Raw genomic sequence first — 72,089 nt, forward strand, 5'->3', positions numbered from 1 at the left:
AGGAATAAACTAACAATCAAGGAGAGCTTGGTCTCAAACAAGGACAATGTAATTCCATAGGAGTAGTTTAGTACACACAAGAAAATACATGAAAGTTGGGAAAAAGAAGAGCAAGGCAGACGCACTGGACTGGAACAAGTTGGACTAGACTGGGATCGAGCAGTGGAAATGAACTGGGTAATACCTGCAAAGATAAAAACTACACAGACATGGCAGTAGACAAACTATTGTAAATTAGAACATTGGAATGCTGGGTGCTCCATTGAAAACAATGGAGTGCTGCAGGCTTTTACTGGCCGGTAAAAGCCCGCAGTGCAACATTCCAATGTTCGCTTTGTTCACAGCAACAGCTGTGAACAAAGCCTCACGGAGCCCGAGGGGATTTTAATCCCCCCGGGCTCCGTGAACATATTTTTTTTTAATAGAACATTCTGCCCTGTGTGGCAGAATGTTCTAATAGCCTTAGAACCCGCCGTAGCGGGATCTACCGGCTATTAAAGTCCCTCTCCCTTGTTTAATGCCCTCGCCTTCGGCTCGGGCATTTAACGCGGGGAGCGGGCCTTTAATAGCCGGTAGAGCCCGCTACGGCGGGTTCTAAGGATATATTATAGTTTTAGGCTTCTTCGCAACTAATCTCTCTGTGAGCGAAAAAGTTTGCACAAAAGGCAGGAGAAGTTACTCTCACAGAGTCTGGGAAGACACTCAGCAGCTCTTTTGGAAGAAGAACTTGGGTGAGACTCTGTACAAGAGGGCCCAAGCCTCATAATCTCACTGGCACCCTTGATAATAACATTCAAGCAGTCAACACAACCACAAAGAGGACAAAATGGAACAGAAGAAACAATGGAAACAGAATCCAGACCTGCTATTACCTGAGCCCAGTTCCTAAGATCAGGGACAGAACGGAACTCAAACTCTACAGAAATAGTAAAAGAGGAATCCAAGAAAAGGATGCTACACAGAAAGAGTGACAAGACCGGAATACAGTACACAGAACAAGAAACAAGGAACCAAAACTAAGAATATGCACATCAACAAAACATGCAGCAGGGAAAACTGTTATGAGCCACTGTACACTGAACACACAAGTCAAAAATAGCCTGAAGCTTGGACGAGGGACACAGATGCAGGGAGAGAGCCAGGTGTAAGGAATAAACCTATTGTTTTGAATCAGGGTACCACAAATAAAGGGAAGGCTAACCTGAGAACTGAAAACGGGAAGACCTGAAAAACCAGAAGGTACAAAAAGGGAAACACAACAGCCTGAAACGGAGGGCAGATCGGATACGACAAATAAGGTCTAGAATGCATTAGGGAAAGGATCAGAATAACAGTAAGATCCAGGAATCAAGATACAGATTACATATAGGCGGCATGGAACCTTAGGCTGGAGCGTGAAGTGGAGCAGGTAATGCAAATGTTTTTTCCATACAGTGGTTTAAAGCTGGACCTCAAGGCCCCTTGTGAGTGCCAACCAGTGACCAGATGTCGGGGATCGTGGACACCCAGTACTAGAGTAGCTGGAAAAGAGAGAATTGCCCATACAACTACTAACTGATGTGGTCTTTATGTCACAATTTCAGTGAAACTTTTTTTTATAACTCTATTTTATTGAGTGTATAATAAACGATTTAAAAACAAAGACAAAAACAAGCAGTGCATTTCCATATGAGATACCACAATGCCCATTCTGCTCCTGGGCGGAGGATGGTGACACCTACAGACAAAAGCATGGAACATATCCAATCAGACCAACAATAGTTAACCCCACCTCCCCTTCCCAAGGAGCTCACATGTAACCAAGATGTTCATACACCATGTTTACCAGCGTTACTATATAACCACAGTTAGTAGTCACCTGTATGCATAGCATTGCATTCCACAGTCAACCCTCATCATCAGTGCTCCAGTCAGAGCTAGACTCCTGAACCCCTACAAATTCAGTGAAACTTAATCACAAAAAGGTATTGTTCTTATAACAATGTGATGTTAGAGCACCAAGACTTATAAATAATTTTACTTCACTGCCAATTGTTTTTCTCTGGCATTATCAGCTATTGATCATTTACAGTATTTATACAAAACTCTGCTCAGCATTAGGCTAGTTTTAGAGCGATAATGATTATATATCCCAGACTTTTCCATGCAAAACTATTGCCAGGTAAAAACTAGCAGTTTTTTGTAGGAATTTCCACAGCATTTGCAGTTCCATTCCTCTGACTGGGCTTTTTCACCCATTCTAAGGTGGAGAGTTTTGAATGGGATGGCCCTGAGCCTGAAATGTTGACAATGGTGCAGGAAGGGAAACTCCAGACTATAAACACAAATTATTATTCAAGCACGTAGAACACAAGTTATGTTTTTAGATAGAGGCATTGTAACTGAAAATGGATAATTGGTTAATTTAGATGAAAATCAGAGAGCATAAAGTGAGACGTTCCAATATTTCAATTAAGGCTAGGTATGTCACTGTTCCTGTATTTAAATATATTGAATTTCTGGTCTTCTATTAATATTTGTAATATCATCGGCACGGCTACTAATCAGATTTATTATATGTAATGAAACCAGAAGCCTGCATACAATTAGATATATTTCTTCAAAAATTGAGTGGTGAATGCTGAACAGTTCCCAGTCCAAAAGAAATATACCTAATCCTATACGAGTGTGAAAACACATCCTAAATGTATTTTATATATGTTATTTCAGCCCTGAATTAAACCCATTGGGCGAAATTCACAAAGCTCTAACTTAAAATGTTGGAGAATTGCTTGTGTTCATTTAGAGCTAAGGCCCTGATTTATACTTTTTGACGCAAATCTGAGTTAGCGCAGGTTTGCATCAAAAGGTTTACCGCCGGCTAACGCCATTCCTGGACGCCATCCAGGCGTCACATTTAAGGAATGACGCTAGCCGGCGGTAAGGCCCGGATAGCATAAAAATAAATGACGCTAACCGGGTGGGGGAGGCATAGGGGAAACAGGAGGTTTTGCATCAAAGAATGGTGCTAGTCAGGTTAGAGTCAGAAAAATGACTCTAACCTGACTAGCGTAATTTTTTGAAGCACAACTCCCATGGACATGACTCCTGTCTTATGAAAGACAGGAGGCCCCCCTGCCCAATGGCCATGCCCAGGGGACATATGTCCCCTGGGCATGGCCATTGGGCACAGTGCTATGTAGGGGGGCCCAAGTTAGGCCCCCCTATGGCACTTTTAAAAATAAAATGTAAAACTTACCTGGACTTACCTGGGATGGGTCCCCCATCATTAGGTGTCCTCCAGGTGTGGCTGGGGGTGGCTTGGGGTGTCGCTGGGGGCAGGGAAGGTCACCTGTGGACTGCTTCCATGGTCTCTGACCATGGAAATGAGCCCACAGGTCCCCCAGCGCCTGCCCTGACCCAGGCATTAATTAATGGAGCTAAAGAGGCTTAGCGCCATTATTTAAGGCCCTCCTCCTCCTGTGCTTGATTTTTCACGGGAGGATAAATAAGGTGCTAAGGCCTTAGAGTCATTTTTTGCCCAGGAATGCCTACCTTGCATCTCACTGACACAAGGTAGGTTTTCACGGTAAAAAAAATGACGTTAACTCCAATATTTTGATGCTAGACGGGTCTAGCGTCAAAATATAAATATGGAGTTAATTTTGCACTGGATTTGCGTAAAAGAAAATGATGCAAATCCGGCGCAAACAGAGTATAAATATGCCCTTAAGTTTGGATCTAGTTTCGGACGCTTTTGTTGGCAGCCCAGAGGTTCCAAGAAGTAGTCCTTGAGCCTACTGTGGCTGTAGATGTATAGGAGTATTCACATATGAAAATTATACATATTTAGAATTTGCTCCAAGTGGAGATTCTGTCTACATTCATTTGACACAAACCTGCAAGGTTTTCTACCATCAGGATACTATTTTTCTCCATGGAGACACCATTTCCCGTTACCAATTTAAATATTGGGGTATTCCCTCCTTTTACCCACCCTAGACATGAACTATGTAAGTATGTATGCCTTCCAGGCTAGAAGACTACCTGCAAGATGTCTGTAACTGTTGGCCTAATTAACAGTTAGTACCTGCCCCTAACATCCACAAACCAATGCTTATCCATAAATTGATGAGTGCAGGGATTCTGCCCTGCTGGTGGAATTTCTGCATTGCAATTGCACCTACAGAAGATAAAATTCCATAACCTTGCCTGATTCATTGACTCCAGGTCTGGAATTTACCCTCGCAAATGCTTTTTTGCAAACGTACTAGAAGCCTAAATCAACAAAATACTCTTTGAATCAGGCCCTCTATGATACTGCTGAGGCCAAATTATTGATATTGTGCTCTCATACTTATGTTGTGTGTTAAATGGATGTGGGTGGCTCCTATTTAATTGTATTTATTATTATATACATGTATTTGCAACCATAGGTGTCATCTCAAAGAGCAGCATGGAAGGGTACAGTTAATATTAGCAGCACTGTATTTCCTGGTAGCTATTCTGGAATCTACAAAGATTGAAATTTTGGTTTTGGCATTTTAGGCAGGTGCTCCCAGGACACCATACATGTCTTATACATGAAGTTAGTAAAGTATGGTCTCTGGATATTTCACTCTGGATTTCTTCCCTGAAGTGTATGTGTGGTGTTCTTTGGTTTCTAAGAGCGATTTTAACACTCAGGAATGGACATTTAAGAATGTTCTCCAAGTGAAACACATGTTGGTTGTTATAATCACCACTGAAGAAAACCTACTGCATCTTATTGCTCTTGGAATTCATATTTTTTAACCACAACAAAAATCGCTGAGTTTCAACCATTGTCTCGTACATTTCGTGGTTTAGGGGTTGTGCCTCTACTGAAGCCTCATAAACATCACATTAGTGCAGTGTTGTAGCCTCAAGTACAGACATGTGCACATCATGAGGGTAAAGTGTAGTAGAGTAGATGCAGCCCCAGTAACATGAATGTTCTGGAAGTTGAAGCTCCCGTGCTAGTCAGGAGGGATGGGGTTACTGTCTCTGATGGAGTGTCATGCACATCACAAAGGCTGTGCAATGAAGTCTCAGATGCAATTTCATGTAGAACGATCATGCTTCTTGTACTTATATCCTCATTGAGCACCATTAACTGGCGTAGAGTTTTGTGGCTGCAAACTTGCTTGGAGTGGTAGGTTTCCATAAATTCGCACATGCAATCAGGTGTCCTTTGTTTCTGATGGGCCATGAGACTTGGTTCCTCTGGTGAGGGCTGGAAACTCTGAAGGGACAGCTTCCGTAGTTTATTTCATGCTTTGGGATCCTTTGAAGAATGGTTCTTTCCTTTTTGGATGATATTATGGGAGAAATCAGCTAAATGAGCACTGGACAGACTCTCATTTTCCCTTCATGTGTAATGTTTTGTGGACTGTGCACAAGTGTATAAATCATTGATTATGACATTCATTTGATGCCTGATACTGATTTATGACCAATATGTTTACTGACAGTCTCACTGACACGCATGCGGACAGGGTGTAATAAACTAGGCAGGAATGTGAAAGGCATTAAAACCAGTCTCAAAGTGCTTGCAGGGCAGCAATCCTCAGCAGCACGAGGACGCCAAAACACAGAGAGGTGGACTGGGTACAAGTGTTTTGATGAACTATAGATGACCAATCCAGATCTTGCTGGTGGAAGAGAAATGCTGAAGTCTTGGTTTTCCAAGTTACAATCTTGGTCAGAGAACAAACTTGATTTGAAGACCATGTTCATGACATTCAAGTCCCCAACATAATCTTCCTCCTGCCCACACATGTGGCACCCAAGCAATGTCAAACGTTTTTGCTGCTAGTTTATTAGTATTGTTTGGATGCCTATTTTATGTATTTTAAACCCACAATATGTAGTACTAACTTCTTAAGGAAAGAAGTCCTTATAAAAGACCGTCATCATTCGTGATCGTCAAATACTCTTCTACATTTATGTTTGCCTAGGAACGGGCAGATTAACTTTCCACATGACCAGCAGCGAAGTGTATGATGGAAACAATCCATTCTCTTGCGACATGCCCTGCAAATGTTCTCCTGTGCACTGTTGCACCTTGATCCTCCATCCCGTGCCTCAATCAATCTTATAAGTTCTTCTTTGAGTCGGGCGTCCTCGCAGTAACTAACCTCAACTATCTGGATGTTTTTTGGGTCCCAAACACAGTCCTCCTCCCGTCCACTTTTAATAGCTGAGATCTTGCTCTTGCGTGGCACCCAGGCAGTGTCATACCCATTCTCATGCCAGGACTTTTGTAACGGGTGGTCATCACAATCAATTCTCTTAACTTTGCCCACTTTCACTCTGAGCTTGAAGACCACTTTTTCTTCTTTCCTGGTCTGCTGTGGGTAGCACATAGCCTTCCTGACATTTCTGCTCACATAGACTCCTGCTCCCAGAAGTCCTCCTGAAGAGCGTTTAAATCCTGATAGAACTATGTTTCTTGCATTTCGCTTATGCGTCCCATGGTACATTGTGTACTCAAGGTGTCCTTCAGGCTCCTGTTTGTTTCTTAAGTGTTTGTGATGATCATATACAGACTCCCATCCAAAGAACGAGACAGACTCTTCATCAGACATTCTTTACAGCCTGTCGAATAAATGGATATGAATGTTTATGCCAACTAGTTTAATCAAAGATGGAAATTTAGCACACATGAAAAGTACACATTCTGCCAAATTTGACTTTGTCCATTTTAAAAAAAAACTAAAAAGATGAATACATTTTTCTGTTCAACTTACTTTCGCTACTATATTTGAAAAAAAATTCCTTTAAATAGTACACTGACCGTGTCTCTTGCACTATAAAAACATACACAACTCCTGCTTTATAGTTGTCATACTGTGTGCTTTTCTTCTATAATATAGCAATATTTTTAATAACGAATGTTTAATGTGCTCTTATTTGGTATAACCTTACTTGGCCATAGTCCAGGATTCTAAACTAAAAAGCATGATTTGCATTGCCATTAGATTCCGAATAATCAGCAAAAAATATTCTCATATGTGGACTATCTCGAGCCTGTATCAAGGACATATCCCCAATCGAGCTTAGAGTATTATTATGAGCTCATTAGAAACCAATTAAAAATTATCACTGACTCTGCGTTCACAAAACGATAATACTAATAATCATTTATACCAACACACCACAAAATGGACTGCCTCACAGTGCTTATTTACCAACTCAGTTATACTTGTATTTTACGAACAGTGGGGCCTTGTAAGAATTATTCATCCCTGCTGAAATGTGAACCTTTGTTTGCATGTCTCAAATCGTTCTCTGAACTAGGCCCTAACTGAAGCCCTATTTTTCTAACTTTACAGTGCCATAACTAAAGGTGGAACAACTAACCCCACTGCCTATCACCACAGGAATCTGTAGGACTGATCTGACCATAGGAGATAATAGAAAGTCCTAAAATGGGTAAACAATAGCAGGTGCGCAGTAGTCGATGCCTGGGTGGGTGAAGAATAGCACCTGAGGAGTAGTCAGTCGGCCATCAGTTCGTGTACAGAAACCACGTTGGGGAAAGCCTATGCACATGCAAGGCAGAAAATGGCCCACACAAAGGAAAAACTACAGGTGCACATGCTTTCTATGAACAGGAGGCCTCTTTTTCTGCCCCATCTCTGCTAAAGGTGGATCCCGCTCCTAGACAAAGGGACACCTTTAATTTACAAATAAACTTTGGAAAAAAAGAGAAAAAACTAAGAAAAAAAATTATCTTGGCATTTAGGTCAATCACACCCGGATGGCCAAGCCATTAGATCGAAAACGTGCATGTTTTGGGAATATCAGTGTCGATCCCTCGCTCCTTTCCTTGCCATGCACCCTGCATACCAACATGGGGGTTTCAACTTTGGAGACAATTTCCTAGCAAGGCTGCTGTATCACTAATATTTGTATCATATATTTTGCTTTACTTTGGGCACTTGCAATAGAACAGATCTGACTCCAAGCATGAGCTGAGTCTATACAATATGTGTGCCTAGGACCTACACACAATAATAAATAAGAACAAGTGCATATTTTTGACTTTTCCAACCAAATCGGCCAGGCACTACTAAATATGCTTTTGCAAAAAGTTCAGACTCATTTTTCTTAAAACTAGTAATTACTAAAACAACTACGTGATTTTAGGAAACCTATATGTTTTACAAAGTAGAACTGTTTCAACTAAATTGATTAGCCCAGCGTCTGGAACTTGTGAATCTTTTCAGCTCTTTCCCTGTTAACTGATTCTTTTTCTAGGCGCTTTTTCCATAGTCAGGGTTAACAATGAACCTTTAGGCATAGCCTCATTAAGGTCACAAAGAAATATTGATATACTTATGCACCAAAGCCTAGGCAAGGCAGTTACTGTCTTTTGAGTGTATGCATGTGTTTGTGTGTGTCTTTACAAAGAAATCCAACATGTTTAGGCTCATAAAAAATTTGCAAAAAAGAAACAAAATACAAACAAAACAGCTGCATTAACAGTGAATGTAACTAAGGCAGCCAGCAGCATCCAAAAATCACAAGTAAACAGGTGCGACTACACGACTAAAGACAGCATAGGGAGTAGACCGTTAATGAACGAACTCCGATAGTGAAAGTGCTTGACATTGCTTAATTTGTAAATAAAGAGGTGCCGGTGCTCAAAGCCCTTCTCTTAAACACAAGACTGCTGTAATTAAATCTGCCAGCACTGAATACTGAGGCAGCGTAATCCTGAAGCCATCTCGGGCCTCTTCAATCATCCATTTACGGCCACCCCGACCCTTCAGCTCATCCTGCAACTTTCTACTTTCTCCCTTTATGACGCTTTTTAGTTTTTTCTTCTTCCCTCTTTCCCATATGTGTCTTTGGCTCGCAGCAAATGCTTGAGGCAGAAGAATAAGCCCCGGCCCTCACAAATAAGTGTCGGTGCTCAGCACCGGAAACAACAAGCACAAATTAAGCACTGGTGCTTGATTACATGGTACAGTAACAAGTGAACTGCACAAACAGTACAGTGGACGCTCTATAATGGTTGCAGTGATTCACATGCTCTAAGTGCAAGACGCTAAATGTGACACAACAGCTGCCATAATGCAGACACACAGTGAAGGGATGGGTTAATATAAAATAGAACATGAATAGGACACTGATTACCCACCTATATAAACGAGCCCAAACTTACCATGATAAGATCAGTGGAATATTTATCCATCAGAGCAAAAACGTTAGACTGTTTAACAGGTCTCTATCCACTGCTGGGAAGAGGCACATATAACAACAGAACATATCTGCCCCTGACATGCAGTGTACACCAATGAAATGCAGGCCACAGTAAACACATGCAGAAGTCCACATGGTCATGAAGACATTGCACTGACCTGATTCACTGATGGCAATGTTCATGTTTGGCCCAAAATGTCGTAACAATGGGAAGATGCCCACAGTGCTACCCAGGCGAACCAGATACCCTACAGCCTCAATAGAGGAGTGTAGGCTGTCTTGTCGCACCTCACCTGCTCGCCGGTTTCTACATGGTTGAGGTAAACTGCTATGTAATCCGCCCACCTCTATCGAAGACAAAAGAAATACATTAGGTAGATAAGGACAGGCACATAAATGGTGTAAGAGCTGCACAGCACACATCTTTACCAGCCAGGTTCAGCCATTATTCTCACCTCTGTAACTGTCTCTGATGGGTGCATGGGGTCTGCTCACAGACGTTCAAGGAAGGAGAAAAAGGCTCCATAATCCATTATAAGGATGGTCAAATACTGCTCTGGGCTGAGCGCATGTGCAGGAGCTGCCACGCTTTGCATGCTACTGCAATGGGCCTGATATCCTGATGCAGGATTTTGAAGCACCCTCTCTACCACAGAGGCATTATGGTAGATTCCCTCACATGTTGCTTCCCTTAGACTGGTACAGCGTGCCCATTGACAGGTAATCGTGTTGGAATGTCTGAGAGTTGCACATGTGGATGTACCTCATAGGGCTGGAAGCACTGCTCGGGTTCTAGAATTCTAGCGTGTGACAGCGGACAGCCATCCCACGATGCACCGCTGGGCTTTCATTGTCTCTGCTGCTTCTGTGGTAATACTACAAAGATGGAGCAGTGGTGTGGTCATCATGACACTCAAGATTCATTGCATTTATAAGTCGAGCATTAAAACTCTTTCCGCACACTAATTCAATCCGCAGGTCTGCTGGTGGTAGCACAGCTTCAATCCATTGGTACTTTTTTGAAGCCTGTCGGTCTCCCATGTGAATGGATCTCTGAACGTTCTGAACTTTCACAGTGTTTTGCAGTTTCCTTGAGTGCTTGAACTGTATTATTTTTTTCAGCATGGCCTTTATGCACTAGTGTTATGTTGAGTTTACTAATAATGCATTTAGGTAAATACATTTCAGGCTCTCTGCTTATGTCTGCATGTGCTTTGCATGTGTACAACAAGGATAATGATAATACAACAGGTCCCCTTTTTTAACTGCATTGAGTTGCAGCTATTTGGGATTGCAGTCTTTATGAAGGTTCAGTGTCACCATCTTTGCAGGGCAGATGTCTTTATCTAGCCTTTGTCAACCTGATTATGGTGATGTAGTTAGATAAGGTGTGCTGTAGAGGTGACTAACCATGCTCTCTTTGATGTTTAAGTGTTCTGTCACTGGACATTCGGCCTTTGGTGGTATTGTCTCCTACCTTTTTTAAAAACTTTTTCCCACCACTAGATTTAGCATATTTCAATATTTCAGTCCAGTCTTCTTCAATAGGACAATTTTTGTACATACTGTACATACTGTTTGGAAATAAAAACTTTAAAATATAGCCTCTCATAAACAAGCTTTTTCTAGATCTTTTGCACTTTTTTGTGTACATACTGTTTGGAAATAAAAACTTTAAAATATAGCCTCTCATAAACAAGCTTTTTCTAGATCTTTTGCACTTTTTTGTGTTAACTGGCAACATAGTTTCTTGCCTTGCCACCGAATTTGCAGTATTTCGATTCAAGACACTGACAAGTGCTCTGTCAATAGATTTTCATTTCATGAAAAAAAACAGAAATGTATATTTTGTAGTCTGGAGTTATTGCTGTTTTTTGCATTTCATGTTATTGGAGACAGCCGAGAGTCGCCTTAGGAGAAATACAAAACAAAAAAATACTTACATAATTACATTTATTTAAGTATCTTTAAGTCTTCTTCTCATTTAAATCTCTGGCGGTCACTAATAGAGCCATTAACCCTATTGTCTAAGGAAAGACACCTCAGCATTTTACTTTAATTTCACAATTGTTTTTTTCCATCCCTTGTGTTGTTACTTGAAAGCTGAACATAGTTAAGTACAAGCACTGACAAAGCCACTAGGTCTCACACATCAGTGGTTCCTGTGCGAGGGCGTCATGGTTCCATTACCTTAACATTCACCGTAAAAAATGAAAGCAATCATAGGGGTACTGATTGTCACTCATGACTCAATCTTGTTGCTGTCTGTCATCTGGATGGTGAAAAAACAAGTGTGTGCAGTGTGATGTGTCACTGGGCCTTTCCCTACGTACTCCCATGGGCTAGAGTTTTTGCCAGGCAGACAATAAAAAAAATTCTAGCTTATGCGTCAATAATTTTTCATTCTATTAAGGACACGGAGGCGAGGATTATGCTTCTTTCTCTCTTTACTGCAAGTTAACAGCAGCCAATTAAAACACTTAACAACAAAAAACTACTTTTCCCATGAACCCCAGTAGTCCATAATGTCCACCAATCACAGGTCTGCCCCCTGTATAACTGCCTCTGCCAACACAGTCCTTCCTTTTTCTTTGCAATCAAAATCAAACAAATAGTTGACTGCTAAGAACTGGAATCTCTCTGAAAAAACGGAATTCTGATGTTTTCACCGTCGACTGTCCTTTTGTCTGAAGAATACCAAACTTTTTTCCTCCTCCATCACCACCTACCCAATCAGGTACTTTTGTTTTCTGCGCCTGAAGAAGAATAAAAGAAACATGCAAATAACATCCAATCTCTCTTCATGATATAATGGGCAGGCATACAATAAATCACATAAAAAGAGCATCATCAAACAATTCAATAAGATAAAGAACACAATTATCTGCCGGGTGGGATAATCCTCGCCTCCGTGCCCTTAATAGAGCTGAAAATTCTTGATGCGTAAACTATAAAATCTTTTATTATAGGTCAGGATCGGAGGCTTCGGATTATGCTAGTTCAAAGCTGATCCACCACTGCGGAAACAACATCAACAATAGGCTTGTGATAAAAAAACTTTAAATGTGGAATTTGAAGACCAATCAGCCGCTCTCATAATGTCCTCTAAACGAGAACCGCCAGAGAACGCATTAGTGGCCATAGCTCCATGAACTGAATGTGTCCCAAAACATAGAAACATCTATACCAGCCTCCTCCAAAATTTATTGAACCCACCTTGCCAGAGTTGCAACAGAGACTAGACCAAAGGGTTTTTGTAAAGAAATGAGTATTTGCCGATGTATATCTCTTCGAAGCTCATGAGTACACTCTTCATAAGCCTTCAAACATTTGACAATACATAATTTCTGATGGTGAGGAAAAGCTGGATAAGATTCACCCCTAGAAGCTGTCTTTGTATGGTTTGAGATAGTAAACAAAGCTCCCGAAGGAGTAAATACTGTACCTGCTAAACCCAAAGCATAAATATCTGATACTCGTCGACATGACAGAAGACAAAGCAAAACAGTTAATTTTGCAGAGAGCTGCTTACGCGAAAGATCTTCATTACACAGCCAAGCTCTCAAAAATCATAAGACCACATCTACATCCCAAGAGATGAATATTTGGGCTTAGGAGGCTTCACCATTGTAATACCACACATCAGTTTACATACTAATGGGTGTTCGTATATAGGCTTCCCTTCAAAATGAAGATGACCCGCTGAAATAGCAGATCTAAAATTGTTAATAGTTCTGCAGGCCAGACCTTGTGAGGGTAGGTCAGAAAGAAAATTAACAATCCTACTAATATTTGTCTCCAAGGGATCAATACATTGTTCACTACACCAACTAACCCATCTTCTCCCTGAAGATTCATATCTCTTGTGAGTGGAAGGGGCCCAAGACTGGGATAAAAAGAACAGAGTTTGTCCGAAACTCACAGCACTTTCCATTGTCTCCGGAAATTCTCCATGCATGAGCGATAATTGCCCCATTTACCATCAGAGGATGCGGCGATCCTTGAGGATCGCAATTGGTTGTGCACATGACATTGACATCGCCACAGGAAACCTTGGTTGGGCCTTCCAAATTGGTGTCACCAAAATCAATTCCACCCTCTGTCTCTTCGCCTGAGAGAGTGCTCTCTGAATCATAGACAAAGGAGGAAACGCGTAAAGAATCCCCTTCTTCGATGACTGCAGGAAAGCATCCGTTCCCAATGCTAGAGGACCCGGCCTCCGACTGAAGAAACAAGTCAGTTGGGCACTGAGTCTCGAGGCAAACAGATCCATCGAACAAGGGCCCCACTGAGGATTCAACTGTTGAAATACTAGAGGGCTGAGCGTCCAATCGCTGCCATCTCTGAGGAAGCGAGAGTTCCAATCTGCTATCAAATTGGCACGACCCGGTAAATATTCTGCAGTCACCGAAATGTGATGCTGGAGGCAAAATTGCAAGAATTCCTTCGCAATCTCCACCAGAACACATGATCTGGTCCCTCCCAGGCGACTTATATACTGAACCGCCGAAATGTTGTCCATACGTAGAAGGATGCAACATTTTACTTGTCAAGGGGACAGGGAGCGTATCGCAAATGCTCCCGCTAAAAGCTCTAGGCAGTAGATATGGAGTTTCAATTCCTCTGGAGACCATCGGCCTCCTGTTTGAACTGAACCACAACGAGCCCTCCAGCCCTTCTGCTGGCATCGGACTCTATAATCACCTCTGGGACTGATGCAAAGATGGCTCTGCCATTCCACACATCCATGTGTGCCAGCCACCAAGCTATCTCCGCTCTGGCTTCCTCTGGCAGCCCAATTTGTTTTTCATAGGATAAACCCTTGTGAAGATGCATGATCTTCAGTCGTTGTAAGGCTCGATAGTGAAGAGGCCCTGGAAAAATCGCTTGAATGGAGGAGGCCAACAGACCCACCAATCGTGCTAGGGTCCTCAATGATACAGTCGGAGAGGCAAGATGTTATGTTCCACAGGTAGTACTGCATAAGTAATCAAGGAACCAGGCACAGTTGTGTTGAGATATCCAGTTTAATCAACAAGCTCCTCACACATCGCCTCACCAACTCCACAATGAACAGTCCTTCACCAACATTCTAAGGCAAGCTCCAGGGCATTCCAATGCCCAACATTCTTAGGAGCTGTTGGACTATACCACTAATGCTTTAAGTTAGTATTTATATGTGAAATGTATATTATACACTGAATTAGATGTTTCAACAATTTACCTAAATTAATATCTATAAAACAGGTTAGTATAAATAAATAACGAGTATACACATACATTGTATGGTTACAACACAAGGGCTCTCCTTAACTCTTTCTTGATGGAACTCCTCTTCGCAGGAGGCAATAACAGCTGGGCTTTGACAGAATCTACCTGAAAACCTCAAAACTCTATGAGTCAATACCGATTTGTCTGAATTGATAAGAAATCCTAGATCTTGTAGGAGAAGGACCATCCAAGAGAGATGTAACAAGACTGACTCTTCTGTTTGAGCCGTGATCAGAATGTCGTCTAAGTATATAATTAGGCAAACACCCCTTTCTCTTAGATACTGGCCTTAAAAGCTTGGTGAAACACCAAGGAGCGGAAGAAAGACCGAAGGGAAGAATGGCAAATTCGTACGATTGGTCTCGCCAATGGAATTGGATATATTGACGAAGAGGCTCGAATATAGGGACTGTAAGATAAGCGACTTTGAGATCTAGTCTCACCAGATAGTCTCCTTCCTGAAGAAGATCTCTTAAGAGATGGATACCATCCATCTTGAAATTATGGTAAACCACCCAGGAGTTGAAGTCCCTTAGATTGAGTACAGGACGTGAACGGCCGCCATTTTCCTGCACCAGGAAAATCGAACTGACAAACCCGGAAGGGTGAGGAGTTGACCTGATGATGGCTTGAATCTGTAGAAGGCATCTACCTCTGTGTCTATGAAAGAACTCTCTATATGGGAAAAATTAATGGGACGAGGAATGGAGTTCTGTTGGGGGGGCGTAAAACTCCACGTTTTACCCCCGCACGTTCTGTAGAACCCATGGGTCTTGTGAAATGCGCTCCCAAACCGTAACATGTTCCTTCTATCTGCCCCCTAGAAAAACCTCTGAGAATTGAATAATTCTCACATGTAGATGTTCCTTCTGAGGAGTTGAAACCACCTCGGTTGTTCCGGAAACCACGACCTCGGCCTCTCCGGGCTCTAGTAGGGTAGAACCCTGATCTATTGTAGGAACCTTGGCTCTGCTGATTGTATCCTCCAGAGGTCTGACAGAAACCACTGCCTGGCGCTCGACCCCCTTAGGCATCTGGCCCTGGCAAAAAGGCCCCTGCTGAACATCTTCTTCATTGAAGGTTGGGCTTTGTCCAGCGCAGAAAAAGTCGCAACATACTTCCCCAAGTCCTTGACGAATTTGTGGCCAAAGAGCAAACCATTCACCAAAGAACCTGCCTCATTAGGGGCCAACTCCACCAGCTTAGGGTCAATTTGCATCAAAAACAAGCGTCTGCGCTCCATAGACATAGCATAATTTGCATTGCCCAACAAACAGATGGCCCACTGCGCGCATTCCAACATAGTTTGTGGATCCAGAGGTGTATTAGATTCTTTAGCCTGAACCGCCAGCTCTAATATCTTCGTGAGAGGGGCAGATATGTCTAAAAGTTTATCTTGAGAGTCCTTCCAGGCACAGTCTAATCCCTTCTTGGGGTCCTTAGAAAACCTCTTTATGAAAGTTGCCATGTTTGGATCGAGATCAGGTGTCTCTGCCACTTTGCCCAACAACGAGGGCCGAGGACATTCAGTGCACAAAGTATTGCACACGTCCCGGTCAAAACCCTTTCTAAGGCGGTCCTGTACAAAATGTGCTACCTCTGCACATGAGATCCATTCAGTGGATCGGGCTGGATTATGTTTTCTGGATCAAAAGATAAAGTGCAGGGAGCCAGGTCACTATCTTGTTTGTGATAAGACTTACGCTTGCATTTACCAGACGGCTTAGGCTCGTCATGTTCTTGATCAGAATCTGAGGAGAGTGAAACTGACAAAGGATTCCCTTCTGTCTGAAAAGAGGATTCCATACCGGTCTCCGGGACCACTAATGCTGGGAAGGAACCATATTCATGGTCCTCTATCACAGACGCAGCCATTTGTGCCAAGATTTCTGCAGATGAAGCTGGTCCCTTAGAGGCTCATCGGGCAAAACCCACATCAAAATTCTGGCCATGTTGAGAGCCAGATTCAAGAAGAGAGTGCCTTCTCAATTCACTGTGGCCAAATCTTGCAAGGGGTTGAGTAAACGGCTTTAAGGCCTTTATAAGAGCCTGAATTACTGAGTCCTGGACATGATATCCAGGGCTTCCACCAATCTCTCCTCCATATGATGCTCATCAACTACTTCAGGAAGATTCTGACAATATTCATCCTCCCCGGTGTAGTACGCCATGATTTTACTGAGGATGAATGAAGGAGTTCACAAATGGGAGGGGGGAGGCCCCAGCAGGAAAAACAGATTCACAAGTGAGTTAAACAAACATATATATATTTATAGCACGATAAAAAGTGGAGGGAGCTCCTGCCAACAAACCCCAAGGCAAAGCCCAATAAAGTTTATTCGCCCCGTCGGGCATTCAAGGAGCCTTGTAATTATTTTAGAGACACACACGAGTGTGCAGCGCTCTCAGATCTCCCAGGACACTACAGAGGAGATCAGGGAGAGCGCATGCGTGCGGTGAAAATAGAAAGAGGACTAGTCTTCTTGTGTGGCGGTCACGGTCTAGGAGTCCAACGGACTCCTAAGCTTCTAGAAGCGGGCACAGCCCAATCAAACAGGCGCACCCTAGATAGAAGCAGCACATACAAAAAGCAGACTTCCTGAGAAACGCTAATGTGCGAAACGATCGAGTCGGAAGCAACCGGATGCGCACAGTGCCGAGAATAGTCCTGGAGCACCGCAACACGCCTCAGAGCCCCGATCCACGCTACTATTATGCATACAATGTCACTTAAAAAAAAGAAAAAGAACCACGATTACAATATGCACAAATAAATGAACACTTAACTGATGACTGCAAGCAGCAAAGAAAGGGGAAGGACTGTGGTGGCAAAGACAGTTATACAGGGGGCAGACCTGTGATTGATGGACATTATGGACTACTGGGGGTCATGGGAAAAGTAGGTTATGTTGTTAAGTGTTTTAATTGGCTGCTGTTAACTTGCAGTAAAGAGAGAGAGAGACAAGCATAATCCGAAGCCTCCGGTCCTGACATAGAATCTCACAGCCCTGAGGCCTGTGAAGCCATTAGCTAAGCAAAGCCCGAGCATCAAGTCTCCATCCCCTGATGAAGAGGAGGTACAGTTAGCCCTGGACATTTTGGACTTGATAACGCGTCCAGCCCTTACAAATTACCTGTACCTGGACACGTTGGAGGTCGGTGAATCTTTTAACCGAGTCGGGCTCTCCTCATCCTCAATAGTCGAGTCACTCAGATCAATAATCAATAACTGTTGTAATCGGTAATCAGTACTCAATTAATAGATCAATACAACACATCAGAAATCAATAACAGTTGGTATTTCGGCGCACCATGACCTTTCAGTCATGAATAACCACACCAGTTTATTAAAAGTTAGTGAATTTATTTCCCTATATTAACAAAGCTAGCACAATATATATGTGTCTCAAAACCAATTGATATATGTATATGAACATTACTAGCTGTCCATAACGGCGGAAGAAACGCAATCTACGCAAAATCTGAATAATGATACACTCTGTTATAGCAATGCAAATCACCAATGTGACTAACTGTATTTGACTAATTGCGTACATTCGGTCAGCATAACAAGATTTCAATTCTTCATGGTACATTGAATGAATACCTCGACTAACCTCTAATTAGCATTGGCATGTGGGACTTCATGCAAAACGAATTTAGTCAACACAAATTTGGAAAACTTCTAGCTAGGATCCTATCAAAATAGCAGTTGGTACCTAAAAGGAAAAACACAATGCATAATACATTTATCCTTTCATATTTACCAAATACAATCAGCATTCAAGAAAAGTCTTTGTCCTTCAGGTACCGGTTGATCAGCATGGGACAAATTTCAAAGGGGCAAAGTTAAGGGCAAGTTTCCCTGCAGCGGCAAGGAGAATGGGGCAAAGTTACTGCATGGCCAAGACGGGGGCAAATCAAAGTTAAAGTCTCTAGGGTGAGAATTCTCAAAGTCTCTTTCTCTCAGATAGAGAAAAGGGCATCAGGGTGTCGTCCAAAATGGAGTCTGGCATCAGGCTTCAAACTGGCATCGAGGAAAATGGCTGACTTCTCTTTGTCCGGTGGGTTTAAGTAAGAAACATTCCAAATTCTGTAGGGTCTTCCATTGGAGGGTTCATAGGTTGGCTTCAAATTGTCCAATCAAAAATTGTCTTTTACTAGCGCCCATTTATGCATACACTGTCCTTGGCGCCTTGGAACACAAATTGTATCATGGTTTGCCAATTATTTTACTATCTGTACCTTCATTGTCCGCACCTGCAGAGACTGACCTTGTATCAAAAGGGATGTAACCGGCCTAGCACGAAACCTTGGAGATAAGTGTACCAGCCAGTTTCTACTGGAAAAATACAACTTCAAGCAAGAATATATGTTTCATTAGTTCAGGAAAAAAAATCACGCAGTTAGAATTTGAAACCAAGCAACTAGGCCAAAGCCTGTACTAAATTTAAGCTAAGCAAAAACAGTTTTCAAACAAGGAATCGTGGCATACATTTGCGATTATGACGGATTAGTACATTTTTAATACTTCATGATTAATAAAGCTCGTTTATAATGATGGCGAACTACCCCGAGGGCACAATTTCCCTCGTACATTATTTTGTTTACTTAAATTCACACTTCAATATATATGTGGGTTACACGGTGTACATGAATATATGTCGAACCTTCTTTTCTGCGTCATCAATCCCTCCTCTGATGACTAATTATGTCATCACATCAAATCTACCCACAAATTTTATTCCATTAAAATTCTGTATAGTAATTTGGCACTTCAGTCAATTCCCTTTTTCTTTTAGTCCCTTTTGACTTCTCTCTATAAATTTCCACCATTTTGTTCTCTATTTTCTCTTCTCTTTTTCTTTTGTTCCTTGCTTTTAACATTTTGAAAGCTTTCCATGTTCCCCAAGAACCTAATAGACAAATTAATATTATTAATATTCCCTTTACTATTTTTAGTAACAATCCGTTCCAAACGTTGCTGAGCCAATTTCCCACAGAAGCAAATCCTTTTCCAATTTTCTATCAAACTCCGGGTTATTTCAATTCCTTTAAATCTACACTTTCTCTAGTTAAATTTGTAAGCATTGTTCTAATTTTTCCACTGTTGTCGGGTATATAGGTACAACAGTGACGCGTGCCAAGCATTTTGCAAACGCCGCCATCCTTTGCTAAAAGAATGTCTAAGGCAAGCCGATTTTGAAGAGTCATAGCTCTTTCTGCAGCGAGTTCAGCATCCATCAGGATTATAGCTCCCGAAAACTTTGTTAACATGTTATCCACAATAGTAGACAACTTTCGTATTTTGATTGAATTCAATATGACTCCTACTGAAGGAATCATAGCTCCAAATATATCTCCTACCACACCAGCAGCTGTCTCCCTTTTCTGAACACGATGTGATTCAGACAGCCTTGGAAATTTCTTTAAGTCATCTAGTTGGTAAACCTTTGGGAACAATATTCCCAAATAACACCTCCCATACCATCCTTTAGGAAGACGATAATAGGCGTTGAGTCCACAAATATAATATACTCCAGGAATAACTGGGTCTTGTCCATTCAGCATGAACGTCCACTTTTGTTGAAATGCGTATGTGTGTTTACATTCACTCGTTCCCACAAAAACTGTGTCATAATATGATGGAAATCTATGTATACAAAACCTACCCACATGCAATGTATCTAAAGCTATTTTCCCTTGTGTCTTTATTGCGGCAAAAGCATAATTATCTACAGATGTCCTTTCGTGCAATTCCTTCTCTAATTTCTCCCTCATCTCGTGCTTTCTGTCGTCAGTGCGGTCTAAAAATTCTATTTCTACTGGTGAAAGCAAGCATGTAAGATTCTCCCTATGTGCGTGAGCTGTGTGGAAAGGTGACATTGGTTCGAAAAATTCCCTCATTAATGTGGCAGACCAATCTCTAGCTATCTTACTTAGGTACCCTACTATGGGGACATATGCAAAAGTAACATCGTAATTAGTATAGAAATAATGAATGTCTCTTTGAGCATAAAATCTGGAAGCTACTATACTACATGTAATTCCATACATAAGAGGCATGCTGTGATACGTTACCCCTTCCACTACTGAGGTAGGTATTTGTGTACACACATAACAATCTTTCGCATCCATGGTCTCAACATACTCACTCAGCAAGCGATAGAAAACGTTAGATGAAAGTTCCTTCTTATCATGCAAGTGTCTCTCGTCTTGCTCGAGTCTCTTCAGAGCTGTTAGTTCAGTAACGATAATAGGTTTAGAAGTAGAAGCATCATTCGTCTCACTCTCGCTTTTACCATGCATTCCAAGAACTATTGCTACAATTATTAGTATGCATGCGATCAGTAAGCCTATACACATGTATTTACAATACTTCATTTTACGCCCCTGTGTAGTGAAGCTAGTCATGATCTGTATAGAATCAGAAAGCTGAAGACACTATGGGGGTTATTCTAACTTTGGAGGAGTGTTAATCCGTCCCAAAAGTGACGGTAAAGTGACGGATATGCCACCAGCCGTATTACGAGTTCCATAGGATATAATGGACTCGTAATACGGCTGGTGGTAAATCCGTCACTTTTCCATCACTTTTGGGACGGATTAACACCTCCTCCAAAGTTAGAATAACCCCCTTTATCAAAGCGTTTTTTTTTTTCTAAGTTGCAGGTATTTACAAAGCTGAACAAGTTCAATGTTCACACAGTTTCTTTAGCAGCTTAGTCTCTTATCGGTTAGCAGCGTTGTCTCAAAATCGGTTTCAAAGTCAATCAAGTTAGCAATGTCTTAGCCGGTTGAAAAGTCAATCAGGTTAGCAATGTCAAGTTAGCAATGTCTTAGCCGGTTAAAAAAAAAAAAATCAATCAAGTGATCAATGGTTTCAATCAACAGAGTCCATAAAGTTTTTATTTCCAAAATGAAGTTCTGCCTCTTCGTTCTCAAGACTGAGGGATACGAATTCGTCTGACCAATCGTTATTGGCTACGTATGCCCACTCCGGACCGGAATACCTCCTGCTCGGTATCCTTTTTCTTTTCAGTTTTGCATCTCTCTTTGATTCTTTCTCACTGGTACTTTCCTCTTTGGCCAAGTCCTTTTCTTCACTTGAGGTTGGTACTACGACAGACACTTCCTTTCTTTTCTCTTTCACTCTTGGCCCTTCACTGTCGTTCAACGTTTCTCTAGTTCTTAGTTTTACTGGTGATATACTTGGTCTTCTTTTTGCACTAGGTCCACTTGATGGACCTGTGATCTCTTCTGAAGAAGTTTGAGCAGTTTCGTTCTGTTCTGCCTTGTCTCCTCCTTCTGGGGAGTCAATCAGGTTTTCCTTTTCTTTTTCTGTATCGTCTGCTTCTGGGAAAGCCCTCCTCTGATCAGGCTTCTCCTGCTTCTTCACCTCTTTCGAGCCCTTTGTCACCGTTACTTTCTTCAGGCTCTTTGTCACTTTCAGCTGCTTCAGGCTCTTTGTTACCTTCAGCTGCTTCGTCGCTGTCTGAGGCTCCTCCTTGATCTTCCCCAAGTGAATCGGTTGCTTCGTCCTCAGAGAATATTTCTCCCTCCTCTATTTCTGCCTGTTCGCTTCTAGTTCTGTTTTGCTCTGCCTCAGCGCTCGGCACTCTGTTATCAGGTACTGGCAGTTTCAGCACTTCAACTTCCTCATCTGTGGGACACAACACCCTCTTTGTGTGACTGGCGTGAATCCAGTTGGGAACTCCCGCACACTTCACAGCGGTGGTAGTCGTCAGAATCACTTGGAAAGGTCCTTTCCAACGGGGTTCCAAACACGACTTCCTCACGTGCTTCTTTATCACGACCCAGTCACCTGCTTTCAGGGTGTGTCCTGGACCTTGGATCGGTGGCAAGGTGGTTGCCTCCACCTGGTGAGAGAAAGATCGAACCACATCAGCTAGACCTTTGCAGTAGTCTAACACCATATCATCTGTAATATTCAAAAGCGCATTTGCAGGAACTGCTGGAAGTCTCATAGCTCTGCCCATGAGAATCTCGTGTGGGGACAGTCCAGTCTTTCTGTCAGGGGTGTTTCTCATTGACATTAGTCCCAAAGGCAATGCGTCAGGCCATTTCAAGTTTGTTGATGCACATATTTTCGCCATTCTTGATTTCAATGTGCCATTCATTTGCTCCACTAGACCTGATGCTTCAGGGCGGTAGCTACAATGCAGCTTTTGTTCAATGTTCAGTGCTGCACAAAGCAATTTTATTACTTCATTATTGAAGTGACTTCCCCTATCTGATTCTAAAGAGATCGGGAATCCGAAACGTGGTATTAACTCTCTCAAGAGTAATTTTGCAACTGTGAGACTGTCATTTCTGCGTGTAGGGTATGCTTCAATCCAGTGACTAAAAATGCACACAACCACCAACACATACTTCAAGCCTCCATGCACAGGCATCTCAATGAAGTCCATCTGCATCCTGCTGAATGGACCCCCTGCTCTTCCAATGTGGCTCAAATTTACTACTGTTCCCTTCCCTGCGTTCATCTGTTGGCAAATGACGCAACGGTGGCAAACTGCTTCAGCAACTTGACGGAATTTAGGGTTAAACCAATCAGTTTTGAACAACCTAATCATGGCATCCCTCCCAAGATGAGCTTGTCCATGGTAAAATCTGGCTATCTGTGTCAAAAGGCTATTTGGAAGAACGAATTTCCCTTCACTTGAAACCCATAATTCATCTAGTCTCTTTACACATTGTGATTTGGTCCAAGAAAGTTTCTCGTCCTCACTAACATCATTCTGTAAGGATTTTAATTCGTCCATCGTATCTATCACCTTTAGAGCAAATATTTCGCTCGGTTCGAGTTCTGGTTCACTTATCAAATTCCATTCATCCCTAAGCAATATACAGTTCAATGCGCAAAACCTTGCGACTTGATCCGCATATCCATTTCCCAGAGATACATAATCCTGTCCCTTCGAGTGTGCACTGCATTTTACCACTGCTACTTCTCCTGGCAGTTGGATGGCATGTAACAATTCTTTTATTCTTTCGCCATTTTTCACTGGCGACCCTGAAGAGGTCATGAAACCTCTCTGTGACCACAATTGTCCGAAATCATGCACTATTCCAAACCCGTACTGACTGTCAGTGTAAATGGTAACTTTCATCAATGCAGAAAGTTGGCAAGCTCTAGTAAGGGCTACCAATTCTGCTACCTGTGCAGAGTAAACTCCTTGAAGCCAAGATGCTTCCAAAACACCTGTTACTGTGCATACAGCATATCCTGCTTTCAGTACACCCAGTGCATCTCTTAAACATGAACCATCAACAAAAATAATTTGATCATTTTCTTCCAATCGGGTATCTTTGATATCAGGTCTTGGTTTGGTGCAAAATTCAGTCACCTGAAGACAGTCGTGCTCGATGTCTTCAGCGTTCTCAATTTCAGCATTTTCACTGGGAAACAAGGTTGCTGGATTCAACGTAGTGCACCTTTTCAGCTGCACATTAGGTGATCCCAGAATTATTGTTTCGTATCTTGTGAGTCTAGCACCAGTCATGTGCTGTGTTCGGGAACGTGTCAAAAGTATCTCAACTGAGTGAGGGACCATGACTGTTAAAGGGTGTCCCATCACTATTCCTTCACTCTGAGTGAGGCTGATACCAACTGCGGCTACGGCGCGCAAGCACCCTGGTAGTGCTGCTGCGACCGGATCCAAAGTAGCTGAAAAATATGCTACTGGTCTGTTTACGCCACCATGGGCTTGGGTCAAGACAGACAAGGAACATGCATCACGTTCATGACAAAACAATGTGAAAGGCTTTGTGTAGTCAGGCATACCTAAAGCTGGAGCCCTGCACATGCATTCTTTCAATTCAATAAAAGCATCCATCTCTTCTCCTTTCAGTTAAATTTCATCCAATGCATCCTTCTGGGTCAGTTTCAGCAAAGGTTTTGCTAGGGTTGAGAAGTTGGGAATCCATTGGCGACAGTAGCTCACCATTCCCAAAAACTTCCTCACCTCCCTCCTCGTCTTTGGGGGACTCATTTGAAGTACACTTGTTATTCTTTCCTTCATAATTTTTCGTGACCCTTTCTCTATTTGGTGACCCAAATATTTCACTTTCTTCTGACAGAACTGTAATTTTGAAGGAGACACTTTGTGTCCGTTCCTTCCCAAATGGTTCAATAGAGCAATGGTGTCGGCTGTGCAGTCACTTTCTGTCTTGGATGCAATCAGTAAGTCGTCAATGTACTGTACTAGGGTTGACTCGAATGGTAATTCTAACGCTTCCAAGTCTTTCTTTAGAATCTGATTGAAAATTGACGGTGACTCCGAAAACCCTTGAGGAATTCGACACCAACTGTAGACTCTGTCTAAAAATTTGAAACAAAAGAGAAATTGGCTGTCCTCATGAAGAGGCACCGAAAAGAATGCTTGTGACAAGTCGATGACTGAGAACCACTCGGCATCACAAGGGACTTGAAACATTATCACAGCTGGATTTGTTACTGCAGGGCAGCATTTAATTATTATGTCATTTATTTTCCTCAAGTCCTGCACAATTCGGACCTTTCCACTTGGCTTTATTAGTCCCATGATTGGTGAATTACATGGACTGCTTAACACTTCTTTCAGTACTCCCTGTTTTACAAACTCGTCAATGAGTTGGGCGACTTTCATGAGGGTGTCTTGTGCCATATGGCACTGTGGGGTCTGGGGAAAGGTTACATTGGGTTTTACAGTCACTTTCACTGGTTCCACTCCTTTCACCAATCCCACCTCTTTTCCTGTCATATCCCACACTTCTTTTCCCACTGTTTCCTGTAATTCAGCTGGAATATCTGCTTCAGTGATCATCGGAAAAAAGGTAATCAGAGGATACTCTTCATCGACAGTTTCCATCTCATCCCCTTCTACACTGTCCTCTTCTTCCCCATCACTGCTCGTCTGAATTCTAATTCCATCGTTCGAACACATAATCGAACATCCCAATTTGCATAATAGGTCTCTCCCTAATAGTGATATCGGGCTTGAGTCACATCCCATAAAATTATGTGACCCTTGATAATTACCAATTCTGACTTGTACTGGATCTGTGATTGGGTTCGTCAGGTACCTGTTTGCTACTCCCACTACTTGAACTGTTCTCCCTGAAAGTGGCAGATTTGGTACTTCAATGCTCCTAACAGTGGAACGTGTAGCTCCTGTGTCAACCAAGAATGAGACGCGATGGCCCATAACTCTTCCCTCCACATACGGGCCCTTTTGATCAACTTCCAAGGATGCTGCAAGCACACAATTTCCCTCCTCATCTGAACTTTCACTCTCCCATGCATCGTTTATTCCATTCTCGCTGTGTAGTGGGAATTGGTGTACTGTGTCATTTTGACTCATTCCCTGACCCGTGACCTGTTGAGGAAGCATTGCTTGCTGCTGATTCATTGGTGCTAAGGGTATTTGCATTTGCTGATTAGGTACCATAGGAAACTGCTGTTGCATTGGCTGCAATTGTGTCATTTGCACACGAGTTATTTGCACCTGTTGCGGTTGCATGGGTTGTAGACCCTGCATCTGGTTCATATTGTTTTGAAAATTTGGGTTCGGACCTCTCAGTTTCGGTCCTCTCATAGTCTGAAATGCATTGACATAATTGTTTTGCTGACCTACACCTTCCTGCACCATCATTGGGCACTCCCGTTTCCAATGCCCGACCATTCCGCACGTGTGACATGGCATCACCTTCTTCATTGCCTGTATACCATTTGGAGTCATAACGGTATTCAAATCAGGACCATTATTCACAAACCCTCCTCGGCCTCTGCCTCTCATCTGCGGCTGAAACATAGCATTTCCCTGTTGCTGCTGCTGCGGCATCTGTTGTTGAAAACCTTGCAAACCTTGTAAACCTGTCTGAGCTGCTCTGAGCTGCATCACCATCACCTTTTCCTTCAATCTTTTCTGCTTTGTCTCAATCTCATCACTGCAGTATTTTGCATAATTCAACACTTCATCGATCGACTTTGACTGCCAACAAATCAAATGCGATTTAATCATCTGGCTAATTTCGGGTCTCAGCCCTTCCACAAACCTGAACACAAAATGGAGCATGTCTTTTGGTTCAATCGTTTCCGTGCCACTGTAATTTTTAAACGCTTTCAACAACCTCTCATAATACGCGTGTATAGATTCTTTAACCTCTTGAGCGGTCCTGTCAATCCTTTGCCAATCCACATTTTTCGACGCAACCTTGGTTTTCAAGTGCTCGATCACCTTGTGGTACAAACTCATTACCATAGGTGATGGCGCACCTGTGTCCCTATCTCTCTCTGGTTCACTCGTCGGCCAACCTACAGCCCTTTTACAATCTTCCCACAAATCAGCCGGAACCACAATTTTAAATAAGGTATTCAGGTCTTCCCAGAGACACTTCGCGAGCTTCACAAATCTATCCGTTTGTTGATACCACTCAATCGGCTTCTCTCTCAATTTGGGAAAGTCATCCGTAAAGGATTGAATATCGCACCTGTGCCATGGTACATGAACAAGTTTTCCCCCTGCTGTCTCTCTCATTGGTAACATGGTTATCAGATCGTCATTCTGTTGTTTTTTCTCACTTCGTTCTGAAGTGTTTTCCTTCTTTTTATCCTTTTTCTTGACCCACCTGCTTTCCCACTTGTCTAAACATCTCCAAACCTGTGCACTCTGCAGTATCTCTTTAAGGTGTGTTTTCATCCCTGCGGATCTCATGTGTTCAAAATCTTTTGTCTCAAAGTCTAACCTGTAGCTTCTGCTTAGATGTTTGGTCTTACCTATATCGATCCCGTTTCTGTCTGCAATTTCTTGTAATTTCTTATGTATGTTGCTCACTTCTCTTGTAATCCTAGGGCACATGTATCTTAGTTCTTCCTCTGTGTATGATTCTAATCTGTTCAACCCCATTGTCCCTTCTATCAGTTCATCTGCCTCCATACCCAACCTTATTTTATTCAGGTATTCTTCTCCCTTCCCGCTTGATGTACTCTGTGGGGAGTTCAGGCTGTTGAACCATTGTGTCAACTGTTGCGCATTCAGTCCCATCAATGTAGCAGTTACATCAACTGCCATCGACGGTTTCTGTAATGCTTCAGTCTGTGAGGTTAACGGTACTAATAGTGGTGGATGTGACCTTACCACGGTTGACGGAGCGCAAATTGGAATTGGACTAAATTCCGACAAGGACCCAGATCCATTTGGCAGTGCCGCTATCGGAGTTGTCTCTGGAGTGATTTCTATGCATCTTTTCCCTGTCCCATTTTGTATCATTAACCCTTGGTCGCTGGTGCTTGAATTTGCCTGTATGTACAGTGGTACTGGTGGACCTACGGTGATAGGTAGAGATATTGCGTCTGGGTTCTGTCTGTTCCCCGAATTCTGTGGCATGTTAATCCCCACATTGTGGTTCATCATTGCTGGCATACCTAACTGGCTTTCTACCACTCGTACTTCTGGTGTCTGCTTTTGGGGCATCGAGAACTGTGTTGATTCAGCTTGAATCAATGTCGGTCTCTGATAGTTTTGTCCTCCCTGCGCCATTGAATCGGAAGTCATTCCCACATTATGCTCATCGCAATAGTGCCTTTGAACCTGTGGCTGATAGTTATCAGCAGGTTTCAATGTTGGCACATCTGGGTACATTCTCTGAATCCGTGGTATTCGTGGTGAGAAAGGCATGTCAGAGCTGCTCGGTCTCTGAGATACCCTTAAATTTGGTGTTACATTACCCTGTATTGGCTCTGGAGGGGCAGTACTAATGCTCGAGCCTTTTTCGCTTTCCACATATGGTGGTGGGCGATCATTCAGCAATTGTATAATGAACTCCTCATCATCTGACTCGTCTCCCCTTTTCGAGTTCCTATTGCTCTCTCCCTCCCTGGACTGACTCCTGTTTGTCTTACAGGTGGCTTTCCTTCCTTCCGTCTCCGCTTCCTCGGTAATCGCTGGGAACAATTTAATTCCCTGTAATACGTCTGATCTCCAAACCTTTTGTGTACTGTCCCATCTAGCATCCGCTAGTGTCTTTTCTACTTTTCTTATTCTTGTCTCAAATTTCTTTTGTTGTTGGTTTCTAGCTATTAGCTCCCAAATTGCTAATGCCTCAAACTGTGCCGGCCTTGGAGGTACTTTCATGTCGTATAGTGCAAATCTCAGGTTTTCTAAAACCCTTAGGTTAAACGACCCATGGATAGGAACGCTACACTTCCATGTTTTTCTGTTAATTTGCACCATTGTTTTAGCCAAAGACATGGCGCTACACCCTTCTCTTCAATGACGATGTAAGCTGGTGTACCCTCAGGCGGTGTTTCTTCTCCTACATTCGCTGTAATATAAACATCTCCCCTCATGGCACTCTTAAATGCTTTGAAAAATTTCATCTTTCCGTCTTTTGTTTTTCTAAAATATGTAATCAATAAGTGACTTTAATTCCCGGAATACTCTTCGCTTGCCTTTCCCCTTCCAATTGCGCTTCACGGACTGCGTCCAATCCGTGCGCGACCCTTCTCACCAACCAACCTATCCCAGCGCGGCTCCTAGTGACGTCACACTCACACACTGCGGCTGACAAAGTCCCGCGGCTTGTCCTCTTTTCATTCGGCTTCACTCGGCAATATAACGCGAGCACTTAACCAAAAGAATAAAACAGATCTGTCGGTTTACTACAGGAAAGGTAATACAATCGCTTCAGAAACCTTAGGGATTTTTCACTAGCCTCGGCAGTTATTTCATCTTTCTCGGTTTCCCACTTTCGCAAGCAAAATTTGACCCGCAAACTTTACTCTCAACTGATCAATGAACTATTCTAGTGCACTTTAGAATTCGTCAAATCTCAAAGTCGAAGTTTTCTTTCACTCTGCAACATTCATACCGACTTGACCACGCCCGATCAACCTATTAAACCGACCAGATCACAACATCAAACAAGTGTCACATACACTTTTCAACATACTCCGGAGTCTCTTGACCTCGCAGGGCCCGACTCAACATCAACAACCACGTGGACAATTTTTCTGCTCAAAGCGCCACACACACGTGAAGTTCGACGACTTCCCTACTCTCACACCTTTGGAGTAACACTCCTCTAATATCTTTTAACCCCCTTTAAAATCCTCACAAACTTCTCAATTAATCTGCGGCGATAAGCTGTGCAAGCGCGAAACCCTAACTTCACTCATACCGTCACTAGAAATGCTGAGACCATTCTCATACCTCCATGTTCCTCATTCGCAAGCTCCGAGATCCCGGGAAAGTCATCGGGGACTTAGGGCATCATCATCTCTCCAACTTGTTTTATCAAAGAAAATTCTAACCTGACTCTGTCTATTGTTCGGATGAGGTCCCAAAGGGCTAAACCATCCTCTGCTACCATCTACTGATAACGCGTCCAGCCCTTATAAATTACCTGTACCTGGACACGTTGGAGGTCGGTGAATCTTTTAACCGAGTCGGGCTCTCCTCATCCTCAATAGTCGAGTCACTCAGATCAATAATCAATAACTGTTGTAATCGGTAATCAGTACTCAATTAATAGATCAATACAACACATCAGAAATCAATAACAGTTGGTATTTCGGCGCACCATGACCTTTCAGTCATGAATAACCACACCAGTTTATTAAAAGTTAGTGAATTTATTTCCCTATATTAACAAAGCTAGCACGATATATATGTGTCTCAAAACCAATTGATATATGTATATGAACATTACTAGCTGTCCATAACGGCGGAAGAAACGCAATCTACGCAAAATCTGAATAATGATACACTGTTATAGCAATGCAAATCACCAATGTGACTAACTGTATTTGACTAATTGCGTACATTCGGTCAGCATAACAAGATTTCAATTCTTCATGGTACATTGAATGAATACCTCGACTAACCTCTAATTAGCATTGGCATGTGGGACTTCATGCAAAACGAATTTAGTCAACACAAATTTGGAAAACTTCTAGCTAGGATCCTATCAAAATAGCAGTTGGTACCTAAAAGGAAAAACACAATGCATAATACATTTATCCTTTCATATTTACCAAATACAATCAGCATTCAAGAAAAGTCTTCGTCCTTCAGGTACCGGTTGATCAGCATGGGACAAATTTCAAAGGGGCAAAGTTAAGGGCAAGTTTCCCTGCAGCGGCAAGGAGAATGGGGCAAAGTTACTGCATGGCCAAGACGGGGGCAAATCAAAGTTAAAGTCTCTAGGGTGAGAATTCTCAAAGTCTCTTTCTCTCAGATAGAGAAAAGGGCATCAGGGTGTCGTCCAAAATGGAGTCTGGCATCAGGCTTCAAACTGGCATCGAGGAAAATGGCTGACTTCTCTTTGTCCGGTGGGTTTAAGTAAGAAACATTCCAAATTCTGTAGGGTCTTCCATTGGAGGGTTCATAGGTTGGCTTCAAATTGTCCAATCAAAAATGGTCTTTTACTAGCGCCCATTTATGCATACACTGTCCTTGGTGCCTTGGAACACAAATTGTATCATGGTTTGCCAATTATTTTACTATCTGTACCTTCATTGTCCGCACCTGCAGAGACTGACCTTGTATCAAAAGGGATGTAACCGGCCTAGCACGAAACCTTGGAGATAAGTGTACCAGCCAGTTTCTACTGGAAAAATACAACTTCAAGCAAGAATATATGTTTCATTAGTTCAGGAAAAATAAATCACGCAGTTAGAATTTGAAACCAAGCAACTAGGCCAAAGCCTGTACTAAATTTAAGCTAAGCAAAAACAGTTTTCAAACAAGGAATCATGGCATACATTTGCGATTATGACGGATTAGTACATTTTTAATACTTTATGATTAATAAAGCTCGTTTATAATGATGGCGAACTACCCCGAGGGCACAATTTCCCTCGTACATTATTTTGTTTACTTAAATTCACACTTCAATATATATGTGGGTTACACGGTGTACATGAATATATGTTGAACCTTCTTTTCTGCGTCATCAGACTCCACTAAGCCTTTAAGTCAGTGAGGCAGTGGAGAGCACTGTCACCCCACCCTGTCCCACCCCATCCTGTGACAGGTTGGGAAAGGGTGTGGTAGAGCATTGAGCATGGAAAGGTAAGAAATCAAGTCTGCTCAGTTTGTCATCAGGATGTAAGGCACACTGCGCATACCCGTCTTGTGGTGTCTGCTTCCTGCGCGAGTTAATGCTGGCCCTCCTGATGCTTTTTTTTTTAGCTCCAAACAGTCTGAGACAGAAACGCACATAGAAGTTATCCTGTCAGCAGCAGGCTTCTATCTGCACTGCATGCCTCAAAGGGATGCGAGTCGTGCTTGTAAAGTCTATATAAACAGTTTTAGTATGTGCTATTGTTATGCATCCTCGTCGTGATAGCTAAAGTTTTTCATTCTGGCTGTGAGAACTGTTCTGGCGGGGCCTTCTCATTCCCTTCCCTTTGAGTTTTGCTCCTAAATGGTCTTATTGGTTAATTGTTCATGTTCAGATAATCAGCCCCATGGTGTTATTAGCGCACATTTCCATGTAGTGCGTTTCCTTATTATCACCTTATTGCATGACTGCTAAACTAGTTACTTTTGACCTTTATCACTGAGACCGACATCACAACACTACTCCCCTGTACTGGTACTTTCCTTCCAAATGTGTTGTATCAGCGGGGGTCTTACCATAGCACTTCGAAAGGTATTTGGCTAACCAGGATCTGGGCTGGAGAGTCATGACTGTCTAGTGGTTTTTAGCTGTCTGTTTGATAGTCTCAGTCTAGGCCTTGTCCATGCCTTGCTACAAGGATGCATGTCTTTCTTGGGTGTTGTGTGTTGCTATTTCTCGTCACGAGATATGCTGCTGCTGCTGCTAAGATGTAACTGTGACCCTGTGATATCTTTGCTGTGCCACTGCGAGGCGGTATGGCTTGTCATAGTAGTACTTGTGTAAAGTGTCTTTTGGGTCTCTTGCTGTATTTTGGGCAAGACTTCTTGAAAATATACACATCTCCTTGAGAAAGCTTACAATCAATTTGTACGCACTAGGGGTTACTTACAGAGGATGAGCTTCAACCGACGTAATGCTGGCATAGGTGCTAATTCCTTGCTAAATGTTTTTCCAAGGTACCATGTAATCGCAATAATATTATTGGGTAGAAACACCCAGATTTAGTTGTGAGGGAGATTTTGCATTTAAAAAAAGTTTGAGACCATAGTCCATCAAAAAGTCATTTGAGCATAGAAAGTTGTGCATATTTTAATACATACCTGTAAAGTAATTTAAGCTACATGTTTTCTAGTTTTTCATTTATTTTACTAGTTCAAAAGTACAAAACAAAACTCCAGCAGTCACAAGATATATTTGCACAAGTAAGAGGTTGCAACATAAAGAAACTATTACAAATACAGTGACTGTGCATGGTTCCTAGACAGATCCAAATAGTACTCTCCCATTACCCATCCGCAACGCCAAAATGAAACAAAATGGCAACTAGACTCCCCAAAAAATGGCATGCCGGGTATAAAAAAAAAGCCTGCAGTGCACAAAGACCCAACAATTGTTTCCTTAAGGTCAACATTTGATGCTTCAGTTTCTCAGTATCAACTTCCAAGTCAGGCAAAATAAGGATCCGCCTGTTGTACCTCAAGTTTTGTTTCAAGGTGACTTACAGTTTCAAGATGAGTTCATGCCCCATATTAGCCTCTCCAATACTGCCTGCAGCACCAACTTTTTTGGCCAGTTTGTAAACCCAGAGCACCACGAAGGCGCTGGGGTTTAGAAAGGAGTTAAATGATCATTAAAAAACATTTCAGGCGATCTTTTTGTATTTCTCAGTGGTCAGAGAAGAAAACCCTAGTATTTTAGTACTGAACTATTATTACTGTTGTAGCATTCAAGTCCTGATTATGAAAAAAAACATTAAACAGGCAATACCAAACTTGCGGTCTCTGACCTCTCTTCAGCCACCTTCAATTATAGCACCAGACTTGGAAATTGCCACTTCAGCCATTGACAACCTGAACGTTATCCCTTCTGGCCTTGCCTCCACCTCAGACACCCATTCCTTCCTTTAGCCAGTTTCTTAATGATAGGAGTGTAATGTGCTCATCATTTCTTTCTGTGTTTCCTATATATCCAGTTGGATTATCCCTAAGGCATGAACAATTCATGTTTATCAATGTATTTACATGCCACTTAACTCAAGCTTCAAGCCTGTCACATTCACATTGCAGCATGGCCTATTCAGGTCCCCAGCTCCACTGGTTCTCTGATTGAGGACACCTACTGTTGCGGCCACCACAGCCCAGAAATCTAAACTTCTGAGTCAGTCCCAGTTATGTTGTTTCTCACCACAGCACAAAGAAAAGGGCTCCGTGCAGCAAGAACTCAGCCTCTTCATTTTAGAGGTCTAGCTCTGACGGCTGCATCCTTTCACTGTCAGCGCTTGTGACTACAAAGCTCTATATGCACAGCATCAGCAATGTTGATTTTGGTCACTAAGTCCCAGCCCCTTTGCGCCACCTCTTTCCCAATTAACCACTCAAAACAAACACTGCTTTACTGCTCACTAACCCTCCACGGTAGTTCTCAGACAAATCTACGTCCACGGGCCAAGTTCCATGAGCAATACAGCAAAGTTGATCATCGTAGCCAAAGCTCCAGCAGCTGTGCAGCTTGACAACTAGCTCCACCTCTGTTATCCATTTACATGTTTAGGTAAATACCAACCTATTATTTTCTATAATTCTCGAATTGTATCTCAGTTCCCATTACGGCTTCCTCTTCCTCAGGGCATGTTTGCATGGTAATACCTACAATTCATTGGATTGGACATGGACCCTAATAATGAATTAACTGCGAAATGCCAACATCTATAAAACAGAGCAGATTCAATGAGGGTCATATTTAAGGCAAAGGGGTCATGTAGAGCACATTCTGTAAAAAATCATGTTCCATAAAGCTAGTCAAGGACTGGTCTAATCCTTAACACATTTAGGCTCAAATGTCCTGCTCCAGAACCATATAGTTAAATAGAGATTTGTAAAATACCTTTGCTCAACTGTCCATCAAAAGGTCATAATGTCTTGATTTTCAAAAACAAAGATCTACTTGATGTGCACTATAAAGCCCTTTGCACTATATCTGCTGAATTGTAGACGTCCAGGGTATTCTGGATATTCCTCCACTCCTTTACATCTAGGCCACCTGTTCTTGTCTTTTGTCCACAGAATCCACACAACTAATCTCTTAAGCAAGCTGCTTAATGCTCTAAGTGGCATGTTATAATCATCTTCAAACATAAATATCTGGACAGTAGATCTGATTTTCAAAGATTCAATAGGCATAGATTAAAATTCACATAAGGTACAACAGGAAAGTTGAGCCAAATGTGTAATCTGAAGCTCAGAATAATATGTTCTTAATATCAACAAGATTCCTTAATATCCACATAAAGAAATATTGTGGATAGCCTTCTCGAGTCAACAGTGAATATCATCATTTGCTGTTGAATTTCCATTGTTTAATACAAGAAAATATCAACTTAGATGAAGATGTTAGATGATTCAATATTGCAGCAAGGTGCCTTCTGGAAAGGCTGTCATATACTTTTCAAACCTCGGAATATAAAGTAGCAAGGTCATTATGTTTTGAAAGGTTTCAAACATTTTCAAACATAAGAACAGGGATGACTGTAAACAGCATACCCAGCCCAAATTATGAAAGTGGTGACTGGCATTCCACTGGTGGTATAGGGAGGCTACGCCTGACAGAACCCAAATTCACAACTGTCAATAGGTCTCCGGAAATGCTACAAAATTTATGCTGTCATGCGATCACAGTATAAACCCTGGTAGCACCAGCACTACCAGTGACAGCATATTTCCATGGTTGTGTCTGCTGGAAATAGGCTATACTAAAGAATATGGACAATTAAGCAAGTGGAAGTGATGAACTATCACCAACTTTCAGGTTACCCATTTTCTGGTCTTACATTAGCTGTGTGGGTGCTTGCTAAACTGGTTTGGCTTAAAGATCCTATCCAATGCAGAGCTGTCCAAAACTGGCAGGTTCTGGGATGGCTTTTTTCAATACCTTTGAAGTGTCACATTTACTGAAGGGCCAATTCTTGCTTGAAGTACATCCTTAGGTTAGCCAAGTTATCTTAGGGTGAATCAAGAACCCCTCCATCACTAAGAATAGTGTCTTAAACTGTAATTCAGAGTTTGCTGGGCATGTTCACAGTACTAAGGCATTAGTGTTGTGACAATACTACTTTACTATAAATAGTGAAAAAGTTCTCAATGCGTTATCTCCATTGAGCAGGCACAGGAGATGCTTAGGGCTGGGCAGGGACAATTTCTTCAGTTTGCTAAACTGACTAGGGCAACCAGATACATAGGGACAGACTTTCCCTTTGACCTGATGATCTCCTTGAAGTTGGATGAACTGGTGTTAATGGGGCAAGGTGGCTTATTGATCTTATAATTGTATGACGCCTTCAAAATGAATAGAAGAAAGTTGCCCCTGAGGGCCTGATAAAATGTGGAGCAGTGATTTGCACTCCTCAAGGGTGAATAGGACATATCTCGGTAGACCTCTCCAGATATAGGTGGTGGGAGGGGGAAGAGGCCATTTTATACACGAGTAGGACCTGCACAATCCTGACCTTGTACTGAGAGGGGGTGGTGGTGAGATTACGACAGGTGAACACTATTAACTAAAAGTCTCAATAAGACATTGCCTTTTAGGTACAATAATTAATGCCAAGAAGAGGAAAATTCTGTATAAATTAGCAGAAATTTAATTTTTGTTAACAAAACAATGAATAATAATACGCTGGTTTTCTCCCAAAGGCCCCACTTAAATGGTATGGGTAAAGGAAATGCTACAATGGCTACTAGCTGATAAATAGCATATATAGCAGGTGTCTGCAACCAGTCGATCTAGAGCTACTGGTAGATCCCAGACCCCTACATAGTAGCTCCCAGCCTGGAGTTTCTTTTTAAATAAGCAAAAGGCCACATTTTTCCTTTTAAAGTTAAGAGAAAGCTGTGTTTCTTTTACATTATTATCATCAGGTTGCAGATAGCAGAGAGTGATAGGGAGCAGTGCTGGAGTCAGATTTATGACCTAGGTCACAGAGATGAAGAAATGAAGCCTAACATTTAACCCTTAAATAAAAGTCCTTGTCAACTCACTATTGGAAGCAAGAACAAAATGATGTTTCTTAATGGTTTTAAATAGGAGAAAATTAAAATGAAGTTACCTTCTAATTAAGTTATCTTTTCATTTTCAGTTTCTCAATTTTTTCAAAGTGTTGCATTTACAAGCAGCGGGCTTGCTCCCAGTGGCCAGTAAATCACTGTGCCACATTTATAACTGGGAAAAACAGTCATTTTTTAAACAGGTGTGCAGAAAAATGTTCCACATTCTGAATATTTTTGCACTTTAAATTCTACAATTTTTTTTAAAAACGGTTGTATGTTTGTGTTATGCATGTCACAGTATAGCATATGGCAACAGGCATGTTCTGTGCCACAAGTACATATGATACACATATATTCTACTTATATGCACACCATGTTCATACATCCCCAAAGACTATGCTCTCAGAGGCACATACTGCAGGCTTGTCATAGTGCCCTTAGTCACATTATTTTGTCCAAACCATATATCTGCTCTATGGACATTAGCCTTAAAGTTAAGAAAGCTGGGTGTGGGGTTGTCTGGTAACAATGCATGAATTGTTTATTGTTCAGTAGCTCACAATGATTTTCACTGATCAGAAGTAGGTCTTGCTACAGAAAAGGTTGGAGAACCCCTGATAGATGGGAGACCATAACAAATGGTTATGAGGGAGGAGGTTGTGGCTGCTGGTGAGCTGGTATGTGGGCAGGCATGACGAGTACACTGGCGGAGCCCACAGGGGGATATTCATAATCACACAACATGCCTGGTTGCCAAGTTATGGTGCTAATGTTTGCTGTGGTTTTGATGATGAATATTTAGTCTAATATGTATCCATAAAACAATAAGGATTAAAACGAAAAATTCTCAAGACTCAGGAATTTCCAGGCTGCAGATTTCTACGTGAGGGCAGTAAAAACTGCAAGAACCTTGCAGTTTTTTTTTCAGCCAGCAGTAGAGCACATTCGATTTTGAAGTACGAGTATTTGGCGCTCTATATTTCAAAGAGGTTTGTAAATAAAATCTCAAGAGTAAAAAATTGTCTGGTTCTTCCCTAATGTTTAAACCTGCACAATTAAAATATAGAACCAGAGGTGTCTCTAGAGGTGAATTTTAAGAGGATCACACAGAGCAATCATGAACAGTGTGTGCATCTGTCTGCATGAATACATATTATTTATACACACACACACGTTTGCTTAAAATAAGGCTTTGTATGTAGTTGTGTATGTATCTATATACGCATATACACAATGAGTTTTCTAAAACAACTGTGTCTTTACAGTGGGGGAGGGGAGCAGAGCAAATGGATCTACAGCAAAGGCCCAATTTGACCCCCTACTACATACAACACTATTTACAACTATTTAAAAATGGGTTTAAATTGGTTTAAACTGTCAAATTTAAAACATGGCACACATTAAATCGTTGTAAATGGTTTAACACTGTTTACGTGTTTAAAAATAAACTGAGTATGTGTTTTAAACGATACCTAACTGCAGAGTTGCATAAGTGACAGCATAAGTGACAGGCATGCAACATTGAATATTTACATAAACAAAGAGTTAAAAACAAAGCATTATACTTTGAATTAGAAAAACGAGAAACAAAGCTACCCATCGAGTGGCTGAAATATGCAATGTGATAGCACAAAGTCTAGGGTCAATCCTGCTTTCCCACCAGGCCAATATCAAGGCATTTTTTACTTTACAAATACTTTTTTTCCTTATTTATCATATATGAGATCACCTTCAAATATGGGAGTTCAAAATGTATGCGGTACAGATACCTGTTTGATTTAACAGAGTAAGGGCCCCATTCAGAGTTTGGCTGAGGGGCTACTCCATCACAAGCATAATGGCTATCCTATCCCCCGTATTACAATATCAGTCACGCTTGTGATGGAGTAACCCCCTCTGCCAAACTCTACATCAGGCCCCAATTCTTTAATGTGTCTCCATGTGTAATAGGAATCTGGGGCACATAAAGGGTACACTTGAAAACTGACTCACCTCTTGGTTTGCAACTGGCATTGTTTTCACAGCATGGGGCAGGAATGTTTCTAAGTTTAGGTTTAAAAACTATCACTTTTAATAAAGGAAGTAGCTATTTACCAAGGTAGCAGCCAAATAGTACATAATATCTGCTATTCAGCCAGCAGTCAGAAGAATAGTACATAATCTCTATTGCTTAACTAGCTGCAGGCTAAATAATAGTGGTGATGAACAATTTTTCCTGGCAGACGGATAAATAGTGCAAAGAAGGTTTTTATTCAGCCAGCTGTGAAGAAAATAGGGTGAACAGGAAGATCAGTGCAAATAGTATCAGGATCAAGAGGACCAAGGTGAGGAGGAGAAGGAGGATCAGAACCAGGATGATCACAGCCTGAAGGTCCAGGCCACGGGGCTAGGACAAACTGGCCAGGAAGATGAGCAACAGGATGGCCAGGCCCAAGATGTCCAGATAAATAAGGACCATTAGCAGGTTGTGTAGAAGCAGGACGACTAGGGCCAGGAGGATCAGACCAAATCTAGGTAGACTATATTCAGGCCAATAGGAAAATGGGCGCAGAATAAGCAATGAAAACAATGGGGTTAGTGCCAGGAATAGCAGGAGGACCAAAGCCAAGAAGAGCAAGGAAGATTAGAAGGATCAGCGCCATGAGGACCAGGAAAAGACCTAGGAGTGCCAGGTGGGCAATGACCATAGGACTAGGGCCCAGAGTACAAAGTGGAGCATAGAGTCCTGAACCTGGGGGGTAGCAGGATCAGGGTGAGGAAGATCAAGTGGGCCAGAACAGGCAGGAAGACTAAGGAAACTGGACTTTGTCAGGAGGACCAGGATCAAAATAACAAGGGTCAGAAGGGCCCAAACAAAAAGGCACAGGAAAAGAAGGGCCCAGACCATTGGGTGCAGTACCAGAAGGACTACAAGGACAAGGCACATGGCCAGGAGGACATGCATGATCCAAACCATGAAGACAAAAGCTAAGAGGGTGAGGACACAAGAGACCAGGTAGACCAAGGGGACCAGCAGGACCGGTCCAGGAACTGATCTGATAGAAATCATATTAGCTGGGTGAGAAGGATCAGAAACACTAGGTCAAACTAACTGTGGTCAAGACGATCAGGAAAGAAAAGAAAGAGCTAGAACAAGGGGGCTTAAAGGACTAGGAGGGTGAGGAAACTAGAGCAAAGAGGATTAAGCATATAAAGACCAAAACAAGGAGGACCAGAAACAAAAGGAAAGAATCAAGTCTAGCGGGCACAAAACCAGGAAGAGAAAATGGACTGTGAGGACAAAGAACAGGAAGACCATTGCTAGGCAAACCAATGTGAGGATGAGGACGGCTAGGAGAACAATTTCTGAAGAATCAAGGTGGGGGTGGCCAGGCAACCACAGTTAACAGGACAACAGCTAAGAGTACCAGGACAAAGAAGACCAGTGAGACCACAACCAAGGCAAAAAGGAAGCTCAGGTCACAAGGCCCAGGAGTATCACGACCTGGCATACGAGGGCAAGCAGGACCAGTACAAGAAGGGAAAGGAGGACCAGGACAAGGAAGGCCAGAATGACAGGAGCCATGATGACCATGCTGTGTGGTAGTGGCTAAGAACAGGATGACCTGAACCCTGAAGATCAAGACAAGTTAGTCCAAGATGACAATGAGCAGGAGAGCCCGGGCCAAGAGTATCATGCCTTGTTGGAGGAGGACCAGAAGAACTAGTCAGGTAAGAAGTAGTACTATGGTGTACTAAGGTGTACTATGTACATTAAGACCAGGGGCCAAATGAGAGAGAATTATGTGGATTGGAAGGATCAGCATAAGCAAGACCAGAAACAGGGCTATGAGGACAGAACCAAGGGGACATGGACCTGAACTTCCAAGTGGAGCAGGAGGACTTGGAACTGGGGTATTAGGACCAGGCTGGCAAGAATAAGGAGAACCAGTATAATCACATCCACAACAGCCAATGAGACCAGACCAGGACCAAAATGTCCAGGTTCAGCCCAAGAGGACCTAAAAAGGAGGACCAGGACCTGTGGACACAATACCAGGTGGACCACAAGAGCCAGGGCAAGAAGCATCAGGATGGACCAAACCAGGAAGACTAGGAATACCATCCCTAGGTGAACCAGGAAAGCAGGGTATGGTGTCAGCAGACCTGCAGGATCAGGCAGGGTGAGGATTAGTAGTCCCAGGATCAAGAGGCCCATGAAGGTCAATTACAATGATGAGCCAAGAGTAGGACCAGGAAGATAAAGGTCGGGAAGAACTAAAACCAGGAGCACTAGACTTGGGGAACCAGTACCAGAATCATCAGAACTAGCTAAAGCAGGGAAAGGATGAGGATCAAGAGGACTATAACAACCCAGAGAAAGAGGAACAGAACAGGACTAGGAGGAAGATCAATGTGTAAAGGACCTTGAAGAGAAGGTAGAAAACCGGAGTAGGAGGACACATGTGACTCTTGGCCACATGTATTAGGATATCACTTTTCTAAATGGTTCTTATACATGCTTCTTATGCTGCCAATCCCTAGAAAGGCACACCTCTTCAGTCCATGTATAGAACTGGTAAGTATTGCTGGAAAATCAGAGCATGCAAAGAGAATAAAAGGCTTGGACTGTTGCTGTCTGACCTCCGAATAACAGAACGTACTATCTGAATGCTGGCACAGAAGACTGAGGGATCTGAGGACATAGGTACTGAAACGTGGCAGGTGAGATTACAGAAGGGTGAGTGAAAATGAGTGTGGTCTGTGAAGGATGGCAGAAAGGATTTGAGAAACTCAGATGCTCAAGTCAGGAAAATGGCTAACAAAGGGGTCAAGGGGCTATCACAGTCAGCAAAGAAGAGCTCAGGATCATAAGAAGGCTCTAATGAACAGAACCGGGGGTGATGGAAGCCCCAGCTAGATCTTCTCAGATGACATAAAGAGGAATTCTGTGTGACCCCTACATCTTTGCTCTGACATTACATGTCATTTTTGTGTGGTGGGTATGTAGCAAGTGCACAATAGTAAGATTCTATGTGTGATAAAAGTCTAAGTGCATGGACCAGTGGGATGCATTCTGCATTAAGTGATGTACGTACAGCTTCCCAACACAGGGGCTGTGTATTGACTGCATCCCTATAGATGAGGGAAGGGGAGGATGGAGACCTAGAACTGAGGAGAGGGAGAATGAAGAAAAGGCTACCTAAAGGAATTCTGTGATGTCCTTTTTAGCAAAGGGATACTGAGTTCATCCTGAGTGATGACAAAGTGTAGATAGTAGCATAAAAGCTAGGTCATAGGTTTCTCCTGTTTAAGGTGAAAAGGTTTCACAAAGTGTCTAAGCATGGCTGCCCTTTTGTCTGCCTAATGATTGCTCAGAAAAGCTGATGACAGCCAAATGCTGAGATATCATGCTTCATTGTGTTCTTGTTTTGGATACTTCTGCTTAGAGCCAGCACTATCGCACTGCTTTAAGAGTTGTCAACTACCACGAAGTCTGTGTCTGAGCTACAGCCAGGAAATAATTGAAAGTAAATCACCCTAATCAGTTTGAAACTCCAATACTGTTGCCACATCCCTTGACTTGAAAATGAATGTTAAAGTCGAACTGTGAAGTGACCGATCCTTAAGTCACAGGAATGGCAGTAACGAAACGCCTGTTTATTTAGTGTTTTATTTCTTACAATATTTATAATAAATTCAATGAAGAGAAATCTCTGAGAAATTAGTTTCTTCTGTGTCTTTGATGGATATATGCCTTTCTATGATTTTCTGGAAAAATTAAATCCTATTCCAATAACATTCAGTACAATTTAATAAAGTCCAATTTGTTTGCTGGTGGGTTTTTGATGATACTTCCTCTAGTGGCTTGACAAAGCAAGGGCCGTCAAAGGAAGGCCTTTATGCCATTTACCCTATTTAGAGTAAAACTTAGTTTTAAGAGACAGGAAACAAAATAATAACGGAGTCAGCCTGGGAGAAAACTCTCAGAGAGTGGGACCATTATTTGTTTTGTTTTTCAAAATCAAACTTCCAGTTTTTGGATATTGTTATTGAAAAATAACAAAAATGTTTAAAAAGTTTGCTGGCCAGCCATTATGTCCAACTGCACTGTCCTTCAAACATTTGGTGCATAGACAGAAACCACCATGACATCAGTTCCTGTCAATGTAGAGAGTTGTCCACAGGGCTAGCAAACAACTCTAAATGTGGTGGGAAAGAGTCCATTAAAAATGCGGAGGCATTGCCCTTAGCCATCCCGAATGAGTTAACTCAGTCCTCAAAATTCTAAATCAGGTCCATAGCTTTACTCCTTCTATCACTGGATTGGAATGAAGCCTTTGTTGGTCAGTTCATATGGGGCCAAATGTAATTATTTCTATTTTGATTAAACCACCCTAATTATTAGATGACTCGATGTCACTGGGATACACCATTTCCATCTCTAGTTTTTGCTTTTACAAATATTTGTTTTAGGTGTTTTAATTTGCTTTGTCTAATTGAAGTGAACCAGAATTAATAAATCTAGAATGCATTGATTTTCTGCAGAAAAAAAAGGTGCTCTGAAAACATGGAGCCTTCTGGTGATCCCATATCTGGTCCTAGTACATTCCCATGACTTTGTGAGTGAGAGCAAGCATATATCTTTAGAAGAGTAAACCGCACTAACTAATCTTGCAAAGGTTCTAATCATCGTTATCACTTGTCACTTAAGCAGGTAAAGGAATAGGAGCAATTGTTGAGCCCGAGACAGCACCATAAAGGGCCTCCCAAGTTGCAGTGTCTTTGCCCATGGTATAATGGAGTGGAAACGTTCATACATTTGGGACCTTTAGGTTTATAAGTTAGTGCCTGAATCTAAGTCAGTTCTAGCACTAAATTCCTCATGTAGCAAAATCATAGGATTTATAATTACAAAATACTTATCATTATGTACATTAACAATAGTCTTTTTATGAGCTAGAAAAATCTTTTGACTAGTAAAAGGACGTTTGTGATTATTTCCAAATTGCAAAAAGGATGGTTCGTGAAAGGGATTCCTTTCCCCTTTTCCAATATGGAAAGGAATTCATTGACAGTTTGTGACTGCAATTGCGGCCGCAAACCACTGATGAGCTAACAACCCTGTTGTTTGGGGGGCGGGAAGTAATTTACAAAGGGCACGGGCCCCCTTAGAACCCCTTACCCTTTGGAAATCATGTTGGCAGCCTCAAGGGGGGATTGTGGGGGACTCCAAAACCGAAAACTGTTTCATTTTAAACTAGCACTGGTTCCTTTAAGGAACATCGCTACCTTGAAATAAAAACAATGTAATTTTGGAATACAGTCATAGACATGGTGGTGTGCTGTCCCCTGCAAGCCACCATCCCTGTGATTACAGTCAATCACAGAGGGTTGCATATTAGCAGTTGCCCAATGACTATTAATGAGGCAGGTCATTCTGCAACCCCTGCAATTTAGTATTTTGTAAACCGACCAAAACATATACAGGTCGGTTTGCAAAATACTATTCCATTTGCACAAAGCACGTGCAGAATTTGTGACCACTTTTTGTGAATGAAATAATTATACATCAGGCCCATAACATTCATAAGTAAATGGATGTCAACTGTGTTCATCCTTGTTTGCAAGTTCTAACTGGTGCAAGTATCTGTTGAAATCTGCATAAGGCATACTAAAACAAAATTTAAGCTATTTAGGCAGCAGCCAGGTCATTATTGAATTTGCTCTGATATTTGCATGGCTACGGGCTAAGTTGTGCATACTGTCTTACTATTTAGCCAGCCACTGGATAAATGACGAAAACAAAATTCAAGTTATTTGTAAGGCCATCCTCAATACAGTACATTATTTCTGCTGTTTAGCCAAGTGACAGGCAAATATTGACACTTCTTTGCTACATGCAAGGACATCCAACAAATAATACATTGTTTCCACTTTTTAGGCAACAGCCCCACAAATAATTAAGTGTATTTGCTATTTTCAAGGCTGCTGGCCTAATTGTACATATATGTTGTTTTACTTGCAGTTGGGTAATGAGTGAAGTTTTTTTGTTTGCTTGCCTGATGGTCAAATAGTACAACACTTCTGCTATTCAGCAAGTGACCAGGTTATTTTCCTTGTTATTTACACAGCTGTTGGCTAAACAGTGCAGAATTATGAGTATTTAGCCAGCATCTCGGTAACCAGTGAAGTTTTTCTGCTATTTGCTGCCTGTCAAACAATACAGAATCTCTACTATTTAGCCAGCAGCTGGGTAAACAGTGACCTTTTCAGCTGGGCAGCCTGTGGAACAGTTCAGAATCTCTACTATTTTACCATCATCCTGGTAAATATTGACCTTTCAATGCTATTTGCACAGCCACCAGCCGAACCATGCATAATCTGTACTATTTGGCCAGCAGACAGGAAAACTGTGGAGTTCAGAGGGTATTTGCATGGCCAGTGGCCAAACAATATAAAATCCCTACTATTTAACTAGTGAGTGGGTAAATAGTACAGGTGGGTGGTAAACTCTGCTCCGCCAGCAGAGTTCACAGAGTTTTGCCACTGCGCGTTCCACTAGGAGCACAGAGTTTGGCAAAAACACCACCGACCACCGCATGGCAGAGTTTACCAGCGCCCACCCCTACTTCATTACACCCCATCAAGTCCATTGCTGTCTGTGGACTTTGCCTGCGCCATGCAAGCCCTAGTACTGGCGGTGTTGGCACTCTGTGCTACAGGCTGGGCATCCCCATCAAAGGTAGGTCTTACAAAGCCATTGTTTCATTTTTCAATGTCTCATGTTACACTCTATGATAAAGGCACTTAATTACCTGTGCTAACTCTTTTATCTTCACCTGGCTGCCCTCACTCCTGTTGGCCCGCCCTTTTATCTTGTGTTTCGTGCGGTTCCCTTCATGCCATCGGCACGCAGCTATCTGGCTTCCCCCCGGGGTGAGAGTTTTTCACAGCTCGAGCCTGACACCAGGGCTCCTCTATCAGCGCCATATCCTGTTGAGCAACCCTGGCTTCCCATCACATCCCTACATGCGGGGATCGAAACATCTCCTCGACCACTCTCACTATGATGAGTCACTTTTTATCAGGTCGAGCTGTTTTTAGGACCTACTTGCCTCTGAGTTGACAAAGAACAGATATTCTGTTCAGTCAAAATGTGAAAAAGAGGCCTTTAAATCATGTTCTTGTTGCATTTGCTCTGTGTTCAGGTACAAGGGTCAAAAGTCACTTTCTCTTTTTCCACTCTGACTGCAGAGTTCCAGGATTGTCTGAGGTGACCTGCCTGACCTGCTGTAAAAACTGTGAAATGAAAGGCTAGGTGGGTTTTTCCTAACACACAACATTTAAATAACTAAGTCAATTGTGCATTCATTTCAAAATACATGTCAGTAGCTATGAAAGACCATTGTTTTGTTCTTCAGTGTGATGAAAAAAATACTTTCATAGGATGAAAACAAATAAGAACACCCTACTTGGTGTTGTGCAAATTATAAATATGTTTCCTGAAACCCTGTTTTTACAGATTATTAATACACTACATAGTTTTATCAGTAAAGCTGTAAGTTAGTGGGAAGGTTTGTGGACATTTCTTGGAAATTTACTGTCTGTAAATGAGTGTACTATCACATCATGCTTTAGTAAACTGCTTATTGAAATTGATGTTTAAACATAAATTGGGACATACTTCTGTCCTGAAGTCAATGCTATTAGTAAACTAAGGCAAGTCACGGATCATGTATACCCTATGTGTGGGCTAGATTCTTATTATACATGGAGCAAAGATTTAGGACCAGATTTATAATGTTTTGGAGCAGGGCAACGCCGCAAGCCTTCTTGCTGCGCTGCACTGCGTCAAAACAAAAGGGCAGGAATGCGCTGTATCTAAGAGATATGGTGCATTCCTGTCCTTTTCCCCTGTGCTGGCACACAAATGGCTACCGTGCACCAACGAAGGCACCCTTGCACCATGGTGCAAGGGTGCCTGCGTTGCCGGAATGATTGTTTTTTTGCAGGAAGAGGCACCTTCTAGCACAAAAACAATCCCAAGAAGAGTTTTCTTCTTTCTATATCTGTTGCAAAATGTAGCACACATAAAAAGAGAAAAAACAGGGAGAAATACAAATATTTCTCCCAGTTGCGACAATTCTATGCCACCCCTGGAGTGCATAGGGTTTTGACATATTCCCAGGTTTACAAAACCTTGTAAGTCTGAGAATGCGGCAAAATCTGTGGGTGTTGCGTGGGAACACCCAAGCAACACCCATGGGAATGCCCCTCCAACACAAAGTAAGGCAACGCAGTGACTAGCGCTACGTTGCCTTACTCCATATCTACAAGGGCATGTAAAGCCAGGCAAAGTGGCTTTGCTTGGCCTTGTAGATATGGGACAGCAGCCTGTGCCGCCACTGCATCAAAAAAAGTGACGCATCGGCGACACAGGCCACTTGTAAATCTGGGTCTTATTCTATGTAGCCAAACAAAAGTGTTTTTTGTACAGCAGAAATGCTGAAGTCACATATTTGAACATGCACTCACATTGTGCGAATGAAGGAAAAGGCAACTGTAAAAAAAAAATTGCACAGAATCACACAATTTGAGACCCATCTTTGGGTCAAGTACATTATAGTTAGGTCGGTAGATTATTCAAGTTACTCGATCTGCAGGTCTAGTAACAATTTTATGATTTTTCGAGGCCTGTACATGGCTAAGAGTTTCATTACATGACAAGGTGTTCTCACCTTCCCTCGGATCAATGGGCCCTGTTTACATAAATCTTTTTTCTATTTCAATTACTGTAAACCCCTCACCTACTTCATCACTTCCTGTTTTCATTTTTCAGCCACAGGTTGAAAAGATAACCGGCGTCTACCTGAAGAAAGCCTCTTTTATTTATTGTTTATGTACCTTATTGTTTGTTGACTTACATTTTATTGTTGCTGGACGCAGTATATTTTAACCCATGCACTAATGAGTAGCATGCTCCCCACCCATGTGCTGGCTGGGCTGGAGCGGGGAGAGGAACAAATGCTGCTGAATGGACTGATCAGGATTCGGGACCTGTATGCTTTGTTTCCTTATGGCTCTTTTTATTTATTTTTTGCAATTCTTTATAACGCGAACTTGACTGGGAAGTATTAGAGTGCCTTACATGAACAGCAGTTACATTCAGACATTTATTGTAGGCAAGGGGAGGCTAAGTGGTTCTCCCTGAATCACATAATGTTGAGCCAACACCAGAACTCAAGCCTGGTTCCCCAGATCCAAAGTCAGCAGCCCAGGCTGTAACGCCACTTCTTCTAACACCTCTTGCTTTGCCCTACTTTTGGGAACTGCATACAAATGTGAAAAACCACCCTTGCAAATACCGTTGTTTCTTTGACTAAGTGAAGCTTAAATGTAATCTTCAAATAAATTGCTTCACGAGTTGCTGTGTTTTTTTTCCTGGTGTGTTCACGTTGGTTTCACATCTGATTCCGGGTGTCTGTTTCTATGCGGATGTGCATATGTGCTGCAACCCCCCCCCCCCCCCCCCCGCCCTCCCCTCCCCTCCCCCGGCACTTAGTTCAGTGTGAGAGAAAGGCACGTGTGCATGTTAGTGCCTGTTCGGTGGCATATATGCATATTGTCATGTGACTTTATGTTGTAGTATATCCATGATGCATTCTTTGCACCTTTACGTCAGCGTGTAACGACAATGCACGCACCAGTACGTGCCCGATGTCCCCTCTGAACAGCATCTGCAGGTGCATGCGCAAAGGCAGCTCAGGAGGATCTTGGGCAGTTCTCCCGAAAGCAGCTGGAGAGCTGGGGTGTGACAGCAGAGCTGCCATGACTTCTCCCCCCGCCATCAAAGCCTCGCTGGAAGCTCAGCACGATGAAGTGTGCACAGTGTGGCAGGGGCTCAAGCAGCTTGTAGTGGCAGGCGAAACTGTGTAGAATCTCATGGAGTTTTTATGTGACTTTGTGGAATTTCACGGAGTATAACTCCGTAAGTTCCGCCAGCCCATAGTAAACAGTGAGGCTTTTCTTCTCTTTGAACAGCTGCCAGCCAAATAGTGCAGAATATTTACTATTTAGTTAGCAGCATGGTGAATAGAGAGGTTTTTTCTGCTATCTGCACCAACATTATTTAACTAGCAACACGTAAGTAGTGAAGTTGCGCTGCTATGTTCAAGGTCATAAGACAAATAGTAAATAATTTCTACTATTTAGCCAGCAACCAAGTCAATATAAAAATATTCACTATTTATCTGGCGGCCTGATAAATAGGTTCTACCTTTAGTAATGTATCTCAATGCAGTGGTATGCTCTGGTGAACTAAGGTGAAATGCTTCTTTGAAGAGACTTCTTCATATGTTTACATGTTGTGTATTGCAATATTTACATGCCAAACGTTTTCGTGGATCGGCTCGTGCATGGACTCTTAGAGCTAAGACCCATGGTTCGGGTCTCCCTTCTGATTTATTGGTCGCCCACCGTTCTTAAAAAAAATCGATTGTGATAGTTGAAGTAATATTAGTCCTCTTCATTGCTGAATATGGTACACTATGCAAAAATATTCATCTCTAGGGGTTGAAGTCATTACCTGAACCTTTAGTATGAATAAATGAGCGCTCGCTGCCAAGTGGATATGACTCAAGGCGCTGAGTTTAGAGTGAGCCTTTGAGGAAGCACATACGAGCAAAGGGACGCTCCTCACCTCTTCTATGTAATAGAACGTATGGTAGTTGCTCGTGCTCCCAACTACACTTTTCTGAATATCGTGGTCTGCATATTAACAGATCACTGTAGCCCACTCAGCATAAACTAATCCCTTATATATTTATGAGAACCGAAAAGGTAACGTCTCGGGCAGTCCCACGGGGAGTAAATCTAAAAATAGATAAACAAATGGACTCAAGAGCTCAAAACCAGTGTTAGGTTAATAAAACGCTTGTGTCATGTTTGCTGAGGAAGGGCGAGAGAACTGAGGACGGGGAGCAGGGGGCGATTAAGACGCAATAGAACCAAGCGTACACAATCGTCTCTAACGTTGCGACAACGTGGCAGCCTCGCTTTGGCGGAGAGGTTTTGTGTTATTATGCCCTTTTGAAACTGTAACAGTTATTAAACCGACTCACCTTCAGTTTTGGAGACAGCGAGGTCTGGTGCTGCGAGTGGATCTGCTCTTAGGTGAGATTCGCCTGCGTGCCAAAAAAAAAAAAAAAAGAAACAAGCTTTCGGTTTCATTTCTCCACCCTTCCTGAAACTTAAAGCACTCACCACTCCTTGTAAACTACATGTTTGTGGCCTGCGCCCTTTCGATTTTGAACATGTGGGGAGGGGCAGACTGACTCAAATGTTTGTTTAAAGCTAAGGAGCCTTAAACTACTGAAATATGACTGACAATTCGGCTATGCTTTGTCGCTTAAATAAGTTCCTTTATGCAATTTTGACCTGTTTTGTTTCTGTAAAAAATGTTTTCTTGCTTTCTGTTACGCTATGCTATTTTGTGTAATGTCACTCGATTACATGTTATGATGTGTGTTTTCTTTTATGTTTTGTAGTGTTCTATAATGTGCTATGTTGTATAATGAGGGTCAAGGGTCTGTTATGCTTTCTTGCTGAAACAGTTAAAGGATTATCCGTACCACATGAAACAAGCATTTGCAAAGTCAGTAGGTGTCATCTATACAAGAGTGTTTGACTTTGGCAATGTGTTTTGCCATGTTGTGCACCAGTGTGGCCGCTGATCAGCATGGCAAAAAATTAGTGGCAGGGAGTGGCAGAGTGGAGTGGGGGAGTAGTGTGTTATAAAGTTTGTTTGTTGGAATGGAGTAGGGGGAGTAGAGTGTCACAGAGTTGAGTAGAGGGGAATAGAGTTCTGTGGTTCAGTGACAGAGAGTGTCATAGAGTGCAGTGGGGTGGAATAGGGTGGAGTGAGTTGGAGTGGGGGAGATTGGACTGGAGAAGAGTGGGTTGGATTGGATTGGGACGGAGTGGGGTGGATTGAAATGGGGTAAGGTGGATTTGAGTGGGGTTGATTGGATTGGATTGGGGTGTGTGGCTTGTATTGGAGTGATTGGGGTGGAGTGGATTGCATTGGTGTGGATTGGATTGGAGTGGGGTGGATTAGATTCACTGGATTGGAGTGGGGTGGATTGGACTGGAGTGGGGTGGATTGGATTGGTATGGGGTGATTTAATTGGAGTGCTGTGGGCTGGAGTGGGGTCGGATGGATGGATTTGATTGGAGTGGGATGGACTGAACTGGGGTGGGGTGGATTGGATTGGTATAGAATGGGGTGGATTGGAGTAGACTGGAGTGGATTGAAGTCGGTGGATTGAAATGGGATGGGGTGGATTGGATTGGGGTGTGGTGGATTGCAGTGGGATAAAATGGATTGGAGTGAGCTGGATTGGATTAGAGTGGGTGTGTTGTATTTGATTGGATGTTGACTTGAGAGGGGTGGATTTGAGCGGGGTGGATTGGAGTGGTATGCAGTGTATTGGAATGGGGTGGAGTGGATTGAATTGGTGTTGGATTGATTGGACTGGAGTTGGGTGGGGTGAAATGGAGTGGGGTAGGCTGGATGGTTTGGATTGGAGTGCAGTGGACTGAACTGGGGTGGAGCATGGTGGATTGGATTGGGGTAGAGTGGAGTGGATTGGAATAGAATTGGTGGATTTGAGTGGGGTGAAGTGAATTGAATAGGGGTGGGGTGGAGGGTGTGGATTGTATTGGGGAGGGTTGTATTGGGGTGGAGTGGATTGCATTGAGGTCAGGTGGACTAGATCGGCATAGGGTGAATTGGATTGGCATGGTGTTGGGGACTGGAGTTAGGTGGACTGGAATACGGTGGATTGGAGTGGAGTGACTGTGTATGGTGAATCGGATTGGGGTACATCGGATTGGAGTGAAGTGGACTGGATTGAGTGAGGTGGATTAGATTCAGTGGGTGGATTGGATTGAATGGGGTGGGTTAGGGTGGGGTGTGGTGGATTAGGGTGGGTGAGGTGGATTGGATTGAGCCTGGTAGGGTGGATTGGGGTGGATTAGATAGGGGTGGGGTGGATTGGAGTGGGCAGGTTGGATTGGTTTGGGGTGGGGTAGGTTGGATTGGAGTGGGATGGGATTGGCTGAAGTGTTGTGTATTGTGGTGGATGGGACTGTGTGGGATGGATTGGACTGGAATGGGGTGGATTTATATGGACTGGTTTGGAATTGAGTGGGGTGGATTAAAGTGGATTATATTGGAGTGTGATGAATTGAGGTGTGGGTTGATTGGAGTGAGGTGGATTGGGTAGCAATGGAGTTGATTGGAGTGGGTGGATTCGGTTGGGTTGGAGTGGGTTGGGTTGGACTGGAATAGGGTGGGTGGGTTGGATTGGGGTGGATCGGACTGCAGTGAGGTGGATCGGAATGGAGTGGGGTGGATTAAACTGGAGTGGATTGGATTGGGGTGGGGTGAATTAGATTAAGGTGAGGTGGATTGGATTGGGGTGAGGTGGATTGGTGTGGGGTAGATAGGACTGGTCTGGATTGTAGTGAATTGGTGTGGGGTGGACTGGCTTGTAATGGGATGGATTGTTGTGGATTGGAGTTGGGTGAACCGGGTGGAATGAGGTGGATTGGACTTGGGTGAGGTGAATTTGATTGGAGTGGGGTGAACTGGAGTTGGACAGATCACTTTAAATTAGAGTGAGTTGTTTGGGATTGGAGTTTGGCAGTTTGGAGTAGGGCAGGTTGTTTTGGATTAATGTGTGGCAGATTGAAATGGATTGGAGTGGGGCAGATTGTTTTGGATTGGGGTAGATTGGAGTGGAGCAGAGTCGAGTGGGGCAGTTTGTTTTGGATTGGATTGGGGTATATTGTTTTGGACTGTAGTGGGGCAGATTGATTTGGGGCAGATTGTTTTGGATTGGATTGCAGCAGATGGCAGTGGGGCAGATTGTTTTAGAATGGGCAGATTGTTTGGATTTAAGTGAGGCAGATTGTTTTGGATTGGAGTGGTGCAGATTGAAGTGGGGTAGATGGGAGAGGGGCATATTGTTTTGGATTGGAGTAGGGCATATTGTTTTGGATTCGAGTGGGGCAGATTGTTTTGGATTTGAGTGGGGTAGATTGTTTTAAAGTGGTGCAAATCGTTTTGGTTTGGAGTAGGGCAGATTAGAATGGGGTGGGTTGGAGGATTGGAATCGGGTGGGTTAGAGTGGATTAGATTAGAGTGAGTGGTTTGGACTGGAGTGGGGTGGATTGTAGTTGGGTGGATTGGGGTGTACTCCATTATTATGTGTTAAAGCATCATTTCAAATTGCCCACAAGAAAAAAGCAAAAGAAAATATGAGTGCACAGTTTGAAAAGACGACTTGGCAAAATAAAAGAAAGTTAGCTGTAAAAAAATAGAACTTTGCAAATTTGCATGTCCAGCTGGGCACATCTTTGCCAGTCACAAGTCTTCTGTTTGCAGTGTACTAGAAGTTAACCCCTTCGCTGCCAGGCCTTTTCCCCCTCCTGTGCCAGGCCTTTTTTTGCCTATTTGGGGCAGTTCGCGCTTAGGCCCTCATAACTTTTTGTCCACATAAGCTAACCAAGCCAAATTTGCGTCCTTTTTTTCCAACATCCTAGGGATTCTAAAGGTACCCAGACTTTGTGGGTTCCCCTGAAGGAGGTCAAGAAATTGGCCAAAATACAGTGAAAAATTCGTTTTTTTCAAAAAAATTGGAAAAAGGGGCTGCAGAAGAAGGCTTGTGGTTTTTCCCCTGAAAATGGCATCAACAAAGGGTCTACGGTGCTAAACTCAGCAGCTTCCCAGCTTTCAGTAACAGGCAGACTTGAATCCGAAAACCCAATTTTTCAACACAATTTTGGCATTTTACTGGAGCATACCCCATTTGTGCAATTTTTTGTGCTTTCAGCCTCCTTCCAGTCAGTGACAGGAATGGTCATGAAACCAATGCTGGATCCCAGAAACCTAAACATTTCTGAAAAGTAGACAAAATTCTGAATTCAGCAAGGGGTCATTTGTGTAGATCCTACAAGGGTTTCCTACAGAAAATAACAGCTGAAAAATAAAAATATTGAAATTGAGGTGAAAAAAACATCAATTTTTCTCTACTTTTTACTCTGTAACTTTTCCCTGCAATGTCAGATTATCGAAAGCAATATAGCGTTACGTCTGCTGGACTCCTCTGGTTGCGGGGATATATAGGGTTTGTAGGTTCATCAAGAACCCGAGGAACCCAGAGCCAATAAATGAGCTGCACCCTGCAGTGCGTTTTCATTCTATACCGGGTATACAGTAATTCATTTGCTGAAATATAAGGAGTAAAAAATAGCTATCAAGAAAACCTTTGCATTTCCAAAAAGGGCACAAGATAAGGTGTTGAGGAGCAGTGGTTATTTGCACATCTCTGAATTCCGGGGTGACCATAGTAGCACGTGAATTACATGGAATTTCTCAAATAGATGTCTTTTTTACACACACCCCTATATTTGGAAGGAATAAATGTAGAGAAAGACAAGGGGCAATAACACTTGTTTTGCTATTCTATGTTTCCCCAAGTCTCCCGATAAAAATGATACCTCACTTGTGTGGCTAGGCCTAGCGCCCGCGACAGGATATGCCCCAAAACACAACGTGGACACATCACAGAAAACAGAGCTGTTTTTAGCAAAGTGACTACCTGTAGATTTTGGCCTCTAGCTCAGCCGCCACCTAGGGAAACCTACCAAACCTGTGCATTTCTGAAAACTAGAGACCTAGGGGAATCCAAGGAGGGGTGACTTGTGTGGCTCGGACCAGGTTCTGTTACCCAGAATCCTTTGCAAACCTCAAAATTTGGCTAAAAAAACACATGTTCCCCACATTTCTGTGGCAGAAAGTTCTGGAATCTGAGAGGAGCCACAAATTTCCTTCCACCCAGCGTTCCCCCACGTCTCCCGATAAAAATGATACCTCACTTGTGTGGGTAGGCCCAGCGCCCGCGACAGGATATGCCCCAAAACACAACGTGGACATATCACAGAAAACAGAGCTGTTTTTAGCAAAGTGACTACCTGTAGATTTTGGCCTCTAGCTCAGCCGCCACCTAGGGAAACCTACCAAACCTATGCATTTCTGAAAACTAGAGACCGAGGGGAATCCAAGGAGGGGTGACTTGTGTGGCTCGGACCAGGTTCTGTTACCCAGAATCCTTTGCAAACCTCAAAATGTGGCTAAAAAAACACATGTTCCTCACATTTCTGTGGCAGAAAGTTCTGGAATCTGAGAGGAGCCACAAATTTCCTTCCACCCAGCGTTCCCCCATGTCTCCCGATAAAAATGATACCTCACTTGTGTGGGTAGGCCTAGCGCCCGCGACAGGATATGCCCCAAAACACAACGTGGACATATCACAGAAAACAGAGCTGTTTTTAGCAAAGTGACTACCTGTAGATTTTGGCCTCTAGCTCAGCCGCCACCTAGGGAAACCTACCAAACCTGTGCATTTCTGAAAACTAGAGACCTAGGGGAATCCAAGGAGGGGTGACTTGTGTGGCTCGGACCAGGTTCTGTTACCCAGAATCCTTTGCAAACCTCAAAATTTGGCTAAAAAAACACATGTTCCTCACATTTCTGTGGCAGAAAGTTCTGGAATCTGAGAGGAGCCACAAATTTCCTTCCACCCAGCGTTCCCCCACGTCTCTCGATAAAAATAATACCTCACTTGTGTGGGTAGGCCTAGCGCCCGCGACAGGATATGCCCCAAAACACAACGTGGACATATCACAGAAAACAGAGCTGTTTTTAGCAAAGTGACTACCTGTAGATTTTGGCCTCTAGCTCAGCCGCCACCTAGGGAAACCTACCAAACCTATACATTTCTGAAAACTAGAGACCTAGGGGAATCCAAGGAGGGGTGACTTGTGTGGCTCGGACCAGGTTCTGTTACCCAGAATCCTTTGCAAACCTCAAAATTTGGCTAAAAAAACACATGTTCCTCACATTTCTGTGGCAGAAAGTTCTGGAATCTGAGAGGAGCCACAAATTTCCTTCCACCCAGCGTTCCCCCACGTCTCCCGATAAAAATGATACCTCACTTGTGTGGGTAGGCCTAGCGCCCGCGACAGGATATGCCCCAAAACACAACGTGGACATATCACAGAAAACAGAGCTGTTTTTAGCAAAGTGACTACCTGTAGATTTTGGCCTCTAGCTCAGCCGCCACCTAGGGAAACCTACCAAACCTGTGCATTTCTGAATACTAGAGACCTAGGGGAATCCAAGGAGGGGTGACTTGTGTGGCTCGGACCAGGTTCTGTTACCCAGAATCCTTTGCAAACCTCAAAATTTGGCTAAAAAAACACATGTTCCTCACATTTCTGTGGCAGAAAGTTCTGGAATCTGAGAGGAGCCACAAATTTCCTTCCACCCAGCGTTCCCCCACGTCTCCCGATAAAAATGATACCTCACTTGTGTGGGTAGGCCTAGCGCCCGCGACAGGATATGCCCCAAAACACAACGTGGACATATCACAGAAAACAGAGCTGTTTTTAGCAAAGTGACTACCTGTAGATTTTGGCCTCTAGCTCAGCCGCCACCTAGGGAAACCTACCAAACCTATGCATTTCTGAAAACTAGAGACCTAGGGGAATCCAAGGAGGGGTGACTTGTGTGGCTCGGATCAGGTTCTGTTACCCAGAATCCTTTGCAAACCTCAAAATTTGGCTAAAAAAACACATGTTCCTCACATTTCTGTGGCAGAAAGTTCTGGAATCTGAGAGGAGCCACAAATTTCCTTCCACCCAGCGTTCCCCCACGTCTCCCGATAAAAATGATACCTCACTTGTGTGGGTAGGCCTAGCGCCCGCGACAGGATATGCCCCAAAACACAACGTGGACATATCACAGAAAACAGAGCTGTTTTTAGCAAAGTGACTACCTGTAGATTTTGGCCTCTAGCTCAGCCGCCACCTAGGGAAACCTACCAAACCTGTGCATTTCTGAAAACTAGAGACCTAGGGGAATCCAAGGAGGGGTGACTTGTGTGGCTCGGACCAGGTTCTGTTACCCAGAATCCTTTGCAAACCTCAAAATTTGGCTAAAAAAACACATGTTCCTCACATTTCTGTGGCAGAAAGTTCTGGAATCTGAGAGGAGCCACAAATTTCCTTCCACCCAGCGTTCCCCCACGTCTCCCGATAAAAATGATACCTCACTTGTGTGGGTAGGCCTAGCGCCCGCGACAGGATATGCCCCAAAACACAACGTGGACATATCACAGAAAACAGAGCTGTTTTTAGCAAAGTGACTACCTGTAGATTTTGGCCTCTAGCTCAGCCGCCACCTAGGGAAACCTACCAAACCTGTGCATTTCTGAAAACTAGAGACCTAGGGGAATCCAAGGAGGGGTGACTTGTGTGGCTCGGACCAGGTTCTGTTACCCAGAATCCTTTGCAAACCTCAAAATTTGGCTAAAAAAACACATGTTCCTCACATTTCTGTGGCAGAAAGTTCTGGAATCTGAGAGGAGCCACAAATTTCCTTCCACCCAGCGTTCCCCCACGTCTCCCGATAAAAATGATACCTCACTTGTGTGGGTAGGCCTAGCGCCCGCGACAGGATATGCCCCAAAACACAACGTGGACATATCACAGAAAACAGAGCTGTTTTTAGCAAAGTGACTACCTGTAGATTTTGGCCTCTAGCTCAGCCGCCACCTAGGGAAACCTACCAAACCTGTGCATTTCTGAAAACTAGAGACCTAGGGGAATCCAAGGAGGGGTTACTTGTGTGGCTCGGACCAGGTTCTGTTACCCAGAATCCTTTGCAAACCTCAAAATTTGGCTAAAAAAACACATGTTCCTCACATTTCTGTGGCAGAAAGTTCTGGAATCTGAGAGGAGCCACAAATTTCCTTCCACCCAGCGTTCCCCCACGTCTCCCGATAAAAATGATACCTCACTTGTGTGGGTAGGCCTAGCGCCCGCGACAGGATATGCCCCAAAACACAACGTGGACATATCACAGAAAACAGAGCTGTTTTTAGCAAAGTGACTACCTGTAGATTTTGGCCTCTAGCTCAGCCGCCACCTAGGGAAACCTACCAAACCTGTGCATTTCTGAAAACTAGAGACCTAGGGGAATCCAAGGAGGGGTGACTTGCGGTTCTCGGACCAGGTTCTGTTACCCAGAATCCTTTGCAAACCTCAAAATTTGGCTAAAAAAACACATGTTCCTCACATTTCTGTGGCAGAAAGTTCTGGAATCTGAGAGGAGCCACAAATTTCCTTCCACCCAGCGTTTCCCCATGTCTCCCGATAAAAATGATACCTCACTTGCGTGGGTAGGCCTAGCGGCCGCGACAGGAAACGCCCCAAAGCGCAACGTGGACACAACCAAAATTTTGGAAGAAAACAGTGCCTACCTGTGAATTTTGGCCTGTAGCTCAGCGGGCACCTAGGGAAACCTACCAAACCTGTGCATTTCTGAAAACTAGAGACCTAGGGGAATCCAAGGAGGGGTGACTTGCGGGGCTCGGACCAGGTTCTGTTACCCAGAATCCTTTGCAAACCTCAAAATTTGGCTAAAAAAACACATGTTCCTCACATTTCTGTGGCAGAAAGTTCTGGAATCTGAGAGGAGACACAAATTTCCTTCCACCCAGCGTTCCCCCATGTCTCCCGATAAAAATGATACCTCACTTGCGTGGGTAGGCCTAGCGGCCGCGACAGGAAACGCCCCAAAGCGCAACGTGGACACAACCAAAATTTTGGAAGAAAACAGTGCCTACCTGTGAATTTTGGCCTGTAGCTCAGCGGGCACCTAGGGAAACCTACCAAACCTGTGCATTTCTGAAAACTAGAGACCTAGGGGAATCCAAGGAGGGGTGACTTGCGGGGCTCGGACCAGGTTCTGTTACCCAGAATCCTTTGCAAACCTCAAAATTTGGCCAAAAAAACACTTTTTCCTCTCATTTCTGTGGCAGAAAGTTCTGGAATCTGAGAGGAGCCACAAATTTCCTTCCACCCAGCATTCCCCCAAGTCTCCCGATAAAAATGATACCTCACTTGTGTGGGTGGGCCAGGTGCCTGCAACAGAATAAGGCCCAAAACCTGAAGAGATAGAAGGGATAGGTATTTTTGCAATATATCATTTTGATGTGTGCACATACGTCCGTGATGTGCCAAACACTAAAATAGTGAAAAGAAACACTTAGGTTATGTGAAGAAGACCCCTCACCCACCAACCAAGTTGGTGGCATGCTTCATCATCGGGGTCCCACCCGAGGCACCTAGCGTGTCACAGGTGTGCTGCGACGCCTGATTACAGCGGAGCAGGTTTTGTCATTTTTTACAACACATACTGGTTGGATTTGGCACGAGGGTGAGTGATGGTTCAGTGGATCAAATTTTATTAACAAGAGATTTCACAAAAATGAAATGCACTGCTAATAACTGAAAGGCAAAAAAGTGAACCAATGACTCACAGCTCGTGAGCTGTAAAGCCGCGACAAGGCACCAACCGCTTTACAGTCCATTCACACACCTTTCATACATGACACGCACAAGACCATTCACACCGCCAGCCACGGGCCCAGCACATTACAACACTCACATCGACAGACCGCGCCACTCAAGGGCCCATCACTTACATACGCCACATGCCTGATACAAGAATCACACCAGCTGATGGGAGTGTGGACTGCCGTTTGGCTGGCACCGCCAGCCAAGCGCCACCCCACGCACACCGCCAGCCAAGCGCCACCCCACGCACACCGCCACCCCACGCACACCGCCAGCCAAGCGCCACCCCACGCACACCGCAATCACTTTTTTTTATTTATAAACAACAAATAAACTACTATTTATAAAATAGGCACAAAACTACAAACACAAAACCTCAAACTAAATACACGACAGATGCCAACCGTGGAAAATATAAAACAGACAGCTTACGCTCACGGTATTTCCCAAAAGTTTTTCCTTGTGTGGTAACTTCTAAAACAGCTAGGCACACACAGCCCAGGCTTTGAAGGGCATTCGGGGCAGTACATCCGGCTCTCCCTCCGGATTGATCTCCGGGCACATACTCTACATTTCTTTGTGGGCATGTCTTTTTTGGGAGTGGGAGGAATGTGATCTGGAAAGTGCCGATCTTTCAATCTAGCCACATCCTCCACCACTTCTACTCTAGGAACTCTTGCCGGTTCCACCACAATAAGGCTTTCTATCACCGACTCCTGAAATTTAACAAAAGTCATCCTTGACTCAGGTGAACAATCCTTGTATACAATAAAGGCATTAAAAGTTGCCAAATGAAATAAATGTAGGGCCAACTTTTTATACCACACATAGGACTTACGAAGAGCAGTGTAAGGTTCCAACCTCTGATCTACTCTATCAACACCACCCATGTGCCTATTGTAGTCCAAAATGCACGCAGGTTTGCGCACTTCCGCAACCTGACCCCAAACAGCCACAGGGGAAGTACTCTCATCATGGATGGTCGATAGCATGTACACATCCCTCCTGTCTGAAAATTTCATAGCTAACAGCTCATTATTCCGCAAGGCACTGCACTGTCCCCTCTCAAGTTTTTTACAGACAAGCTCCCTTGGATAGCCTTTGCGGTTAGAACGGATTGTGCCACAAGCAACAGTGTCCACCCTAAACAACTCCTTGAACAACTGCACTCCAGTGTAGAAATTATCTACGTACAAATGGTGACCTTTGTTAAACAGCCGTCTAGCAAGTTCCCACACAATTTTTTCGCTAACTCCAAAAGTGGCCGGACAACCAGGAGGGTCAATACTGGAATCCCTACCAGTGTAGACCCGGAAATTATAAACATATCCTGTACTGCTTTCTGACAGCAGATACAATTTAATCCCATACCGTGCCCTCTTACTAGGGATGTACTGCTTAAAAACTAAACGCCCCTTGAAAAGGACCAAAGACTCGTCCACACTTATCTCTTTGCCTGGAACATAGACCTCTGAAAACCGATCCACAAAATGATCAAGGACAGGCCTAATCTTAAAAAGGCGGTCACAATCAGGGTGATCTCGTGGCAAGGCTAAAGCATTGTCTACAAAATGCAGCATACGAAGAAGAAGCAAATACCGATTACGTGTCATAGTTGCAGGAAATATAGCAGTTGCCATCAAGGGACTAGTAGACCAATAAGAAGCCAGTGACGGCTTCCTGATCAACCCCATCAAAAAAGACAAACCTAAAAACCTTTTCATCTCTTCCAGATATGTGGGAACCCAATGAGTAGCTCTAGACTGAGGCTTAAGTCTGGCAGCGTTGTCCCGCAAATATTGCTCTGCATACACATTTGTCTGCTCCACAATCTCTTCCAAAAATACATCGTCCATAAACAAGTGAAAGAAATGGACAGGCAGAAAGTTTTCCGTATTAACTCTACACCCTGGGAGACTAGTAAATGCAGGTAACTGTGGCTGCTCCATGTTTGGGGCAATCCAGGTGTCAGGTCTTCTAATGGGAAACCCTTCAGCCCCAGGCTGCTGCACTCTTGGCACATCAATGTCCTCCTCTAACTCAGGCCCTTCATCTGCACTGAGAGTAGCTTCCTCATCAGAAGAATACTCTTGGACAGAAAACTCACTTCCAGAATCTCCTGCTTCCTCCTCTGCCTCAGATGCAGAGTCAGTGTCGTAATCATGGTCTGAAGACGACTCAAAGAGCATGCGAACAACCTGCTGAGCGGTCACTTTGCGGCTAGCCATGATCCTAACAACAAATGGATTGCCAACAACAACTAGCACTAAAATAAGTAATAAACAAAGTGTAGCTTTATCACAAAGAGTTATGTACTACAAAAAACTATACCACTCAGTTGCCTGAAATAGCTACTCACCAAGCAACTACTCTGCACAGACACAGCAATCACCAATGATATCCCACTAAAAAGAAAAAAGAAAAAAGCAAATTAGACATATGACAACACAAACATCACTGTGCTCAAATCTAAGGACAATGTCAAACACACAATACTGCATTTAGTACACCACCTACAAACATGTCATTCATGCATGTCAACAATACTCCTTTGGAGTAAATTGCTTTCACTTACCTAAAACATGCAGCTATGCAAACCACTGGACAACTACTGCCAAAACCGCTAAGACCCACAGCAAAGGAAGCAAAAGCGTTGAACTAGAAGAAAAAGAAGAAATAAATTGTTATAATCACAAATACAAATACTTTGCCTGTTGACAAACACCCCACCACCAAGAACTTAGAAGTTGTCCCTGGTACCTAAGTGGATCCTGCCCCCCCTCGGGGGTAGATGGGCGTAAAAAAATTAGCCGAAATGGGCAACACCTCTGTGCCCCCTTTTAGGGGGCAACCCTTCCCAAAGGGGGCACCCCCAGCACAAAACAAAAAAATCCCTGCCGTATTGGTGGTTTCTGCCCTCCTTGGGGGCAGATGGGCCTACAAAATTACACACACACCACACATTCCCTGGCGCCTAGTGTGCTTCCACCCCCCCGGGGCCAGATCGTCCAAAAAATGACTGGTCTGCCATCGGGGGGCCGAAACAGAAAAAAAAACCTCCCCAGGGGAGAGACCCTTGCCCAAGGGGTTGCCCTCAAAATAAACAACAAAAACAAAATCCCTGGTGTCTAGTGAATTTTGCCCCCCGCCCCCCCCCCCCCCCGGCGGCACATCAGCCCAAAAATTGGCAATCTGCCCCCGTGGGGGGAGGGGGGGGGCAAATACTAAAAAATGTGTCCCCCAGTGGGACGCCCCTTGCCCAAAGGGTCGCCCCCCCAAAAAAAACTTTACAATAAAAATAAATCCCTGGTGTCTAGTGGTTTTCAACCCCCCTCGGGGGCAGATCTGCCAAAAAATCAGCGGATCTGCCCCCCGGGGGGGGGGGGGCTAAATACAAATAAAAATTCCCCGGGGGGGCCACCCTGGCCCAAGGGATCGCCCCCAAAACATACACAAAATATAAAATCCCTGGTGTCTAGTGGTTTTCGCCCCCCCCCGGGGGCAGATCCGCCGAAAATTCGGCGGATCTGCCCCAGGGGGGGGGCGAAATACAAAAAAAAATTGCCCCCGGGGTGGGGCGACCCTTGCCCAAGGGGGTCGTCCCCAAAATAAACATAAAATACTATATCCCTGGTGTCTAGTGGTTTTCGCCCCCCCCGGGGGCAGATCCGCCGAAAAATCGGCAGATCTGCCCCCAGGGGGGGGCGAAATACAATAAAAAAATGCCCCCGGGGGAGGGCGACCCTTGCCCAAGGGGTCGCCCCCAAAATAATAAATATAATACATTTTCCCTGGTGTCTAGTGGTTTTCGCCCCCCCCTGGGGGCAGATCCGCCGAAAAATCTGCAGATCTGCCCCCAGGGGGGGCGAAATACAAAAAAAAATTGCCCCCGGGGGGGGGCGACCCTTGCCCAAGGGGTCGCCCCCAAAATTATGGCAAAATAACACTATCCCTGGTGTCTAGTGGTTTTCGCCCCCCCCTGGGGGCAGATCCGCCGAAAAAACGGCGGATCTGCCCCCAGGGGGGGGCGAAATACTAAAAATAATTGCCCCCGGGGGGGGGCGACCCTTGCCCAAGGGGTCGCCCCCAAAATATTGAAAAAAATAAATCCCTGGTGGCTAGTGGAGATTCCTGCTCCACGATCGCGGGCTCTGCCCGCAATCGTGGAGCAGGAATCTAATGAAAACAGGCACCGGGGGAAAGGAAAAACCCTTTCCTTTCCCCCCGTGTCTGTTTCCCACCACCCCCGACCCCCAAAAACGAAGAGGACTCACCTTTCGTGTCCTCCTCGGTAGACGCGCTGGAAGCAAATGGCTTCCAGCGCGCCCGGCAACACTAGATGACGTCAGCGCGCTGTGCGCGCGCTGACGTCATCGGATTGCCGTGGGGGGGGGCGGGGGTGGAAGGGGAAGGTCTTCCCCTTCCATCCCCGCCTGGGGGGGGGACGGGGGTGCACGGGGGGGGGGCGCGCTAGCCTTGGACGAGATCATCTCGTCCAAGGCACAGAAGAGGTTAAAAGAAACAAAATAGTACCTCAATCACATCGGGAGCAGCAGACGGGCACTGATTAAGTTGAATCAATCAGTGCTTTGTCCCTGCTGCACAAAGAGGGATAGATAGGATGCCACACCTGCAGTGACAAATTACTAGGCTGTAAAGAAGAGTGCCATGCAAGCCAACAACTGGTAAGTGATAGAGGGATTCCAAGCCCTTTAGTGTACACAACAGAGTCTCACAGTTGAGACACATGCACTAGCGCATGGACTCGCAGGCTCGACCCTAAAAACTGCACACCATCCTCCACCAGGAAAATAGAGCCCCAGCTCCCGTCTGCAATACTGTGCTCTTTGATGCTCCCTTTTAGTTGCACAATAAGGCAGTGCCTTTCCTCACAGTTTGGCTGGACAGGTCCTGTGAATTTGCATAGTAGGCATTCTGCCATTGGTGTGCCTTTGGAGCTTAGGTGTCCTCTACTGCCCCCCAGCCACTTTAGAACACATGAAATTACAGAAAATTACCACGCACCGGTTATTGTGGAGTCAAAAACAAAGACAGGCCAAGGTCATTAATTGATAAAGCATTGATGTGCATTGTCAATGTACGTAAAAAAAGGCTAATCATTTTTTTAAATGAAGGTCACCCAACTAGATGTCTTATTGTAACAGTAGTGCAATATTCTTTTGTACTGCATTTATTTATTGAACAATCAGTGCAAAAATGTAGGTTTAATATTTAGGTAACTAAAACACCTGTTATTTACAGCGGTACAAAATGGAAAGTATGAGGCAGCAAGCACTATCTTTATTTGTTTATTTATTTCACATAGTAGCCAACCTGGCTAGTGTGGGGATAATCACCACATGGAAGGGTATCTGGAGGTGATCAGGACGTTGTTAGTGGGAGGGTGTTTGAAGGAGTTCATATATCCATCATAGTCTTTAAGACTGCTATTGATACAGAGCTGTGGGTGGTCAGGGACATAGGCATGTTGGTTAGACTAGCATCCAGACTTGGTTCTCTCAGAGATGAGGAAGACAACTCCGTTGAGAGTGTAGGAGCGCTGGTTGGTGGACAAGAACTTGACATCCAAAAAACGCTTGATTGAAATTAGGCAGAGATGGATGTTAGTTTGCCTTGGAGTTTTTTAAGAGGTAAGGCAGGGAGGCCAAATTGAAAGACTCAGGAGTACAGCATTGAAGTCCCATTGAGAAGTGTAATGGGGCGAGGATGGCGGGAAAGCCTTTCATGAGTCTGCGTATGGGGGGAACTTTAACTAAGGAGAGCAAGTTAGTGGGGTGGCTTGCAAATATAGCAGAGCTTATCATGTTAATTGTTCAAAAGGTGAGGCCCTTCTCGAAAAGTGCGGTGAGAAGTTTATCTGAGTTGAGCTGAGAAGCATGAAGGGGATCCAGGTCTCCTTCCAGGCACCAACAAACCTAGAAAGTTCAGTCAGAGTGGTAGCTCCTCTTGGTTCCTTGGGCCCATGATTCTTCCCGGAGTCAAGAAGTCATGCCCGGAAGGCTTTCCAATCCTCCATTAGTTCTGAAGCGAGCAAAGCCAGTAGTACAAGAAGGTTGTTAAGAACTAGAGGGTGAGGGTTTCCCTCCAGATTTAATAGGAGAGTTGGGAAAGATTGGAGAAGATGAGCACACACTAGGAGGGAAGGAAACCAAGCCTTGAAATTACAATGGCCAACTTCAATTTGAAGCAACAAAGATGAAGGGGTGGAGCATAACCCCAGAGGGGTTATCAGTCTTGGAAGAAGTCATCTACCTCCCAGATGCACAGGTCTGGATGCCAAGACAGGATCTTCTGAAGCTGTGTGTTGGGGCAGGAAACAAACCATTGCACTTACAATGAGTATTAAAGTGTGGGTATTTTCTAGAAAAATGTGGGATTCCGCTTTGAATCGCTTTAATTGTGTTGGTGTGACGCCTCGCTTAACCGCGGCGTATCGATTATCGGAGCACCGTCCTCCGCGTTTTTGCCCAGTTCTTGCGACGCGTGCCAGGAAGCATTTTTCATGCTCCCGGACACGTCGTCCTAATCTGTCTTTGTAATATTTTGTATTTTCTGTTGGTGGTGGACTCCTTTCCTTTTTCTTTTTCTTCTTTTCTTCTGTTTTTCTGTGCTCTTGTGTTTTTCTTCTTTCTGGTCTCCATGCTGTCTTCTTCTGTTCCTTTTTCCCAGCATGCCCTTTTTCTCTTATACTGCTACTTTTTTCCTATTCTCTTCTATGGGCCTTTCCCAATCCAAGATGGTGTTGTTTCCTTTTCCTATGTTGTCACTTCCTGTTTTCCAGTATATAAGTCACTCAGTCCTGATCTGCCTTGCGTTGCAAACACTTCCTCTTGGTGGTGATCTTCTCTTCTGTTTGTCGTTTGTTTTCCAGTTCATGTTCCTCTGGTTGTGAATTTTTCCTCTTTTTTTCCGGTTTTCATTCCTGTTTTTTCCTCTTTTTCAGGAGTTCCTGTTTTTGAGGTTTTTCCCATTTTTGGGGTTGTTTCCTCTGGGACTCCTTCTGGAGGGTACGGTCTGATTTGGCGTTTTCATGTCAAGTAGCATCTTGGCTACTAGAAAGGGTCACCTCTATCTTGGTCTATCCAGAACCAGCAGAAGACCGGGTGCTCTTTCAAACCCTTCAGTCAAAGGTGAGAAGCATCACGCACATCGTGACAGATTGCAACGCCCAAAGAATCCGCATTGCGAGACCATGGAAGGACCACAGGGAGACGTAGTAGAAAATGCACAAGCCATGCTGCAGACCATCCAACAACAAGCTCAAGAGTTACAGCAAGTGCGGGCTGAAAATACTGCACTAAGACAAGTTCTGTCCTCCCGGTCAATGGATGTGCCACCCGTATCTGCTGCTACACCTCGATATTCTGCGGATCCTCAGAAGATAAAGGAGTTTCTGGATGCCCAAACGGTCTTCTTTGCTTTCCGTCCGCTACAGTTTTCTTTGGTTAAGGCTAAGGTGGGTTATCTGATCAGTGCCTTTTCTGGCCCTGTACCAGCCTGGGTAACTCCCTTGGTTTCCGCGGAAGATCCCATCCTGATTAATTATCCTGCCTTCTTGAAACTTTTCAAGCAGATGTTTGAAAGGCCTGGGTTAGAAGCAGCGGCAGAGGAGGCTTTATGTGATATACAGCAGGGCAATCAGGACGTTTTGCAGTATATAACCCGCTTTAAACAGTTGGCATCCTAAACCACCTCGGTGGAACGCACCTATGTAACTTTGTTCCGCCGAGGACTGCATGAAGAAATCAAGGATGAGTTACTACATTCTACTCCAACCCGTTCCTTGAAGGAATTAATAGACCAAGCCATGAACATTGAATATAGATTACTAGAGCGTAAAATGGAAAAAAGAAGAATGCGAGTACCATATCAACCTGGAGTTAAAAGTACAATTAGTCGGCAAACTGATGAAGTCCATTCTGAAGCTTCTCCATCCTCTACCGAAGAACCCATGCAGATTGATCTTGTCCATGGTTATCTGAGTCTGAAAAGGAGGATAAAAGACAAAAGGGTCTTTGCCTTTACTGTGGCAAGGCTGGCCATCTGATTCTTTGTTGCCCTGTTCTTCCTTCCAGACCTGCGGGAAACGCCAACTCCCGTCCCCTGTAAGGAGGAAGGAGACAGGAAGAGCTGAGGTACCATCAATATGTTCCTCCAAAAAAGTATGTCCACCTTGTTTATCCTTTCGGTCACATTACAATGTTCACAAGGTCAGGTTGCTCTTGTAGACTGTGGAGCTAGCGGTATCCGTTTAGATGAGACCTGGGCTAAAGATAAGGGGATTCCAGGTATTCCTCAGGAAACCCCGGAGCAGTACACACAGTAGATGGTTCCCCTTTAACCTCTGGGCCTGTGTTTGCTTCTACTCCTATACTCTGTTTGAATTTTGGAAGGCACCAAGAACATGTTGCTTTTGATCTTATATCCTCGCCTAATAACACAATGATTTTAGGAATACCTTGGTTAACCTGGCACATCCCTATATCAATTGGGAAACGAGAACAATATCCCTAATATCTCAGTTTTGTCAGCAAAATTGCTTTTCTACCAACTCATATTGGTCTCCTAAAAGATTCTATCAGTCCTCTCAGAATTCCGATAACGCTATAAATATGATTCAATGAGTACCAGATTGATACCATGAATATTTTGACATCTTTCAGAAACCTATTCATCCCATCTTACCTCCTCTTCGAATCTATGACTGTGCTATTCCTCTGGTTCTGAACGAGATAGTTCCATTTGATCGAATGTATTCTTTAACAGATTACGAAAAGAAGGTACTCAAAGAATACCTGGATGACAACTTAAAGAATGGGTTAATTACTCCTTCTTCATATCCTGATGGGGCTCCTCTTTTCTTCGTTCCCAAGAAGACGAAAGTTCTGCATCCATGTGTTGACTTTCGCGGACTCAATAAAATAACAATCAAAGATCCTTATCCCTTACCTTTAATTCGGGATATACTGGACGCCACACAAGGAGCCAAGATGTTCATAAATTGGATTTAAGAGGTGCCTATCATCTTTTGCGTATCACGGAAGGAGATGAATGGAAAACAGCCTTCCCTACTCCCTTCGGACACCATGAATATCGTGTTATGCCTTTTGGATTAACCAATGCACCTTCTGTTTTCCAACTATTCATGGATTCTTTGTTTTCTGACTTGTTAAACCACAATGTAGTAATCTATCTGGATGACATATTGATATACTCCTGTTGTCCTGAGCAACATACTGAATATGTACTACAGGTTTTGGAAAGACTCTAAAAGAGCCAATTATATTGCAAACCAGAGAAATATGAATTCCACAAGACCGAAGTGAAGTATTTGGGGTTCAGTATTAATCAAACTCGGAATATCTATGGGCCCAGACAAAGTAAGAGCCATCCTTGACTGGCCTTCTCCCTCTTCTATAGAGGAAAATCAATGTTTTCTTGGGCTTTCAAACTTCTACCGACAATTCATTTAGGATTTTGCCACCAACAATGTTTCATCACCCAGATTATTAAAAAAGAAAATCTGAAGAAGGGGTTTTCTGGACTGAAGGTGCTAAGTGGGCCTTTCAGGAACTAAAGAAGTCCTTCACCCAAGCACCCATTTTGCGATATCCTGATACTACAAAAAATTTATAGTAGAGACTGATGCGTCTGAAAGAGCCATGGGAGCGGTTTTACTTAAAAAACAAGACGATGATGGATTAGAACACCCTATCTTCTATCTCTCACATTTTGTCGGAAGCAGAACATAATTACTCAGAACTGGAACGGGAATTACTTGCTCTCAAAGTAACATGTAAAGAATGGAGACATTTCTTGATGGGCACGAGAGAGCCTTTTGAAGCCAGGACTGACCACCACAATTTACAATGTCTTCGAAGCTTCCAGTGCCATAATAATGCACAAGCAAGATGGGCTTTCTTTTTTAGCCAATATGATTTTGTGATAACTTATATAGCTGGGTCCCAGAATCTCTTAGCAGATGCATTATCCCATCGATACCCTGACATTGCCAATACCTCCTTTCCACACATCATTGAGTCCAGTAGAATCCTAGGGGTTACTCAGTCTTTTCTGGATCGTGTCAAATTGGAGTACCAGTTCCTTCCACTTGAAGAGTGGAATAAAGTGACACCTCTTTTACGAAAAGAAAAATACTATTTCTATCATCAACCCTTTTCTTACCTACTAATAAGGTACAGACCGAGGCATTGCAAATGTGTCATGATTCTCCCATGGCTGGGCATCGAGGAATCAAGGAGACACAGGAACTGCTTCAACGATCTTTTTGGTGGCCTTCCCTTAAGAATGATATGGAAACCTATGTCTCAGCATGCACTGTATGCACCCAGACCAGAACAAAACCAACAGGTTTATTGATGCCTTTACCCAGTCCCTCAGCTCCTTGGGGTACCCTTTCCACAGATTTCATTTGTTCCCCACTGTCTTCTTCTGGTAACCATGTCATCATGGAAACTGCTGATTCCTTCACCAAGATGGTGCATTTTACAGCCCTAAAGAAATTACCACCAGCCCCTGAAATGAGTTGTAAATTAATGCGAGACATTTTTCATCTCCATGGTCTTGCGCAAGAAATCATTTCTGATAGAGGGCCACAATATGTGTCACGATTTTGGAGAGCTTTTTGCGACTTATTAAACATTGATGTGTCCTTGTCCTCTGGTTTTCATCCACAAACCAATGGTCATATTGAACGTGTGAATCAGGAACTCCAACAATACCTGAGATGTTACTGTAATGCCTCTCAAAGTAATTGGTCGGATTTTCTTGCCCTTGCTGAATTCTCCTATAACAATACAGTTCATAGTGCAACCGGAGTAACACCTTTTAATTGCACCTATGGATTCCATTCTAGGGCCATGTCCGCTATTCCTAGTAAGACTTCACTTGTTCCTACAGTCACTTCATATGCACGGCGAATCCACCAAATCCAAGGCCTAATCCACACCACTCTTTTGGCCTCTAAACAAGCAATGAAACGAAAGGCGGATCGCCAACGTCAGAAGGCACCCTCTTATCAAGTAGGACACAAGGTGCGGCTTTCCTCCAGATTTCTGCCCCCTCGGTTTTCTCTAAACAAATTCAAACCTCGTTTTTATGGACCCTTTCGGATCCTGCGAAGTATTGAATCCTGTCGCTGTTCGACTATGGTTGCCTCATACCTGGAGAGTTCATCCTGTTTTTCACGTATCCCAGTTAAAACCTTTTGTTTCTGATCCGTACAACCAACATTTTCAACGACCTCCTCTTTCTGTGGACGGCCATCCTGAATATGAAGTACAGGAAATCTGTGATTCTCAATATTCTCGGAACAGACTGCAGTTTTTGATCCACTGGAAGGGTTATCCCCGCAATGACTGCCCTTGGGAGGATGCCTCCTCCGTTCATGCCCCCCAATTGATTCACCTTTTTTATTCACATTATCCTGACAAGTGAGGGGCCTCGGGGACGGGACTTACTGTGACGCTGCACTTAACTGCGGCGTCTCTGTGTACAACCACGGTCGGACAGCGACTCGATTATCGGGGCGCCGTCTTCCACGTTTTTGCCCAGTTCTTGCGACTCGTGCCAGGAAGCATTTTTCATGCTCCCGGTCACGTCGTCCTTACCTGTCTTTGTTAATTTTTTTATTTTCTGTTGGTGGTGGACTCCTTTCCTTTTTCTTTTTCTTCTTTTCTTCTATTTTTCTGTGCTCTTGCCTTTTTCTTCTTACTGGTCTCCATGCTGTCTTCTTGCAGGTTTCCATGTTGTCTTCTTCTGTTCCTTTTTCCCAGCATGCCCTTTTCCTCTCTACTGCTACTTTTTTCCCATTCTCTTCTTTGGGCCTTTTCCCAATCCAAGATGGTGTTGTTTCCTTTTCCTGTGTTGTCACTTCCTGTTTTTCAGTATATAAGTCACTCAGTCCTGATCTGCCTTGTGTTGCAAATACTTCCTCTTGGTGGTCATCTTCGCTCCTGTTCATCGTCTGTTTTCCTGTTCCTGTTCCTCTGGCTGTGAATTTTTCCTCTTTTTTTCCAATTTTCATTCCTGTTCTGTCCTCTTTTTCAGGAGTTCCTGTTTTTGAGTTTTTCCCATTTTTGTTTTTTTTTCCTCTTGGACTCCTTCCGGAGGGCACGGTCTGCTTTGCCGCTTTCCTGTCAAGCAGCATCTTGGCTACTAGAAAGGGTCACCCCTATCTTGGTCTATCCAGAACCAGCAGAAGACCGGGTGCTCTTTCAAACCCTTCAGTCAAAGGTGAGAAGCATTGTGCAGATCATGACAGTTGGTGCCAGGAGAAACAATCTGCTGCTGAATTGTGGGTGCCCTGGAGGTATTCTGTTTCGATTGAAAGATTCCTTTCGGGTGATACATCAAGCAGGGACATGGAAATGGGGGTGTCCCAAAATGTGTTTTTCCCATGCATCTTTCCATAGGGATTTTGAACACAACTACTGCCCGAACCCATGGACAGAGTTACACCAAATTTGGCAGGAAGGTAGTTCTTGGTCCAAAAGAGCCCTTTTTCTTATTTGGTGTAAATCCATTCAGTAGTTTTTTAGATATTAAAGAAAATTTTAATTTGTATATATAGGGACGCAAAGGTGCTGAGATGCTTTTGGCTGCCTACGCTTTAACCAGGAAATGTTGGTAGCCTCCTTGGGACTGAGCTGCAGCCGAGTCTGAGAAAAAAAATAAGAAAAGGGGCCAAGTTTAGGAACACCCTTACCCCTTAGCTCTGGTGCTACCACAAGGAGAAAAAACACTTAAACATTTTTGTTTGGGATGAATTCATGACAGGTTCACGAATCAACAGCAGGAATTTTAAAATAACAAGCGCGGTCTCCTGCTCTTGTTTTAATAAAACTCCCGGGTGGTCTAGGTCCCGGGGGCATATAAAATATAAAGGAGAGGTGCATGGGGCCCACTTCTGGACTTATTTGTTAT

General features: G+C 43.5%; 1 protein-coding gene across 1 annotated transcript; it reads right to left on the bottom strand.

The window, feature by feature from the left end:
• Positions 1 to 622: 622 nt before the first annotated feature.
• Positions 623 to 49,989, bottom strand: LOC138285265 (uncharacterized). Its single transcript, XM_069224976.1, has 2 exons — positions 49,757 to 49,989; positions 623 to 6,597 (listed from the first exon to the last, which is right to left on the bottom strand). The coding sequence occupies exon 2, from the start codon at positions 6,585 to 6,587 to the stop codon at positions 5,913 to 5,915; it is 675 nt and encodes a 224-aa protein (XP_069081077.1). The 5' UTR covers positions 6,588 to 6,597; positions 49,757 to 49,989; the 3' UTR covers positions 623 to 5,912.
• Positions 49,990 to 72,089: the final 22,100 nt, after the last annotated feature.

This window comes from Pleurodeles waltl, chromosome 3_1 (genome assembly GCF_031143425.1).
Source record: "Pleurodeles waltl isolate 20211129_DDA chromosome 3_1, aPleWal1.hap1.20221129, whole genome shotgun sequence".
Classification (NCBI taxonomy): domain Eukaryota; kingdom Metazoa; phylum Chordata; class Amphibia; order Caudata; family Salamandridae; genus Pleurodeles; species Pleurodeles waltl.

What these genes read in the sequence shown, in the direction of transcription:
- LOC138285265 (XM_069224976.1), bottom strand. Translation starts at nt 6,587, where the DNA reads ATGTCTGATGAAGAGTCTGTCTCGTTCTTTGGATGGGAGTCTGTATAT.